This window comes from Triturus cristatus, chromosome 6, assembly GCF_964204655.1.
Source record: "Triturus cristatus chromosome 6, aTriCri1.1, whole genome shotgun sequence".
NCBI classification, from domain to species: Eukaryota; Metazoa; Chordata; class Amphibia; order Caudata; family Salamandridae; genus Triturus; species Triturus cristatus.
In genome coordinates, this window is record NC_140589.1 from 287,717,040 (window position 1) to 287,789,128 (window position 72,089).

The window sequence follows — 72,089 nt, forward strand, 5'->3', positions numbered from 1 at the left end:
CGCATTTCTCGATAAGCTTTGCCAGAGTGGGAATGTTGGAGATTGGACGGAAATTGTTTAAGTCTGCACAGTCTGCCGTTGCTGTTTTTAGGTTGGAGGTTACCTGTTCTACTTTTAGGCACTCAGGGATGGTGCCTTGACGGAGAGAGGCATTTACAATATTGATCCATAGAGGGAGGATAGACAGTTTGATCTGCTTAAAGCTTATGGAACCCCTCATTGACTAGCAATATTCTTATAATGTACAGCAGGGGGTACTTTATCCCTTTCATAGTGTAGGGTAGTGGGTGCTTTATCCCATAAATAATGTATTAAATGCTTTGCTCCTTCGACCTTTCCAATACGTTTTCAGCTTCTCTGACTGAATACATTTTGTATGCTTAAAATCGACGAAATTCTAAATAATGCAACCGTTGTGGCAACAAGAGATGTATCAAATATTTGTATCCCCAGGAACACAAGGTTAAACAATTGAGAAAATGGAGTACTGTGATATATACAGGTAGCTATAAACTGCTGTACAGTAACATTAGGAGTAATATTTATTTTTTACAGTTATTAAATTTGGAAACCTCGATGAAAACTCTGTACGGTTTGCTTGAGCTCAATTTCCGGTGAACTCTGAATGGCTTTTTAAATGCCAGCGCAATGCCTCAGGTTTCCAAAATAGTTCTTCGTTCTCCTATTAAGGCTGTGTCATCTCATTTTTAAGTCATGTACTATGTGCAATGGAGCCCTAAGGCTGTCAGTGAGTGCCACGGTCCAGGCTGTTTTTAGCAGCGGCTGAGAGCATCTCTGATGCGGTGCCAGTATCTGTATCAAGCATTATTGTTGGAACTTTTCCCGCGTGGCTTTAAACCTTTGAGGCCTTTCTACAGATCTGTGCATTGTTCATCTTGGGCATCTCAAAATACAGAAAAATCTGCACTTGTTTTAAGAAAGCAAGACAGCAAACTCAACAGTTAGTCGATGCCTCAAATGTTTTGCAATAATGGTTTGTACTTAGACTTCATTTCTGGTTTCTAGGCGGGTAGAAGTATCCAAAACGAAGCACAATTCAGTTTGCATATATTAACAACAGGAGCTTCATTGGAAGTACTCCCCTTGCAGGCGAAGGAAATGATGGGGTTTCTTCTTGCTCGAGAGTATTCACACAAATCAAGTTGACAGATCGTTTGTCGAGCGAGACTGCATGTTACAAATATAAGTGCAAAATCGTCTTGATATTGGCAAATGCATAGAATTATACGACAAGCAGGGAATGGGTGGACTTTAGAGGCAGGTGAAAGGGGTATGAATGTTGTTTGTTAGGAGCAGCAAGTGGGAAAAAAATACAATACTTTGCAAAATAACCAGCATTTGTGAAGACCCTGTGCTTGAATTGGAAAAAAATTACTCCGGGAACCCATATATTGTAGGTCTAGGTGAGGCAGCGTAAAGGGGTAGAAGTCCTGAGAGGCAGTGTCTACACAGTCAGTTTATACATTTTAAAAACTCTGCCACAAACAAATTGGCATAAAAGGCATACATGCCAAATAATCTCTTTTGGCCATACTAAGTTGGTAGCAATCAAGTTTCACATTTAATTATCTTGAGTAGTTAAGGTACCTGCTGCGGAGATTTTTTTGTGCCCAACTAATTTCCAGGGATTATCATAATTGTGAAATAACTAGGGTGTTTAATGCACCTGCTGGAGAGATCTGTGTTTTGTTTAACCACAGTTCAAACTCAAAGTGCCATAGAGCGTTAATGTGTCTGCTGCAAAGCACATCGTGTAGCATGCAGATTTGTATGTTATGTAGATAGGTAAGTGGGTTACTGCTTTTGACATAGAGGCCTATATGTACCAATGAATTTTGCACTTCCTAACGGTCTGAATCGCTATTTCGGGTCGTTGGGAAATACAAAATGCGATTTTTTATTGTATGAAATTATTTCACGGTGGTGCAAAATGCGATTTTTACCTCGTAATAAGGATTTGATGGTAACCAGATGCAAAAATTTAAAAGGCTTCTAAATGCATCAGGATCATTCCCATTGGTGGTTTGGCCATCTTGGCAAGGAGGAGGAGGATTTTAGCAGGGAGGCAAAGAAGGAGGAGAAGAAATATGACCTGCTTTATTGCTTTATCTGCATACATGTTTTCAGACGGAAACACAGTGCATGCCTTACCACGCATATTTCTACGACGACCTGCCTTTACAACGCATGCCATTACCAAGAAAAATGTAAGTATTTGGCACGATAGTGTAATATATATATTGACCGAAAAAAAGCAAAGGTTACAGGGATGTTACAGTTAGGCTCAGATTTCACTCGTACAACACCATAGAAATTTAGCAGTTATAGTTAACAGGGCTAATTATAAGTTACGCGCCCGCAATGCACTGCTTATGACCTCACATATTACATCACTCATGACATGATCAGTGACATCACTGATGACATCTCATATGACATCACTGAAGACATCATCCAATGACTAATTGTTTTTTAAAAGTTCATGAGTGTTAAAAATATATTGACACAAGCGAGAGATGTGCAGTTCCTACAGAGTGAAGAGTCTGGGGGAAACAAGTTTTCCGCAGTCAGACTTACACCTAGTGAAAGTAAAAGCACAAGGGAGGGGGGTCCCTTTGTTGTAAATTAAAGCAGAATGTGATTAAGCATTTACTGAAAACATTAATGTTTCCCCTGTTATCGTGTTTTCTCGGTTATGTTGACTGAAGTCCGGACTCCATTTTGTATTGACATGCTGCCACGTGTTCGTCACGAGGAGAGTCCGACCTCTGTGTTAGTTGCTCCTGTATTCTGCCTAGTAACAGTCTATAAATAGCTCTCTTGTTCATCTGGCGCATGCCCAGACTTGACCACATCTGTTATAATTAGCTTTGCTTGACCATGCGTTTTCGCGGGCCCAAAGAGTATGTTAGCTCCGCCCATGTATTGATTCAGCATCGAGAATGACCATAAATGGTAATGTTCTTCGACCTCATGTTGTATCCACCCACTATGAGCCCCTCTGTTGTGTATAAAAGGGGACTGTGTACGCAAGTTCTGTGTGCTACTCCATGCAATACTGAAGAGTGTTGTGTGGATTGTAGGACCACCCTTAAGGGTTAATAAACGTTGTTTTTGTACTTTGCAGTTTCCGTGCCAACTTCCTTATAGATTCCGTTACAGGAGAGCGAACCCTTGTGCTTTGCGGGCCTAGCTGGGGCCTGTATTCATCAATTGGCGCCCGTCACGTGGGGCTCATCGGCGACTCGGATGCTCGAAGGACTGGTCGCGACGAAGGTGAGGAGTTTGGCCGGGGACGTGATCACTGCCAGCGGCGTCTTAGCCCTGGCATCCCGAGGTTTTTCTTCCTTCCCTTCCGAGCTGACCGTCTGGGTGGCGCCGGTCATCGACTGAGACCTCTTCTGTCGGTCCTGCCGTGAGAGCCGTTTGGGCGATTGTGGAGCTTGGCAGTTGGAACCTGGACTCTTGATTGGTAAGAACCGTTGTACGGTACTTGCTCCGAGTTTTTGAAGCCTGGTCTGGCTATTTGAGTTTGATTGATGGTGACTAGTCATATTTTGAATTTGTCTTTGTGAAAATATATGCGTTGCAACACATATAGGCAGGTAATGTGGAGAAATTTCTCCGGAGCTGTGTAAACTTTGAACGGCGCAACGATTAAGTGCCATTTTCTTTATAATATTGCATATTTTGCATTATTCCTAGCATGCCTGCTTTTAGCGCACTCCGTAAGTGGTGCTGCTGTTTTGGAAACCGGTTGAACCTCGAGGAATCTGCTCCAGCTCCCCCAGAGGGGACTCCTAATAGGGATATGTACGTGAAGCATGGTCTTTCTTCCATAATGTACAGCACGTTATGGAGGAAATACACGAAGAAGGATCCTGAGTTGCGATGGCCTTTGTATGGATCGTTTGATATACGTAAGATTGAGTATGTGGAACAGTGTATGTGTAAGCGACGTGCTCGTCAGGATATGTTTGAGTGTGTGCGATTATGGGTGAAGGAAGTGCGTGAGCGAGAGAAACATGAGAAAGCGCTGTTTGATAAGGAGCAACGAAAGAATGATCATGTGCGAGCGCAGGAAGCGAAGCGTCGGGAGGACAAAGAGCAAACGGACAGACAAGAGAAAGAGCGTAGGCTACAAGTTTCGGGCCAATATGTTGTTCGTCAGCCGCTTTATCCTGTCCTTAATAATTCTGATGATGATTTTTATTTGCTAGATCGCTCTCCGCCCCCTTATGTTGGCGCATCTGCTCCACGGCCGCAAGATTCTGACCCGGTTTCGGGTAAGGTAGACACACGGTCCATGCTGTCGGCCGAGCAAATGGCTGAGCTTCGGACACTTTCCTTCCGTGCGCTTAAAGGCAAGGTATCCATGGAGGACTTATTTCAAACTTGGGGGCCGTGGCAGGAGAGAGATAAAGTGTATTTTCTGGGTCATTTCGCGGAGGAAGTGATTACTGCTTTCCGAAAATATTCTCATGTTCTTGAGCCTGACGAAGTGTCTTCGGACGCTAGAGCAATACGTAACGGTGCTTTTTCTCCCTCTAAGGCTCCTGAGGCGGCTCGGCGGCTGTTCGCCTTGCGGGACGAGGTGCTGGTCCTTCGAGAGAAAGCACGCCAACAAACGGAGGCGGAGAAGCAGTCGGATTCGGTTGCGGCAGGGGGCTACCCATCTACCTCCCAGTCAGATAAGGATGATGTAGTGCATGCTAAACCAATGCGAGAGGCGGCGCCTTTGTATGTTCCTCCTAAAGGAGCGGGGACTAGCCCGGACATTAATTCTGTCGATGCTAGGGGATATTTTGTGTATAATTGGGTTTATACTCCATGGCATAGAGCCGATGTTATGGCATTGAAGAATGCATTGCCTGACCCCCGTAAGAATCCAGCGGCCTTCTATGAAGAAGTCGAGGGGGCCTTGAATTCTTGCGTTATGACTTTAGCAGATATAGACCTGTTCTTTGGTCTTATTCTACCACCGGATATGTGGCGATCTGTACGAAAGGTAGATGATATAGTTGCCTTTAAGGCCCGGTGGTCTGAGCTTGAGGATGAAGACAGGGAGAGGAAGCCCGCGCAGAAACCGCCGCAGAGTATTTTAGATCTCCCCGCTGCAATTGTGACTAAGTTAAAGACGATTATCCCCCCTAAAAAGATCGACTGGAATATGTTAGCAGCATGTAAACAGAAAGTTGACGAGTCAGTTGCAGATTTCTTCACGCGCTTTGAAGAAACATTTCATGACTTTAGTGGCCAGTCGCTTACTGACGACACAGGCCGCCATCTTTTCGCGGACAAATATGTGGCTAATCTGCTACCGGCAGTTGCGGCCCGGTTAAAAGCGAGTGAGAGTTCTTGGTCCTCCGCGACACCGACGGCCCTTCTGACTATCGCTCAGTATTATGAGCGTCAGGAGCACGAGGCGAAGGGCCAGGAGGAGAAGAAATCGAAAGATCTCAAAACCAAGGTGATGTTAGCACAAGTATATGGCCCGCCCCGACGGGGTAATAATAATAGAGGAAGGGGCGGATCTTATGGTCCCCCTTCGGGCCGATCTGATTTGAATAGGAACCAGTGTGCGTATTGCAAGCAGTTGGGCCATTGGGCCAGGGATTGCCCAGCGTTGCGTGCTTCGCGTCAGGGGCACACTCCGGGTGGGCCGAGAGGTAGAGGGGGCTTCTCGAACTTTAGAGGGAATTCTAACGATAATGTCCGTTTCGATACTGCTGGGCAGCACCGAGATAGCTCAAATGTTTTTGATCGCCAGCACCAGTATCATGTATCGGACATCGATCAATCGGGATATCATGATTCTCAGCATGCATAGGAATGCGTAGGATGGGGGTCCGAATCAGTTGAGGTGCCGGTCGATCAGACGGGTCCTTATGTATCGGCTGAGGTTTTAGGTTCTACTGATCAGTTCCTAGTGGATACAGGAGCGACACGTAGTGCATTGTCTAGGTACTTGGTTCCGGGGGCTCCCCCATCCGGCTCAATAGTTACATCGGTAGGGTTTGAGGGTACACTCTCCCGAAGCCCTCTTTCACAGCCCCTTGCATTTAAAGTTGATTGTTTTTCTGCGCCCTGTCCGTTTCTGCTTGCTCCGTATACACCGGATAACATTATGGGCCTTGATATGTTAAAGTACTTTAGGGCTACAATCCGCTGCTCCCCTGAGGGTGTGAGGGTGATCTTAAATGACAACTATCCCAGGGCTGGGCGGATGTGTACGATATCAGAGGATGCATTGTTGGCTACCCTCCCCCGAGCTTTATGGGCGACTTCGGACACAGATGTGGGACAAATGGTGATTCCTCCGGTCCACATTAGCGTCCAGGAGGGGGCGGTGTTACCACGCCTCCCGCAGTATCGTATTTCCCAGGAGGGCGAGGAAGCTCTCATACAGATTGTGCAAGATTTGATCGCAGTAGGAGTAGTGGAAGAAGTTCCCTATAATATCTGTAACAGTCCGATTCTCCCTATTCTGAAAAAGGACACGGATGCAAAGGTCTATCGGTTCATAATTGATTTGAGGGAGGTAAACAAGATCGTGATACCTCAGTACCCGGTGGTTTCTGATATCACGACGTTGCTTACCTTGGTCCCGCCTACGGCAACCATGTTCTCAGTGATTGATTTGAAAAATGCCTTCTTTTCTATTCCCATTCACCCTGATAGCCGATTTCTTTTTGGGTTCACATTAAACAATAGATCTTATCGTTTTTGTAGAATTCCCCAAGGTTATACAGAAAGCCCTAGTATTTACAGTCAGGCTTTGAAGCGACAGTTGGACTCCTTTGCCTTACTCGAGGGGGTCGCCCTCATTCAATATGTCGATGACATCCTGTTGGCGGCTGACACCCTGGAGTTGTGCGAGAAAAGCACGCTAGCCTTACTTTCCTTTTTAGCATCCCACAACCACAAGGTCTCTAGGAAGAAATTGCAATTCTGTAGACCAAAGGTGACTTATTTGGGTCACCTTTTGTCTAAGGAGGGGCGTGCACTCACACCAGATCGTATCCAAGTAATTTTGGACACACCGAGGCCATCCACGCAGAAGGATGTGCGTGCATTTTTGGGTCTTGTTTCTTTTTGTAGACAGTGGATATTGGGGTTTTCACACATAGCTAAGCCATTACTAGCTCTCTTGACAAAAGACACGCCCATCCCGATCCCCTGGTCAGATGAGTGTGACGCTGCTTTTCAGCAATTGAGACAGGCCCTTTGTTCAGCACCAGTGTTAGGGACCCCTGATTATGCAAAACCCTTTTCGTTGTATGTGCATGAGAAAGATGGATGTGCATTATCAGTCTTAGTGCAGATGCACGGCGATAAGCAGCGCCCTTGTGCATATTTTTCGGCTGTACTTGATCCTGTCGCCCGAGCATTGCCAGGGTGTTTTCGCTCGGTTGCGGCGACAGCTGTGTCAATACGGCAGAGTGAAGGAATTGTGTTATCCCATAAACTGTTGGTGTTAGTCCCCCACGCTGTTGATGCCCTGCTTAATCAAACAAAGACGCAGCATTTGACCAGTGCCCGTTTAACGGGATATGAGTTGACGCTTTTGGCTCCTCATATTACGTTAAAAAGGTGCGTGACATTAAACCCGGCCACATTGTTGCCATACCCCGAGACCCAGCCTGAGGCACAGAAAGCGCATGATTGTATTCTTGTGACTGAGGAACAAACAAAGGGTCGTATTGATCTCCAGGATACGCCCTTTTCAGATGTAGATGGAGAACTGTGGGTAGATGGATCATGCCTGAAGCTACCAGATGGTACGACTTCAGCAGCGTATGCAATTACCACATTGCAAACGATAGTGGAGACAGCACGCATACCGCAGAAATCAGCTCAAGCAGCGGAACTGATAGCATTAACACGAGCATGTGAGCTCAGTACAGGATTGTGTGTGAACGTTTACACAGATAGCCGCTATGCTTTCGGAGTAGCGCACGATTTCGGCCTACTCTGGAAGGAGAGAGGGTTCTTAACGTCACATGGGGTACAGATAATGCATGGGGAGTTAGTCCACAATCTCTTAACCGCATTGACATACCCGAAGAAAATTGCCATTGTTAAGTGTAGTGCCCATAGGAAAGTAGTTGATAAAGTTGGAAAAGGGAATGCGTTAGCGGATCGCGTAGCACGGGAGACTGCGATGCAGCCCGGCGCTACTGCCATGTATGTAGTAAAATCACAGGTGGAGAGATGGCATGATGCGAAGGAAGAAGTGCGAGAAATACAAAGGACCGCTTCTGACAAAGAGCGGGAACGATGGGCTAGCGAAGGAGAACTGGATGATGAGGGTTGTTGGAGAAATAAGCAGATGGATAGATGGAAATTACCCACGGCCTTTGTACAACCTATGGTTCAGATGGCACATGGGCTAGCACATGTTGGAGCTTCCGCAATTGTGAAATTGCTTACCCAAGTCTGGGAGCATCCAGAGATTGCTAGCACAGCAAAGAGGGTGGTGCAGACCTGTATGATCTGTCTGAAATATAACCCAGGGAAAGGCACTCGAACTCCAGCAGGAGGATTTGCGATGCCCACTGCACCCTTTGAGGTTCTGCAGATGGACTATATCCAGCTTGAGCGCTGCAACAATTTGAAGTATGTTCTAGTAGTGGTCTGCGCCTTCAGTAAATGGGTTGAGGCGTACCCTACGAAAGACAATACTGCAATGACTACAGCGAAGCTATTGCTGAAAGAGTTTTTCCCTCGATACGGCGTCTGTAGACTTCTGTGGAGTGATAATGGCCCTCACTTTGTAGCGGATGTTATAAAATATGTCTTGAAGGGCCTAGGCATCACCCAGAAGTTCCACGCCGTATTCCACCCCCAGTCTGCAGGACTAGTCGAGAAGTATAATGGTACACTGAAGCTTAAGATCGCCAAAATCCAAGCTTCAACATCTTTGACTTGGCCAGACGCCCTGCCACTGGCGTTATTGTCAATTAGGTCGGTGCCACACTCTAGAACTGGCCTTACGCCATACGAAATCGTATTTGGACGCCCAATGAATATTTGGGGTCCACCAAGGCCTAAGGCTGTGTATGATGTACCTTGTGTAATGATGAGCGATTATCTGGCACAGTTAACGGATAATTTGGTTTCTATTCATCAACAGGTCCGAGAGGCGCTCCCTGATCGGTCTACCGGCGAAGGACATGGTCTCCGGCCTGGGGATCATGTCATGGTAAAGGTTTTCGACAGAACGAACAGTTTGGAGCCGAGATGGGTCGGACCTGAGCAAGTCCTCCTTGCAACAAGGACGGCAGTGCGAGTCTCGAACAGGAAGAATTGGATCCATTCCTTGCACTGTCGAAAGGTACCGCCCGGATTGGTGGAGTCTACCGCGCTGACCGATCAACGAGAAATCCTAGCAGCAGAGACAGGCCGTGCTGCGGAGCCAAACGACACTGAGAAGCTCTTTCCGGACCACGCGACTTCTGGAGGAAGGCGATATCATCTGCGACCAAGGAAGTGAGGTTTCCAGTACCGGGACATACTGTCAGAACGGCCCTTGGGTTAGTGAAACGGAGAGCCGATGAGGCAAGGGGGGGGGATCAGCCCTGCATTAGTGTAGCGACACCCGTCTTGGCCCGCTGGTGAAGAAATCAACCGCTGCCCAAGGGGAAGAGTTCTGACAGACCTTTTTAGTTTCAGGAAGATATCAGGGTATTGTTTCCTTTGACATGGAGAAGAAGAAAATTCTTTGTGCGTTGGGGTTCATGCTAACAGTAGCTATCGTTGGTATAACCACATGGTTTGTGGAGGAGGCAACTCCTGCTCGAAAGACGCTTGTGTTGACGACTCCAGTGCCTGCGGAGCACTACTTTTATACATTGCCATATCAAGAGTTGAAGCATCGACAATCCTATTTGAATAACACTTTCATTCAGATGCTGCATCACACCCACGTTGCTACGAACGCTACGAACTGTTGGATGTGTGGGATGATGCCAGCCCATCAGAAGAAAGGAGGTACGCCATTCATACCACTTCCTTTCTCTCACAATGGCTCTTGTAGAGCATGGTACACTTTGCTGTTTGCCACTCGGAAACCGACAGTGGGACGATTGCTTTTCAGACTCAATAAAGAATGTCATCAGGACAAAAATGCATATCCACAAGCAAATGGGACAATTTGGGAATGGGAAGAGTACCGACCAGACAATGAATCCATTCCCTATATCTTCACGAACACCAGAGACACTGTGGGGAAGGACAAGTTTGTGATCCAAGTGGCTCAAGCCCAAGCGGACCTGTGTGTCCAGAGTGTGGGTTTTATCCCTGTTGGTGTCAGTGATTGCATAACCGTATTAAACATCGACGGGTTAAATAATAGTACCTTCCTAGCATCCCATAATACCTACTTTGTATGTGGAAATAAAGGCTATTACCGTTTGCCGGCTGGGTGGTCTGGGGTATGCTATGTATCGTTCCTATTACCTCCTGTATTCTTAGCACCCGCGTCATATCATAAGGATTTAAAACTGTTGAATAATGTGACTGTAAATAGATATAAACGTACTCTATCAATTGATGATGTGGATCAAACCGATACCAGCTTGCAACAGTATATTGATTTTAACTTAGGACTGTTTTTCTTTGTTGGAGCTGCTTTGAATAGTAGGAAGATCCGAAGATTGACAAGAGTGGTAGAAGCTGTGACAAATCAGACTGCTGCCGCTCTTGGGAATCTTACAGAAGAATTACAAATAACTAGGATTGTTGCATTACAGAATCGTATGGTATTAGATCTAATGCTAGCTGATCGAGGTGGAGCCTGTAAAATTATTGGAAGTAGCTGCTGTGTGTTCATCCCTGATCATACGCCATCCGTCTATAATGCCATTAACAAGCTGCATAAAATAGCAGCTGAAATCCACACAGAAAACGGCACTTGGTCCTTTTCTGGATGGTTTTGGGCGTTGGTTACTACCTGGGGATGGAAGGTCTTAACTGGTCTCTGCATTATTATAGCAATTCTGTTCTTCCTCTGTATGTGCATTCAATGTGGACCATTGTGCTGTTCCGTATGCATTTCATTCTGCATTCCAGATAAGAAAGCTATTGCCGATGTTGCTCGCCAGAAGGGTCTAGCTAAAGAGGTTAAGGGAATGATGATAATTGATATATATGATGATTATTCTTGGAAGCCGGATGTCTTCAGTAAATGCTGAAAGGGTCGTCTGTTGTAAATTAAAGCAGAATGTGATTAAGCATTTACTGAAAACATTAATGTTTCCCCTGTTATCGTGTTTTCTCGGTTATGTTGACTGAAGTCCGGACTCCATTTTGTATTGACATGCTGCCACGTGTTCGTCACGAGGAGAGTCCGACCTCTGTGTTAGTTGCTCCTGTATTCTGCCTAGTAACAGTCTATAAATAGCTCTCTTGTTCATCTGGCGCATGCCCAGACTTGACCACATCTGTTATAATTAGCTTTGCTTGACCATGCGTTTTCGCGGGCCCAAAGAGTATGTTAGCTCCGCCCATGTATTGATTCAGCATCGAGAATGACCATAAATGGTAATGTTCTTCGACCTCATGTTGTATCCACCCACTATGAGCCCCTCTGTTGTGTATAAAAGGGGACTGTGTACGCAAGTTCTGTGTGCTACTCCATGCAATACTGAAGAGTGTTGTGTGGATTGTAGGACCACCCTTAAGGGTTAATAAACGTTGTTTTTGTACTTTGCAGTTTCCGTGCCAACTTCCTTATAGATTCCGTTACAGGAGAGCGAACCCTTGTGCTTTGCGGGCCTAGCTGGGGCCTGTATTCATCACCTTTAGGGTGGAACTGAAACCCTCACACACCCAGCAAGCTAGGTGTCATGCTTCATCATCTGGGTTTTGCTCCTCATCGGGTTGGCGGTGCAATACCCGACGGGCACCCATACAGGGGCACTTTGTCGGAGATCTTTTGTTCCCTGCCGTATGGTGCGTGCGTGTGAGGGCCCGTGTGTGTAGATGTGTATAGTTAAAAAAGGTTGGTTGATCCGAGATATAACTTTATTGGTTCAGTCAACCACCTTGTTAAAAAGGGGGTGAGTGGCGTAAAAGCTAAACTTGCTCACAATGAAAGGAGTGGCTAGCTACGCTCTACTCTTCTGGTCAACATGTTTCGCGCCCAGTGGGTCAGGAGGATCCCGTGGCGCTTCGTCAGGACCGATGATCTAATGGTGATGTGTGCTAAAAAACTATCTACAGTGCGGTGTGTAAAGGGTGAACAAAGTTAGAAAATCAACCCTTAGTCGGTTCCCCTACCTTTTGTATTTTTAATATCTCAAGGGGGTCACCGAATTATATTATAAAAACCTCATCCTCAGGTGCATGGCGCGTCATCAGGGGGAGAAACACACTCGTTTCACGTCAAAGGTCCCCTGGAGGTTTATTAACCTGCCCGCGTCGCCGAACCCGGAAGGTTAAAAATATATATCAAGGTACCACAAAAGTTAAATTTGTATAATTTGTGTACTAATAATGATTGATACTGTTTCTAAAATATATTATGTGCGTAGATGTGTGACTGTATGCACATGTGAGTGGGTGTGTGAGTTACTGTATAGATATGTGTTGGTGTGTGTGAGTGCCGGTATTGGTGAATACATGGGTGAGTGATTGTTCATGGTTGAATAAGTGGGTGTGTGAGTAGCTATATGGGTGAATAAGTGGGTGTGTGAGTGGCATTGTGGGTGAGTTAGTGGCTGTGAGAGTGGCTGTACTGATAAGCTAGTGGGTGTGTGAGTGGCTGTATAGGTAGATGAGTGTCTGTGTGGGTTGCTCTATGGGTGGATGAGTGGATGTCTGAGAGGCTGAATATGTGACTGAGTGACTGTGTGAGTGGTTGTGGGTGGGTGAGTGGGTGGCTATATGGGTGAATGAGTGGGTGTATGACTGGTTGTATGGGTGATTGGCTGTTTGAGTAAGTGTTTGGTTAAGTGAGTTGTTGTGTAAGTGGCTGTACTGGTGAGTGATGTGTGTGTGAGTATCAGCATGGTTGAGTGCGAGTGGTTGCTTGCGCTTGCTATTTGTTTTCTGCTGCATTCAGCACTGTTTCTTAGAGGAAAATGCACCATTGAATCCATTTTGGACACAAGGGGACATTTGAAATAGTGTTAAATGCAGAATTACTCTTCTCGGATAATTCAAGCGTAATCTTGTGGAATTCTTAGGTAATTTGGCATGGTTATGCTACATGAAATTACACAACTTCTTCCCACCCCTAGTTATCAGCTTCTTTGTATCACATTTATGAATTTTTTGTACAGTGGCAAAATCTCTCTTCACAGCCATATTGTCCATCACAAATAATTTACCTGTGCCTAACCGAAATAGCAACTGGGCAATAACAGCTTAGCCTCGCCTCCAAGATTGAAGTTTGCAAAACAAATGTATACATCTATTATCATTACTACAACTATCAACTAGTTTTTGTGACTTTTCACAACGGTAAGAGGCTGTTGGTTTAAAAAAAAAAAAAAGGAACGGTGTCCAGCCACCACACTAAATTTGCCATAGGTTCTCTCTTTTTGGTGATACTTGAGGAATAACATTTTAGCAAAAGAAAATCGACAACTCGGATTTCTCGGTAACGCTCGGAGTGCAAGAAATACAGGAAGTAAAAACACTCCCCCACCTCTCCTTGAAGTGAAAAATTCACGTTTCCAGTGGTCCCCATCCAGTCTTTACAGTTTCCTTTGGATTACTTTAAAGAGAAAAACAAATCCTTATCTTAATTAATTTGCTGTTCGCTTTGTTTCCTTTTCCAGCTGCATTTGTCATCAAGATCACAGTGCTTTCTTTGGTTAGAGGATACAGAAAGCAAGATAGTGTCACCCCTAGGCCAAGACAGTGTGGACGCGCTTACGCTATTTTATTTTATTTTTTAAACTTTATATAGCACAAACAACACCATTTCTGGTAACAAATCGCCGTGCAGAAAATAAACAAAGAGCAGCAGATAGGTTCTCTGGGGAGAGATCAATAAAACCGTAACTTTTTGAATAACTGGGCTTTAAAATGTAGTATACATAAGGTGGTTATGAGAACTAAACAAGCATGAAGCATTTCTAATAACTGGGTTTTAAAATGCAGTATACATAAGGTGGTGATGAGAAGAAGAATAGCGAAGAACACAATTGGTTTGGACATACAAAAAAACAAATGAATGGCAAAACAGGTAAGCAACAAAGGATACTGAAACAAACTACCACCCAACCTATATTTCCTTCTTTGAAGGCTAACTAGAGCTCTATGCGTTGTCCTTCATTAAAAGTATTAGATCATGAGAATTACCACCATAGTATTGACAATTTATTTATATTTTTCAATAATGTTTTAAGACTTATTCATATTAGTACCAACAGAATATTATAATTATACAAAGTTAAAAACATGTTTGGGAGAACACAGCTTATTCATAAATGCAAATGAGCAATTCTTCTGCATTGCAATACATCAAATGTTTTGCCTATCATGCTTACACATATTTAGGAACTATACATATACAAACAACAATTGACATTAGTGACATAAGATATGCTCCCTATGTAATCAACCACACACAGCCTTTCTTACGCTCTCACATTTATATCTCACACTTAAACTGCCAAATCACGCAAATATACACCTGATGAAAATAACGATGAGAGCAATCCAAAGAGTATCCACAGTTGTGTTGTGGGTTGGGAGTTTCAAAAAATCAGGTCCAGGCATTTTTTGATGGGAATAGCAATTCACCAGGGCCACCCATTTGTCTAATTTGAGGTGAGTGCTAGGGGATATCATCAGAAAAACCCTTGCTCAATACTTTAAGATGTCCCCAAAGGAGTGTGGCTTGGGTGCACATATGAGATATGAATGCAATATGTACAACTTGAGGCAAGAATTCGATTTTTTATTTCTTATGCCAGTTGGTCCAAAGAGTAGCCAGATTATCCAAGAGTACAGTCTACCAAGAAGCTTTGATGTTCTCAAGATATCCTACCCAGGGTTTGAAATGCTTGAGCTGCACCCTTATGTGCTAGCTACGTTGGGCTGATCTATGTGCCATACCTCACTCTGTGTTGTATCATGACTGTCTTTGCTCGCGTCGGGCGCGGCTACCTCAAGCAATAAAGTGAAGTGTTGCCAGGAGCATATGGATTTAAGTTGGTAAGGTTAAGAGAGGTGTCTCCTCAGTGAGGAAGCAAGCTAACATAACAGTTTTATTTCTTCTTTGAAGATGGTTGTTGAAAGGATTGTCTTGGTCTCTGGAGGAAGATAGTTTCCAATTTTTGGACAACTCCAGAGAAGGCTCACTTGCGGGTTTTGTTTTTGTTAAATTGTTGGGGCTTCAGCAGTACGAAGCTTGTACTACAAGAAGGTCTATTCCCACCAGACAGACCTAGTTTCTGGGCCAGGTAGCCTGGAGTGTTGCGTGCTTTATGCATCATGCAAGCAATTTAGACATGAATCCTTGCATCATAGGGTAGCCAGTTTGATGATTGGAGGACAGGGGTGATATGATCTTTTTTTCACACTTTTGATGAGCCTAGCAGCTATGGTCAAGGTAGGCTTTACAGGTGCTAGTTTTATTTTCGGTAGGCCCATGTGTGTAGCACTCCCATAATCTAGTTTGGAGATCACAAGTGCTTAAACCATTGTTTTGATATCTGCAGTGTGAAGGAAAGGTTTTAGTTTACTTAGTGCATGGAGTTGATGATTGACACCTCTAGAGGCGCAGATGTGGTTTTGTAGGGAGAGGTTATTATCCAGGGTTATTCCTATAGTTTTTGCAGAATCAATGATATGTGGGGTACAATTCAAGACTGTAAAATGTGGGAGCCATTCTTTAATTTTATAAGTGGTATTGGGTGGAGATATTAAGAGAAATCCAGTTTTGAGTGCTTTGAGGTTACGATGGTTACAAGTCAAACAATGTTGTATTTTTGACAAGGAGTTATTGAGGGTGCTGATGTCCTTGGGTGAAGCAATTTTCAAGTAAAGTTGCATATCATCAGCATACATATGGTCAGAGTTGTTTGAAAGTTTGAGGATTTTGATCAGGGGTTCCATGTATTGGTTGAACAGGGTGGGGAAGAGAGTTGAGCATTGGGGTATGCCAATCATGACTGGCATCTGGTCGGATAGGGCGTGGATGATCTCTTTGCGATCTGTTGTGTAGGGAAGAAGAGAACCAATTTAACAGAGTACCAGAGAGACCCATCCTGAATTATAAGAGTTTCAAGAGAATCTCGTGTTTGAGCATGTCAAACACTGAAGATAGATCAAGTAGATTTAGTAAGCAGGATTTGCTCTTATCGAGTAGGCGTAGTGTGTCGTCAACAATATGGACCTCAGCCAGTTTCAGTACTGTGCCCTGGTCTGAAGCCAGAGAGCACTTGATACTCCTGAGGAGGAAAGCCGGGAGCTGTAATTTTTATCGTACCAGTCCTGTTGCACTTTACATACTTTTAATTTTATTGCACTGTTTAGAAATTTTCAGCCTGTCTGTTAACCCTCACTCACCGTAACTCACCGCAACTCAGCCGATTGAGGTGCTGGGTGGTGAAGAGAGTTTGTGATCCCTAAGTCTGCCGGTAGAGCGAGCAGCCATCTTTGGGGAACTGAAGGGTAGCGGGCTAGCTTCCACAATATCGGACAACATAAATGCTGGCGACAACACGCACGCGCAGCACTAGATACTGTTTAAACAAATACGAAGAGGGTGAAGGCTGTATGACCGCACCTGACAAATGAATAGTGTCGTTTAACATAAACTTGAATAGTGCAACGAACCGAGGAACACTTCCCTCTGAGCTCCCCAATCAGGACAAAGTCCTTTCAGAACATACATGCAAAAGGGTTCAGCACTATTTAGAAAGAGTCCATAATGTTTAAAGGAATTTCCAAGAAGTCACATTGATTTTCAAAACAATTCTTTTCTTTATTTGATCTTTTCACAGGCATGGAATGTCACAGCCTTGATAGCACAAGAAAGCCATAGCCGACGCGTTTCGTCTCCTGCAAGGAGACTTCTTTAGGGCAAACAAGAGATCTATTGCATGGAGTTTCATCAATTTAAGAAAACGTTTATATAGAGACCTTCAGTCAGTATAGGACAATACCCAAAAAATATTTGTATCTCTAACTGTGTTATCGGTGACACTCGTGAATTAGTAAAATACTAAGACGAAAACTTCTTTAAGTCTTCCACTCCACTCAGTACCCGAGCGGCATGGTAGCCCGTACTCTTCTTACAACAGTCTCGAACGGCACTAGATACTCCTGAGGCGAAAAGCCGGGAGCTGTAATTTTTAACGTACCAGTCCTGTTGCCCTTTGCATACTTTTAATTTTATTGCACTGTTTAGAAATGTTCAGCCTGTCTGTTTGTTAACCCTCACTCACCGTAACTCACCGCAACTCAGCCGATCGAGGTGCTGGTTGGTGAAGAGAGTTTGTGATCCCTGAGTCTGCCGGTAGAGCGAGCAGTCATCTTTGGGGAACTGAAGGGTAGCGGGCTAGCTTCCACAATATCAGATTACATAAATGCTGGCGACAACACGCACGTGCAGCACTAGATACTCCTGAGGCTGAAAGCCGGGAGCTGTAATTTTTAACGTACCAGTCCTGTTGCACTTTGCATACTTTTAATTTTATCGCACTGTTTAGAAATTTTCAGCCTGTCTGTTTGTTAACTCTCACTCATCGTAACTCACCGCAACTCAGCCGATTGAGGTGCTGGGTGGTGAAGAGAGTTTGTGATCCCTGAGTCTGCCGGTAGAGCAAGAAGCCATCTTTGGGGAACTGAAGGGTAGCGGGCCAGCTTCCACAGTATTGGATGACATAAATGCTTGCGACAACACGCACGCGCAGCCCTAGATACTCCTGAGGCAGAAAGCCGGGAGCTGTAATTTTTAACGTACCAGTCCTGTTGCACTCTGCATACTTTGAATTTTATTGCACTGTTTACAAATTTTCAGCCTGTTTGTTTGTTAACCCTCACTCACCGTAACTCACCGCAACTCAGCCGATTGAGGTGCTGGGTGGTGAAGAGAGTTTGTGATCCCTGAGTCTGCCGGTAGAGCGAGCAGCCATCTTTGGGGAACTGAAGGGTAGCGGGCTAGCTTCCACAATATCGGACAACATAAATGCTGGCGACAACATGAACGCGCAGAGGACGCGCGCAGCGGCAAGCCGAAGGCAAGCCCGTCTGTGCCCGTCCGTGCTCAACCAAGCCCAGAGGCCACAGATTCTACCCAATTTGAGATAAATTCCTCTCATCTGACCCGCATATCATACTCTGCTAATTCCTTGCTGACGAACAAGATAACCATCGAGCCTATTTATGCTGCCCTTGGAAGTTTTCAAGTATGCTGGAGGGCCCAGTAGCTAAATAGACAGTGGTCTATTTCAAAACGATCTGACAGTAGTTGGGCCATTGAACTCAAAGAAGAGTAGGGATCAAGACGCTAGAGGGTTAAACAGCATACTATGTAATGTAATATCATTAGCAAAACATCCTTTTGAAATTTGGGATCTAATCACCTCTCACTCCCCTGAAATATGTTTCCTCACAGAAACATGGCTAAGTTCTACTAACCACCCATTTATAAAGTTGGCCATTCCAGAGAACTATACATTTTTACATCTGGACAGGGCAGGGAAAACAGGAGGCGGGATAGCCATAGCCTTCAAAAATCATCTCTCCGTGAACTGGATCTCCACTCTAAGCAATGAAAGTATAGAACTGGGAATTTTCAAGATTATTATGTCACCTACAGATTGTTGGAACGGAGCACTAATATCTCGTCCTCCAGGAATTAGAGCCAATTTCACGGACCAACTGATAGAACAAATAGCCATACATGTGCTCGCCTCAAATACATCTCTTTTGTTGGGGGATTTTAATTTTCATGGTGAAAATTATATGAATCCTGAGGTCAACAAACTTCTCTCTACTCTGGACTTGATTGGACTTACCCAAAGAGTTAAAGGCCCAACTCATCTGGCAGGCCTCTCATTGGACCTAATCTTTTCGAATATCGATCATCTGATCTGTAATTCCCCAGACCCCCTCACTTTGACAGATCACTCAATGATTAGGTTCTCTATTCAATAGCCGTGCCTTAGATTGTTTCAAATTTACCATGCTTGAGAAGGTTTCTAATGTACTCTCCTCCGCTAAATCCGGCTCCCCTCAAGATCTTTGCCCTCCAAAGACAATGGCCCTCTTAGCCACTAGTTGCGCCCCTGCAATTCAAAATATCTATAATCATTCAATACAATCAGGCACCATTCCAATAATAAGGAAGGAAGCGCTCGTACGCTCAATACTGAAAAAAACGACGGCGGATCCACAAGAACTCAGCAACTACCACCCTTACTAGGTAAGTCACTGGAAAGTATCATTAACAGGCAGCTAAGTCTATACCTGGAGTCCAACGAAATCTTGGATCCATCACAATCCGGCTTTCAACCAGGTTTCAGTACCGAGACCGCCATTCTGGCTGTAACTGACTCCCTCAGACAGACAATGGACGCAGGAGGATCAGTAATCTTAGATTTCCCCGCGGCGTTTGATACCATCTCACACTCAAAACTCGCAGAGAGGCTAGTCTCCTGTGGCATTCAATGGACAGCCTTGAAATGGCTGCAGAACTTTATATCAGACAGAACGCAAACTATCATGCTAGGGCCATACCGGTCAGAAAAAAGCAGTCTGGACAGCGGTGTACCTCAGGGCTCCTGCTTAAGCCCGACTGTATCTAACATTTATATGGCCCCTCTGGCAAAAATCGTGGAACACCTAGGCTTTGAGATAATCTCATATGCTGACGATACTCAGCTTATGTTCACTGTTGGCCCTAATCTAGAAGCAGAGAAATTGCGGTTCTCCATCGGAATGCTTGCAATTTCTAGCTGGATGACGGGGAACCGTCTCCAGCTGAACCCAGGAAAAACCGAGGTCATGCTAATGGGGAAAGCCTCAGATATCTGGTAGGATGAATGATGGCCCTCACAAATGGGAGCAGCCCCCGTTCCCAAACAATGTGTCAAAAATGTAGGCCTAAAACTAGACCAGACATTTATTATGAAAGACAATATTGCTGCCACTACGAGCGCCTGCTATTATAGTTTGCCTTTACTCCGCAGAATCCTTCCTTACATGCCCACTAATCACCGTAGAACTTTAGTTCAAGCCATGATCATCAGCCGATTAGACTATGGTAACGCTCTGTTGGCAGAAGTGGGAGAGACCCTGCTTACTAAATTACAGGTTATCCAGAACACCGCGACCAGAATGATATTGAACTGTCCAGCAGGCTCCGCCTCTGCCCCCTTGTTGAGAGAGCTACATTGGTTAACTGTAAGGAAGAGACCATATTTTAAAATCTGCTGTCTCATTCACAATGCTATGAAAGGCAGAGGTCCTCACTATCTGCAAAAGAAACTCATAAAACATATACCGTACAGACATATTAGATCCAGCACACTAGACCTTTTACAGGTGCCCGAGTTGCACTGGGGGAAAAACTTTCTCGTATTTGGCCCCAAGATACTGGAATAAATTACCGCTGCCCTTATGAAAAATCTCCACATACAGGACCTTTAGGAAACAATTAAAAGCTTTCCTGTTTTAATTCTGATCCGACTTCTAGCTCTCAGGTCAAATTTCTAGGCGAGCGCCGAGATACCCCCGGGTGAGTTGTGCGCTATAAAAATTAATATAACATATCATATAACATAACATTGGTCGAGGAGTTGGAATTGCTTAATGTGACTGCGGAATTGCTGATAAAACCATTTCTCTAATAGCTTGACTAAGAAGGAAGGAAAAAGCAGTAAAAAAAGAGAAAAGCAAGAGAAAGCACTCAGAAAAACGGGGGAGCGGAAGGAGAAAGCAGACAAAAGAGGCAAATCCAGGAGAAAGCACTCGGAAAAATGGCAGAGAGGAAGAAGAAAGCAGTAAAAAACGAGGCAAAAGCAGGAGAATGCAATGGGTTTGTTTCTTGTGCCACCATTGGGATCATATATATATATTGTGTGTGTGTGTGTTTTTCGGTGTGTGTATATATACCCACACATACACTTTTGTTTTTCAAGTTTCTATCACTGCATACAGGGCTGCATGCATTCAATAAATATTGCATTGTAGGTGAGTTATTAAAGGTCCACAAATCTCATCTTACCAATATAACAATGCGTTATGCAAGGAGAAATTTAACGGGATTTTTGAACTCCCTGCAACTCATCTGCAACTCACAGTTTATTCCATTAGGCTATGCTGGTGATCAGCAGAGTATTTGATGTTCCACCACAATAAATTCAAAATGAAAATTGTATGATTTAGAACATGATATTAAGGAAGCAAGAAAATAATCTAGACATGGTGAACAGGAAGCAGAAGAACTAAGCACAAGTAGTTCTGCAGGACCAGTTTAAGCTCCAACAGAAGGTAGCCATGACGTTGATGCTCCTTCTAAATGATATTGAATTGTTTTTTAACTAATCAAAAACACTTTTTTATGATTTTAAATACAATCTACAAATAAATATGCTAGCTGTTTCCGTCATGTGTGGATTAATCAATATTCACCATGGCTTAGATGATTTCCACAACTGAAAGGTGGGATTTACAAGTAGTGCATAGTTTTTCACAGCCATTTTATCGTGGAGCACAAGGAACATTCATAACTATGCCTTTCACTAAACAGAAAAACTTCTAAGAAAGTGCACGCAACCATGTTTATCCTCTTGTCATAAAAAAGCACAAGTGGATGCAACTCACTTTTTGGCGAAAAGAAAGAAACGGGCAACAAGTATTGTTTGCCAAATAGACAGAACTGTGAAAAGGCAAGTTAAAGAAAAATTATTTCCAATTTTGTCCACTATCCTATTTGGTGCACACATGACATTGCTTTACGTGGGGAAAAAAGTACAACCAGAAACACACAAAGTCTGTAGTGATTTTGCATTGAAGCAGGAGATGTGATCCTAAAGACCCATCTGGAAAATACACCATTTAATGCACGTTAAATATCAGTTCAAGTCGAAAATTAATTGATTACATCATGTGAAGAAACATTAAGAGAAGATCTACTATCCCTAGTCAATATGTCAGATGGGTTTTCAATCATTGTTGATGAAAGTGCTGACATACCTGAAAAAGAACAGATGTCACTTGGAGTACGTTTTGTGGACCCAAGTAGCACCGTAGCTGTCATCAGGGAATAATTCGGAGAATCTGGATGTGACTGAAGAACGCTTAATAAGGTGTCTATTTAATAAATATACTGACATTGAACTGAGCATCTAATATAGATGACGTCTTAAAATCTGCTATAAGAACGGAATTAAAGGAACAGTACAGATTCTCAATATGAATCTGGGTAAATCACCATTCAAATGGATCTAAAAATTGTACATTTCAACGAATGGTATTATAATTTTAATCAGACCCTCCACGACCTAACTGAATATCTTCTGATCTCTGGACAAGTTACAATATAAAGTTGAACTAACTACCTACTCTTCAATATTTGAAACTCTAAAACCTGCATCTAATTTGCTGTCACTTTGAGCCCTGAAGAAGTTCCGTTAAGAAACTATATCTTTAAAGGAACGAAACGCGTTGGCTGTGGTTTTTTGTATCTATCTACTTGAAATAAAAATTAAACAAAGAAAAGCATAAAATAATTTTGGACTTTGTTTCTATGTTCAGTGCACCTCCATTCAATGTAAAATTTTTGGTCAGGATTTCCTACTGAGGCATCACTAGGTGAATGGTGCTGGAGAGTTTGTGCACTAACAGCCTGACAAGGCAGCAGCTTATTGGGAGTGAGGTGCTACCATTTGAGTCCGTCACCTTTTGTTAGTTTGGATATTGGGTTTTCAATCATTGTTGATGAAAGTGCTGACATACCTGAAAAAGAACAGATGTCACTTGGAGTACGTTTTGTGGACCCAAGTAGCACCGTAGCTGTCATCAGGGAATAATTCCATGGATACGCAACGCTAAAAGAAATGGATGCTATCTCGATGGCAAAAATGATTATAGATACATGTTCTAAATTTGGAATAAACTTAGAAAAACCTTATGGCCAAGGAAATGATGGATGCTCTATAGTGGCAGAAAAGGAAGGTGGCATTCATGCCATATTAATGAGAAAATATCCTAAAGCTGCTTTTGCTCACTGTACTGCACATAAACATAATTTGGTTGTTAATGACCTGAATGCTGTTCCCGATATACAGAATTCTATTGACACAATGAAAGCCATCGTCAAGTTTTACCGTGAGAGTCCAAAAAGAAGATCTCTTCTTCATGATGTGCCATTGCTGAGTGAAACACAATGGATAGCAAAATAGAAGAGCATTGATATTTATAGCTCAACCTTTGAAGAGATTTTTAACCAAATAAGCTTACTGGTTACTACAGCATCAGGGAAAACATACCAGGGTACATATCAATGTTCCTCAAGCACAGTGTGCTTTCTATTATACTTGTCCATAATTTCGAATTACGCATCAAGATTGAAATCTGTAAATCAGGCTCTCCAAATTGTTCAGATTAATATCCTAAAGGTGTGCAAGACCTTCGAACTGTGTTCGGTGATCACAGACAAAAATCAGAAGATCAATTTAAGGAAATGTTTTTAAATGTTCAAACAATGACAGAAAAATTGAACACTGAACTTTGTGTTCCCAAACAGTGTCGCTGATAAGTATGTTGTTCTAGTCAGTCAATAAACTTTATTCAGCTCAAAAGAATCATATAAGTGAGCAATACAAATATAACAATACATATTAAAACAATGAGTCAATAGAAACATTCAGACATTTCTCACCTTTGTGACAGAGGTTATTTAAAATCCCCAACATCAAAACAGAGACAAATTCAAAGCAGGATTTGCTAAGAAAAAGTACAAATTCATAATCAGTGAACATAGCATAGAATCATCACATCAACCCAGCAGCTTCTTCCTGATTCTGAGAGCCTCTATCAGAAATCTAGCTACATTGAAAACAAATGAGGGGGCTTGTCTGTGTTTGTAAGTATACCAGGCCTGTCTCACTTGCTCAAATAATAGGTCCTTAAATAAAGTCAGTATATAACGAGACCACAAAGCTCTATAATAATTACAAAAAAATATAAAATGCAGAGTATCTTGTAGGGAGAAATCATCGCACTAACAGGGCCCTCTATCTTCCACGTTATGTCTGGTTAATGGGACCGCCAGAGGCCAATGCAAAAGACTGACTCAAGTCAGCAAAACTTATTGATGAGACGTGACTATAGTCAAATAAGGCTCCATCGAGGGGCAAATGTTTAACATATTGTAGGACCGAACTGTAGGTTTAGAGAGTTCCTGCACTTTTCTTACTACGTTCATCATTTAAATAAAGTGTTTCTTCACCCAAGACAAATCTCTTTTTATATTGCCATAGTGATGTTCAAATGAGTCAGGGTGACCAAATTTAAGAGTAACATCCTTGAAATATTTGATCCATGGGATGTGGAGTGCCCTGTCTAAGGTCAAACAGTCCTCTATAATTGCCCGATCGAGATCAAGCACTGGATTACTCCATACCCTGATCCATCTAAGCAGGGGTGAAAGAGCTAGTTGGTCACATATATACACCCTAGCCCCAACTCTTTGTGTATAGTATATGTGAGAACTGACTGAGGAACTGCAAACATATGCCTTGAAAATGTATTTTCTAGAGTCTGAATGAACCTCATATCTTGATAACCCCAGCTATCACTGCCATAACAGTTAATTGAAGTGCATTGACCATGATATACTTTAATAAGTTCCCGCATAGATGTTGCCCCCAATCTCTTAGCAAAATCAAAGGTCGCAGTAACAGCTCTCAAAAATACATCCATTTGTATCCTCTTTTGTGGTACCCAAGAGCTTCTTTCCTCAAAGAGGAACCCTAAGTATGAAAAAATAGGGACCCTATCCAGCTCTACGCCCCATGCAAAGCATTTTTTCCGGAGCTTCCTAGCTCCCACAACTCAGCTCTAATGCTGTCATAAAGTCCAACACAAGTCCGTCATCAAGGAGGGACTGCAGTTGACTTAATGCAGGGTCCTTAATGATCCAATATATCATAAATCCAAATTGTAGAGATCATGTGTCATGCAGGAGCGGATTCAGACACCTATGATGTGGAGGTCCCTGGTTTACAGGAGACACAGGTCTGTTTGCTGCTGGGTGAAGGGAAGACCTGTGTTAGCGATTGGGGAGGTATTGGAGAGTTGGCGGATCTGTGTGATCAGATGGCACTGTTCTCTTAGCTTGCTTCAGGAGCACAGAGGCCCTGGATTTGCCTTACATGTATGCATGTATCAAGCTAGCTCCAACACTGCTCTGTAGAACCACCAACTCTATTTTGGGGAGTGTTGTATGCCTTGGCAAACCTGCTCCACACTCCAGTGAGGTATATGTCAATCCGAAAGGGAATTCGCAACTTGCCCAGTGGTATAATGCTGACAGGTGGACTGCCGATGCTCCTTCAAGAAATAGCAAAACTCATCTATAGTTAACATCTACTGCTTGGAAACATATCTGTGCAGTGCTGTGCTTCATTGACCTCTTCTGCAATTGTGTCTTGTGCCAAGAAGACTTCTGTAGAATCAGATCGCGATTCAATCTACCAGGGCAACCAGAGTTATATAGATGGTACACTCATGTATGGTTTTATTGAATTTTCCACGTGCATGTCAGTAGCACACATAACCTCTCTTCTGGGCAACTGTAGTGAAAGACATAGCCATTTTAGACACAAGTAAGGCCTTTGGTGTATCACTGTGGGTACATCAATTGTACATTTAAGTGTGAAAGGCATCACACATGCAGTGCCATATGAAAGTCATTACACATAGGTGCCTATAGTCACAGCGGAATAAGGTCATACATTTGAAGGGCATGTGGAAATTCTCAATATATCTCTATGTTCATCTAAATATGAAATATTGCTGTATGGGAAACACTCATTTTGATGGCCAGAAATTCATATAGACCAGTCATGGGTTTTGTTGACAATAGATACTTATGTCACTATTTGTAAGCTGAATGCTATCACCCAGCGGCATCTCATTCGAACTGGAACAGGCTATGGCTGAAGGTAAAACATGCAAACAGATAAACAAAACAAGCCAGTATCATAAAGGTGCGTCTGCCACCCGGCATGGCACCCACACTGTGGACCCTGTGCAAAGAGCAAGCAATTACAGTGCATGGAACCTTGGTTCACCCAAACAGGTCTTACGCAATATATCTTGTCCTCCAGACGATGAACCAACCATGTGACATCGTAGAGGACACCTCATGCAGACATGTATGCATCATCAATGTGAACACCATAACTCTCACCCTGTGAGGCAAAAGGATGTTCTAGGACAGCAAGGATGGGTGTTGTTCCTTCAGTCTGTTCAACGCTGGCTCTTAAGTGCTAGTATGCCAAGCATGGGCTTTGAAAGGGAAGGTAGAAACTGTGAGAGGAACTGCGAATCCTACCTGTCGAAAGATTTCTAATTCTCAATGCTCCCACATTAACTGATAAGGGATGCCATGTCTTCTCTTCTTAGTATCAAAATCCCCAGGGTCCTCCTGTGAAATGTATGCCCTCTGCTGGCAGCAGAGCCATGTTGGCGGGGTGCAGAGCAGCATCATGGAACTGCTTGACAGAATAGCACTGTTTAGTACACAAATGCTACTCTGGAAGGTTCCAGACAGTTTTCGTCAGGCCTGTCAGCTGTTTCCGTCTTCTCTCTCATTCCAAGAAATGCAGGTAGTAATTACTCCTCGCAGTCAGCAGACCCAGGCCAACAGTTTTGTCCCAGAAATAGTGTGTTACGCCTCATCTAAGAGCTAATTACTGCCTCTGGAAGGAAGAGAGAACCACAAAGAACAGAATTAATTATTGTCCAGGCTGTCAGGCAGAAGCACACAATTTTGTATTAAAAATATCTTTCCGCTAAATTGACAAAAATCTGTATTCATAACTGAATTTGTTTTTTTTAATAAATAGAACACTGTGTTGTTGCTGGTGGTTACTTTTTCTTGGTCTGCATTATGGAAAATACTCTTTTATTCACAAGCAAGCTTGTACCACAAGTAAAAGGGTGCTTCCGCCCATCCAGTTAAGAAAAATATTTTGTGCACTTCCACTACAAGGACATACCAATTTAACGAGTATGCGATTCGTATTCTTGGAATCATACACCCTTACTCTAAGGACTTCAAGATATTACTCACAGATATTACTCAACAGCTTGTGCACCGCCTTTTTTCCCAATGGTGGGCCCCATAGAGGTGTCAAGAGACTGTTTGCTGGACAAACACAGTTGTGGTGTGAGTCCCATACTGGGAGCAGTCATCAGGGGGAGCCAAGCTGGAGAGGAGAGACCAGCAGATGATTAACTTAAGAGACACAAGTATTCATGTGCTGATCTGCGGATGGGTAAATGTTGTCCCTCTTCATGTCTGATTATATTTGAGCCTCCCAATGGGTTTCCCTCAGAAAGACACTGTTATATCCTAGCTATTACATATACTTGTAATCAGCCTAGGTTCTCCTAGCTGCTCAGCCAGACTAAGAGATGGTAACTGTGATGAATGGAATGCCTGGGTGCCTGTGTGGATGAGCGGTGACAGTTGGAGATGGGCTGAACAGCTAGGCAGGCTGCTCCTGGTGAGGCTGGTATAGGAGATGTAGGAGCTGGTACATGGCTGAACTGAGATTGATACTACCCTGAACTTGGACCAATAAAGAAGACTGAATAATACTACAAGGCTACCAGTGTCTCAATGCGCAGGGTACAACATTTTATTTGGAGACGAGCAGACCTGGACCCAAGTGTGCTTAAGGACAGGACAGAAACTAAGAGACTACTAAAGCAATCCAGTTATCATCGTAACTACAAGAAAAATAAGCATCTACATGTAGCAGAATGGAGTAAAAGGCAAGCCAGCCCCACCAGTGTCCATGTCATCGGCCGACCCCAACCACGTGTGTGTCCAGCTTGAACTTACTCCATGGATTTGACCACAGGTATGGTATGTATGTTAGGGTATGAATGGACTAACTTTCACCCTACCACGTCCTTTTGTATCTGCCGTATATATGTATCTACTGCATAAAGGAAATGTGGGAGCGGTGTGGTTCTGCAAACATTGGCGTTTGTTGGCACATAGAAAGTACAAGTATGCTCATTTAACAGTGTGGGAGTAATGTGCCTGGAGATCTATTTTCTTCAAATAGATACCTAACGCACCCGTGAAATCCACAAGCGCTACGACAGATGTCTTCATCTAAGGGTCTGCGCAATGTTTGCCTATTGGCACATGAACAGAAGTGCCATTTTACTTCTTTGTGTTGTGAAGTGTCCTATTTCTACCATTACTTTGCTAACCTGGACATGAAGAGCCCTACTAGAAGAGTCTTACTGAGGAGAGCTTGGGGACTTGCTCACTTGGTGTGTTACTGGCACGCATTTATTTTCCAAGGAGTGTTAACAGGAGCAACACGTCTTAGCTGGTGAAGCATTATTTTTTATTTTTATTTTCAATTGAGGCCTTCTCGCATCTTTGCCAGTTTAAATGACGCACATGATTTAAAATTAGAGGCACGAGCCATGAGCTGCGCGAGCACACTTACCTACATGGGTGCTGCGCGTTGACTCTTCAGTGACGTCATCTTACATTCACGATTTTGGAATATTCAGCAGTGACGTTCCAGTTTGCTTCTGCTCTTTGTACTGGCTTCGCTCGTATTGAGTGCACAGGCATGCTGTGAGCCACCCGACACAACGCCAAAAGCGTGCCGCCATCTTGGGGCTGGCACATTCTACATTATTGCTATCTTCCCATCGCAATTTCCAACCACGCTGAACTATTTGTGCTGCGATAGAGTTTTCAATAAAGTTTACACATGACGTCATGCTGTCTGGAGCCAGCGCGAGTTGTACGTTGTGGACACATCGACTTTTGTGGGGAGGACTGAAGTTGCGGAACACAAGTCTTCATTTCTGCAACCAGTGTAGCGAAGATTTTTTTTAAAGGTCAGTGGTGCAGAGGAGCTTTTCAGCGATCTCAATCAAAACACATACTGGACCCCTCGCAAAATGGCTTCAGGCCAGGTCAGAGCACAGAGTCGGCTCTCCTGGCTGTGACAGAACATCTCTGGTCTGCCATGGATGCGGGGCAAACTTCGGCGCTGATCCTGTTGGACTTAAGCGCCGCACTTGACACAATTTCACATAACATTCTGTTGAGACGCCTGGCGGAAGTAGGTATTACTGGTCAGGCATTCGAGTGGCTTGCCTCATTCCTTCACAAGAGGTCATTCTCAGTTTCATTCACCCCGTTTGTGTCCAGTGAACACTGTATCAAACAAGGGATGCCACAGGGTTCCTCCCTTAGCCCCCTGTTGTTCAACATTTATGTTCAACCTTTGGCTGCTGTAGCCTTGAGCAGGGGCCTGACCATGGTCTCTTATGCTGATGACACTCAGTTAGTGGTGGCAGTCTCTAATAACACTGAGCAAGACGCCCTTAAGTTTCAGGGCGATCTTGGGGGCGCTAGATGGCGCCGGACCAAGATGGCCGCGCTGATGTGAGGCTCCGGCTGCCCGACCTGCTTGCACATTAATTATATGCCTATGGACCCCTCGCTCTCCGCTGGTGAGCCCGTGCATGTACGGCTGATGCCAGGCTGAACACTCGACGCAAGTTTCGCGCCGATTGCTACTCCCCCTCAGGAGATATTGCGCTGGCTGTGGCCGAGGGGCGGAGAGGCCCTTTCTGCTGGAGGTTCGCGACGGCTGTGGAGACTACGCAAGCCCTGGGTCGCCCACAAGGTGCTGGGCCCTGAGCTCTGATATGCGTTTGGCGGTCTGGTCTCGCTGGAGCGGGGGGGGAGAGCCGGTCTCCCCGGATGCCTGCCTAGCGGGGAGCCTTGCTCATGCCTGCTTTACCGAGCGAGCCCCATTGTGAGCGGGAGCTACGGCGGGGCCACCCGGGTGCCTGGTGATCCCCGACCTCCTCCCTGGAGAGCCCTGGGGCACCTTGCCCGGAGCGGCGCGGTTGCACCCGCGTGGTGGGAGCTTGCAGTTGCGGCACTGGATGTGGTGTCCTGGGGTGCCGAATACGTGCTGTGGCCTTGAGACGCTGTGAGGCGGAGAGCGGTGTGGTGCTTCGATGCCCAGCTGAAGGGTTGAGCGCTGGACTGCGGCTGTGGGGTCGCGCGCCGGTTGGAGGCGACCTGCCATTCGGAACCCCTGCACCGACCGGAGGCTTGATTGCGGCGCTTCCGAGGTTGCCACAAGGTACTTGCTCTGCCTCCGGAGGCTGCTCCGCCTCGCCGGGCTGCCGGCCCCTGCGCCATCCCAGTCCGAGAGACTATCGCCTGAGAGCCTGCCTTTGGCATGCGGAGCGCGGCGGAGGCCAGCGCGAGGGATCACGAGTGATACCGCTGGCAGGCTGCTGATGCTTTGGTGGTGGCTGGCTCCTGGACGGCGACTGTGAGTTACCTGTGCTTTGTTGAAACACGGCGGAGCGGCGCTATGGGGAAAACGGACGCGCGGCAGTCTAAACTGCTCTTCGAGCAAAAGAAGGCGGCCACTCGCTCCTCTACTGACGAGGCGGGTGAGCCCGGCCCGTCGCAGACGACCCAGCCTGAGCCCAACCCCAGCGACGAACTAAAAACTATACTCATAGCGATGCAACAAAGCCTTAACGCCCTCTCAGGGAAAATGGACACTATGAACACCCGGCTCGACTTCTTAGTGTTGAAGGTGGACAAGCATGAGGAGCAGCTTAAGGAGGCGGAGAAACAGATCTCGGCCACGGAAGATACCTCTGCGGCGATGGCCACACAGGTGTCGCAAATGGACAGGCTGCTCAAAGTGATTGCTGCCAAAAACGAGGACCTGGAAGCGCGCAGTCGCAGGAATAACATTCGCCTGAGAGGTATTCCAGAGACCACGGCCACGGGGCGCATGGAGGACTACGTTGAGCGGCTCCTGACCTCCACTATGGGAGCATCCTCCTTCTCGGCGCACCTAATAGTAGAACGCGCACATAAATCCTTGGGTCCTCGACCACCAGTGGGCGCCCAGCCTTGACCCATAGTCGCCAGACTGCTCAATTATCGTGACCGCGACGCCGCCTTGAGGAAGGCGCGGGACATCCCGACCTTGCAATTTGAGGGCAACTCATTCTCCATATACCCTGACTTCACCATGGTGGTGCAAGAAGCAAGGCGTAAATACATCGAGGTGAAGCAAAAGTTGCGCAAAGAAAACATCGAATATGCCCTGCTTTACCCAGCTAAGCTACGGATTAAACACCGCGACCGCACGATCCTTTGCACAAACCCACAGCAGGCGGAAGAGTTCCTGGGGCTCTCCGCCGGGCCTCCCCCGACCACGCCAACAAAGGGAACCGCGCCGGCCAACGGTCTCCCCCGGGGGATGACTGACTAAAGCTGGCCGCTGCTGCGGGTGATGACGACCCGCTTCGAAGAGGGCTGTTGGCACACTGTTGCGCTGATGGGGAGGCCGGCCCCTTGGACAAGCTTTGATGGCCTTGGACACGCTTTGATGGCCCTGATCATGCCCCATGATGGTGACTGCTCCTGCTGCACGTCACGCCTGAGGCGGAGAGGAGGCGTTCCTGTGCCTGTGTTGCCACCGCCAGATAAGTGACTATGCCTGGTGTCGAACTGTGTGGTGCGTGTGGGTCTGGTTGTTGCTGCGCTAGTGTGCGGCCTTTACTGGTAATGGTTTTGCTGCCCAGACCTACGGACACCCTTGAATTGAGCTTGCAGGGGTCTTTCCTCTTCAGGTTGGGCACCCTCCACCCTGGGTCTCTTCCACCTCAGATCCAAAGGAGAGGCCTAGGAAGTTCCGCGGTTCTGCGGGACGCAAGGGTTTGAGAGGCACGCCAGCGCCCCCCTAAGGGCGGTTCCCTGTACTTACGTATAACAAGTTTACAAGAGTTTGGTACTCGATCTGTTTCTAGGTTGCATATGTTTCATGTTATAAGGGGGGGGGAGGGTTCTGGGATTCCGGCGCGATTGGGGCGCTGTTGTGGGGGGAGTAGGAGGGGGGGGTACCGCCGGGAGAACCTCACGGGAAATCGAGAGTTAGCTGTTGTGCACAGAGCCCTGTAGTGTATGAGGGTCCACGCCACGTTGCATTGCTGAAATCATGTCCGTCTTTCATTGCTGGGTCCGGGTGGTTGAGCTGCCGGGGCCGCAGTCTGAGGAGTCATGCATCTTTGCAGTCTTTCATGCCTTATGGAGGGGACTCATAGAGCCGTGATCAAGCTCCTGTCATGGAATGTGCGGGGACTGCGTGATCCCAGGAAGAAAAGACAGATCCTTTCTTACCTTGAGAGACATGACATTAGTATAGCTGCCCTCCAGGAAACGCACACTGACCCCCGCTGCCCTCCGGCCTTCGGGAACAGGTGGGCCGCCCACCGGGTGTTTTCGGCATATTCCACATACGCAAGAGGTACGGCCATCCTGATTAAGCGAGGGACGCCCTTCAGGTGTGGTGGGATGCGAAGCGATGGCGAGGGCAGATACTGCTTGATGTGGGGCACTCTGGGAACACACTCGGTGATCATTGTTAGTTACTACGGGCCCAACACTGACAGTCCTGACGTCCTGAACGCTCTATGGGGGAAGATATTGGAGGTGGGCGCCACTCATGTGCTTTGGGCGGGAGACTTCAACACGGTCAGTGATCCTGCCAGTGACCGGTCTACACACTTGCCCCAGCATTACACGCGTAGTCAGGGGGCGCTGCGGGGTCTACTTGAAGGCGAGGGACTAGTGGATCTGTGGAGATACAGGCATGCAGCGGCAAGGGAGGGGACCTTCCACTCAACCGTGCATGCCTCATGGTCAAGGTTGGATTACTGGCTGGGGTCTAGGGGGGTCTGCATCTGGGTGCGGGCGGTCGACCACCTGGCCCGCACACTCTCTGACCACTTTCCGGTCTGCCTCACTCTGACTATCCCGGGCTCTTTAGCGGGCTCCAGGAGTTGGCGACTAGCGTCGGAGGCACTATTAGACGAGGTCTTTAAGACAGAACTGGAGGAGGCCATAACCGACTTTTTTGACAGAAACAAGGGGTCGGTGCAGCGTGTCAGCACGCTTTGGGAGGCATTCAAAGTGACTATACGTGGCGTCTGTATGGCTAAGAGTTTTGGGGTACTAAGGGATATACGCCGACGGCTCCATGGACTGGAGGATGACCTGAAGAGGCTGGAGGCAGACATTTGGCGGCGGGGCGACGGGGAGGGGAGAGCCAAGCTGAGAGATCTGATGACAGAATACGCTGATACAGCTGACAGTGAGATGAAGTTCAGGGGGAAGTATGCTCAGGCGAGGCGCTACGGGGAGGGTGGCAGGCCCGGCAGAGCCTTGGCGCAGGACATCCGACTGCCGAGGTACGCCAATCACATCCTGGAGGTGAGGGATGGTGAGGGCAACACCCACAAAGATGGGGCCTGGATTCTACAGACCTTCACCGACTTCTATGCTGACCTATATCGCTCCAAGGGCATCAACGAAGCGGACCTCCCACCTTTTTTTGGCGACATCATCCTAGGGTATCTGGCTGTGCGCCATTCACCAATGATGAACTGAGGGAAGATGTTTTCCAGTTGCGATCCGGGACGGCGCCTGGGCCTGATGGCCTCCCGAGCGACTTTTATAAGCTGTATTTTGATCTGCTTGGCCCCATCCTGCAGACGGTTTATGCAGAGGCTCTGGAGACGCAGGAGCTACCGCCTACAATGAGAGACGCTCTAATTATATCGATCCTGAAGCCGGGCAAGCCGCCTGACAGGTGCAACTCGTATCAACCCCTGTCCCTTATAAACATGGACAGCAAAATACTTACCAAGCTGCTGGCCAACCGGTTGAACCTCCTGATGGAGGGGCTGATCCTGCCAGACCAGACGGGATTTATCCCCGGGAGGTCCACGTCCCACAGCCTCAGTACCCTTTTTTCGATCATACAGCAGGTGGACCCGCGGTTGCCCTTGGCGGCTGTGTTTCTGGACGCCACCAAGGCGTTTGACTCTGTAGAGTGGGCTTACTTGCACGCCGTCCTGCGCAACATGGGTTTCCCGGTGGGCTTCTCGGCTTGGATACAGTTTATCTACGCTGCCCCGGCGGCTAGGGTACAAATTAACGGCCTTGTCTCTAGACCCTTCCTGCTGACGTGCGGCACCAGGCAGGGCTGCCCGCTTTCGCCTCTATTGTTCGCACTGGTGATGGAGCCATACCATCAGGAAAAGGCGCTGCGGTGCCTGCAGCGCCCCATCCTGATCTCGCTTTATGCCGATGATGTCACCCTCTATGTCAAGGACCTGAAACATAACCTGAACCCGCTGCTGCGGGAGTTCGTTCGCTTTGGTGGGCTGTCTGGTGTACGGATCAACTGGGCGAAGTCTCAAATACTCCCGCTCACTCCGGCGGTGATCCCCTTTGAGCTGGACTTTCCGCTGGAATGGTGCACCGACTCTGTCCGATACCTTGGGGTGAATGTTACTCTGGACCGAGAGGAAGTGCTCCGCGACAACTATGGGCGTGCCATGGACTCGCTCTCTGACACGATCACTCGATGGATAGCCATGCCTCTCTCCATCGCTGACAGAATCTCGTTGGTTAAGATGGTGGTGTTGCCCAAATTCCTTTACTTCTTCCTGAATATACCCTACTTCCCGGGTCGCCCTTTCTTTTCTACGCTACACACGGCTCTCTTGAGTCTTGTGTGGGGCGGCAAGCAGCCACGGATAAGGTGGGACACGCTGGCTAGTCCGTATTCGGACGGGGGCCTCGAGCTGCCCAACTTCGAATTGTATTATATGTGCGCTCAGGCGCACTATGCGCATTACTGGTTCAGAGGGCCGAAATACACGGCCCACATGGCTGTGGAGCACTGGCTGGCTGACCCTGTCCCGCTGGAGGGTGCGCTCCTACAGCGCATCTCGTCGCACGTGCGGGAACCCACAACCATAGAATGTACGGTGCGAGCTTGGGGCTGGATTGCGAATAAACTGCAGGCCCCGGTGATCTACTCCCCCCGGATGCCGCTGGTGTATCACCCACAGCTGTCCCTTCTTCGGGAGGGCATCTTCCACAAACTTCAGAAACAGCGGGGGATCAGCACGTGGGGAGACATCTACCCTAACGGGACGTTTGTCACTCTCCAGCAGCTATGTCAGGAGCCTCCCCCTGATGCTATGGAAACCTTCTTATATGCGCGCTTGCGAGAGGGAATACGAGCCTGCACCCCGGGGTACCCGCAGGAGCCGCCGGTGCTCCCCCAGATCCATCTTCTCTTGGGGGCACAGACCACGTCCCACTTGGTCTCCACTCTGTATAAATCATTATATGCTGAAGTTGGCACGCCACAGGGTGCTGCCCGAGCTCGCTGGTCCCAAGACCTGGGTCAGGAAATATCGGACCAGGAATGGCACTATTGTTGTGCGCAGACGGAAAGGGTGTCCGCGAGCGCCCGGCTGCGCATCACACACTTTAAATATGTGCAGAGATACTACTACACGCCCGCTCGTCTGAAGCGGTTTGGGCTGAAGGCTGATGCCAGGAGTGACAGGTGCCGAGCAGACGGAGCCGACGTGCTGCATTTGGCCTGGAGTTGCCCGGCCCTACACGACTATTGGATACAGGTATTTGATGCAGTTGGGAAGATGCTGGGGACCCCACTGCCGTTGTCCCCACTGATGGGCGTGCTGAGTTACACTGAGAAGCTCCCTGTGGCACATAGGAGGTTTGCCTCTATCTGTTTCCTTCTCGCCAAGTGGAGGGTGGCCTGCAGGTGGGGCAGAGGGAGGGCGCTGAAATTCAAAGATTGGTTACAGACATTGATTCTTTGGCAGGACCAGCTGGCCCTGTACTCTGATCTCCTGCCGTCGGCATCCCGGCCCCGGGACATATGGGGACCGTTGAAGTCATACTTGCTGTCGAACCCGCTGCTGCCGGGCGAGCCTGACCCCCCTTCGACAAACGGCTAGGACTGGGTTCTTGTACTCTAGATGCTTAAGGAGGCGCTGTAAAGTGTCGCCCCTTCTTTTGGGTTACTCTCACTGTGAGGTTAGCGAGGCGGGGTTTATTTGGGTGTTTGTTTAGGTGTTAAGGCTGCAATTCCCAGTGGGCTATTATACTGTACATGTGTGATCACTGTGACGCGGCCGGCCCGTATCGGGTTGTAGGTGAACCGCTGTGTACACCACTGCCTTTCCTTTCTTAGAACGTGCTGCCGGCCACTTATGGTTGTAGGCATTCTGCTGTGTACTGCAAATTATGCTGAATGAAGGTTTTTGAAAATTAAAAAAAAAAAAAAAACGTTTCAGGGCGATCTTGCGGCAGTGGCCGAGTGGATGACTGATAACTGCCTCCAACTGAATTCCAACAAGTCGGGGGTATTGGTGGTAGTCAGAGACCATGGTCTGTGGAGTGACCTCTGGTGGTCAGCAAGTCTGGGCATGCCCTCCTCCCACAAGCATGTGGTTAAGAACTTAGGGGTTTGGTTGGACTCATCTCTAAACTATTGAGCCCATACCAAAAAAACAGCAGGGATTTCCTTTGGACTTCTATGGGGGCTCAGGCCTTTGCTGGGCTTCTTTGATGCCTCGATGCGTCAGGTCATCATTTAAGCCATGGTCTTGTCTGGACTGGACTATGCCTGTTCCCTCTATTTGGGGTCCAATAAAGCAGAGGTTCAGAGGCTACAAAGGATACAAAACGCTGCAGCCAGAACACTTCTAGGCTTGCGCAAGTCCTGCTCTGTGTCCAGTGCCATCCGCCGCCTCGATTGGCTTCCTGTGGCTAGGCGCATTGAATTTAAGGCCCTATGTATCTCCTTTAAGGTTTTGAAATCTGCCACCCTGCCTATTCTGGCCAATCTTCACACTCCGTATGTTCCATCACACCCCCTTCGGTCAGACGGCCAGCATTTGGTGGTGGTCCCTCGGATTTGAAGAGTCTGGGCTGGTGGCCGTTCTTTTTGTTATAGAGCTGCCATGCTTTGGAATACACTTCCTGTGCAGATTCGGGGTCTTAATAACTACCTGGATTTCAGGAAGGCCATTAAGACCCTTCTTTTCCCCACTAACTAGCTGGTGCAGCTCTGCGATCTGTCAGTCTTTCTTTCAGCGCCGGGGCGCCCTTTTGCTGGGGCAGCTGTTGCGCTATTTAAGACAATCTAACATAACATAACATAACATGGGAGCTGAAACGTCGTACTGTTTTATTCGGGTGCATTTCTGTTTTTTGTGCAATTTGAAGGTGTCAGGGGATGTCGGGTTGGCAAGATCGACTGTAGTTTAAATCTTGGTGATGGATGTTTCTGTAACAACGTATAACCACAGGCAATTTTTTCATTTTGAGCCCATCTTAAGACTAAACATTGGGCATAGTTGTGAGGTTAAGACTGAACATTGGGCACAGTCGTGAGGCAGTCACCTTATTCATCTTGGAGATACTTGGTGCCATAAAAATGGAATCTCTTCTACAACGTACTTCAGTGGAATTTTGAGATGCATGAAGGCACAGAGTACATTGTTGTGGAGCAGCCACACAGTTTTTCAAGGTGACACTAGCGCTGTATCTTATCGGCAGCTAATGCACGTGTTGTTTGCGGACTTCCACACGTTACATTACAGCAAAGATACCTCAAGTATGGCAGTTTAGTGTTCTGCAGTGTTTGATTTTCCTGTAGTGTTGTAATGTTCTATGACAGAATCTATTTACACTGTATTAGCAATGTAGTTGCTTTGTTTATAGTTTAAGTTAGATATTCAACTTTTACAGCGTTTTTATTTCGTGATGCCACAGTTTTAAGCTGTTTCATTGGTTGGGACGTGCTAGCCTCCTGGTGGGTGGACATCACAGTTTCTCCCTTACATGAGGGTGGTTCTGGTCTTGGTGGGTGGTTTCACACCTCTATGTATTGTGTTGACATCACACTGGAGTTTTTGTGTCGTGATCAATGTGTGTAAGTCGTTTTGCGTTGCACGTTTGGTTTGATGTGTTGGTAAGTCGCTTTGCGCTGCATGTCTTGTTTGTTTGTATGTGTGTAAGTCGCCCTGCACCTAACGTGTTGTCCTGTGTAAGTCGCCCTGCGCTTCAGATGTTGTGGTGTGATAGTCGCCCTGCGCCTCACGTGTTGTCCTGTGTAAGGCGCCCTGCGCTTCAGATGTTGTTGTGTGTAAGTCGCCCTGCGCCTCACGTGTTGTCCTGTGTAAGTCGCCCTGCGCTTCAGGTGTTGTTGTTTGCAAGTTGCCCTGTGCGTCACATGTTTTCCTGTGTAAGTCTCCCCGTGCTTCAGATGTGGTCGTGTGTAAGTCGCCCCGCGCCTCACTGTGTGTGTACCCTCTAAGTGGTCCATATTGTGGTACACGTGTATTTTAGTGTTGGTTCACCCTTGTTGTCTGTTTTGGCCTTGGGTGTTAGTCGTGGGGTGTGCTCACTCCTTACTACATTAATTTCAAATGTTTTTTGTGAAGGATGGGGTTATAGCTAGCTTGATATTTATTATTGCTTGGTATTTATCCTTCCCAAAAGTGTGCAGTGTTAGTTTCCTTCTCTGCGTTTTAACATTGTTTGTCATTTAATAATTTTCATGAGGGATGATGGGGGATATTGATGCACATTTCATATGTCGTATTTTTCTTGATTTGAATTGTTCTCTCTTCAGTGATGTTTTACTTTTTGTTGCATCCCTGAGTTATGAACATTACTGCTTTCTTGTGTATAGTTTTCTTCTTAAAATTTTAATTTTTGTTTTCATTTTAAAAGGAAAGGGATAATGTTATATCCTAACAATTACATACACTTGTAATTAGCCTAGGTCCTCCTAGCTGCTCAGCCAGAGTGAGAGATGGTAACGGAATGTTCGTGTGACTGTGATGAATGGAATACCTGGGTGTCTGTGTGGATGAGAGGTGACAGTTGGAGATGGGCTAAGCAGCTAGGCAGGCTGCTCCTGGTGGGGCTGGTATAGGAGATGTAGGAGCTGGTACATGGCTAAACTGAGTTTGAACCCCCCTGAACTGGAACCAATAAAGAAGACTTTGAATAATACTACAAGGCTACCAGTGTCTCAATGCACAGGGTACAACAGACACATACTCATTGAAGAGGACTTGAACACATGTAATCTGAGTCCGCCTGTGCAAGCCGGAGGGATGGGTGAGCACGGGCTTTCCTCCTTGCCTGCCTGTATTTGGGCATTCTAAAAGGTTTCTTGCACTCATTGAGGAGGACTTGGGGGGGAGCATTTAGGAGAAAGCGTGATGGACATCTGGTGGACAGGCACCCCTGCAGAGGTCACAACTATGCTGTCATCATTAAGTGGATGAGGATAACATAACAATTGAATGTGAAAACTTTCAGTGTGAGGTCCTTAAAAACCTAAGCTGCCTCTAGACAGCAGGACATCAGGATGCATTGGGTGGAGACCCTAATTTTGGAGAATTCTGGGTCTAGCAAAACAGCGTAGGGAGTGCAGCCCCTGAGCGTTTCTAGAGTGGACAGCCCCTTTCGGTTACGGGGACTCCCTCCCTTCATTGATTGGTGAGCAGCAGCTTACACAATTTATCCAAGTCTCTGAACCTAGGCAAGTGATGTTGAAAGACAGGTGCATCCTTCATCCTAGCTAAGGGAAGGTGGACAGTAAGATACCTGTAAATACAGAGAAAAAAAAAACACACCAGACGGTGGACTTTCCTTCTTTGAGTGATAGGCTTTTCAAATAACCGCATTGGCTATTTTTGTGATGCAATCTAACTTGACAAATTCACTCCCGTTTCTCTGATTAAGTATTTTTATGATCTTTTTCTGATTGGAGAATAGAAGCTTTAACTATGGGACACGTTCTAGTTCCCTTTATTTTTGCGGATGACATGCTTCCTGTCTCTACGGAGTGCGATTGGAATAACATACTTCCGTTTATCTAACTTCAGGAAGTATATGCACCATTTAACATACGCGCTCTAGTGCTTCACGAGGGTCATTCCTTCTCTAGATCACATGAATATGACTTGTGGCCAATAGCTGCCGATAGAGGTTTTGTGATTTGTTTGTATTGGCCACGTTTAGGACGTACAACAGCCCTATGACGTATTAACTTCACGTAAAATCCGGAAATGGATTCTGTATTTTAAGTGCAACGCGGGAGATTGTTCTCGTTAGCAATTTTGAAAGCTGTCCGGGTTTCTGTCAGGTAAGCACGGGTTGGGTTTCTGGCTATGGTATGTGCAACTTATGTCCATCTGACATTTGTGCTTAGTGTCGTGTCTTCGCTGTATCAAATGACGACAGACACGATAGATTCCTTTCAAGCTCTTTATTTAACAACCTTCCATAAGCGTGGCCCTACTCTCGCCGCCCTCACTCTGCCCGCGCTCAGCCCCTTCCTGCCGGGCAGTCCTTCTCCCACTACGCTCCACCCTCGCAACCACTAGACCACCTCATATCTCTACATCTCCCCCTTTGTTAGCAAACTAAGTGAGTCACTAAAGAGTTACATTTCTTCAATTAGCCGCTTGGGCTGGCGGATTGTCTGTCGTGGTCTAAGTGATCGTCCTTCAAGCGCTACAGTGGCGCTGGCACCGGGTTCCTGGCCCGGGTGGCTGTCGTCTTCGTCTTGCGCTTCCGACTGTCGAACTCTTGGTGGTGTCATTCGCGACTCGAGCGCCTCTTGCAGAGCTGGACTGCACTTCTGAAAATGAGACACATTTCGGGTGACGCGCCTGTTGTTCGACTCCGCTGTCAGCATGGTGCCTTTCTGTCGAATGACTGTCAGAGGTTCCGCTCTGAATTTGCTATCCGTCTTCTTGCATTGCTCCTGCTTGACTACCACGCAATCTCCTTCGTGGAACGAGAGAGAGCGAGCTCGTCTTCTGCCATCCGCATACGTCTTCATGCTTTCTTTGCGAGCTTTTTCAGTGGCTTCCACTTCCCGATGGACGCGGCTGGGGGATATTGGTCGTAGTGCTCCCTCCCAGGTGGGTATCCGTGTCCTGACCGGGCGCCCCAGCATGAGTGTTGCTGGACATTTGCCTGTGGTGGCGTGCGGCGTTGTCCGGTACGCTCGGAGTACGTCGTTGAGTGCCGCCTGTGGGTCTTTCTTGTCAAGAGCGGCTTGCTGGAATGTCTTTTTGAGGGTGGCCATGAACCTCTCAGCTGTGCCGTTGGCCTGCGGCCATAGTGGTGTTATCCGTCGGTGTCGAACATTCATTAGTGTCATGAAGTCACTGAATTCCCGGCCGTTGAAAGGAGGACCATTGTCCGTTTTCACCTCTGTGGGTATTCCCCAGGCTGCAAAGACTTCATCCAGGATAGTGAGCGTGGCAGCCGCGTTGGTGGATGTCACAAACCGGGCGATGGGGAATCTCGAGTATTCATCTATTATTACCAACACGTACTTGCCCGACGGCATGGGGCCATAGAAATCCATTGCTAATTCTTGCCACACTCCTGGCGGTAGGGGCGTCATCTGGAGTGGGGCTGGCGGGTCTCCTTGCCTTACTACTTGGCACTGCAGACAGTCTTTCAGAGTGTGCTCTACCATTTTGTCCAGGAAGGGGAACCAGACGCGTTCACGAAGGGCCCTTTTCGTTGCGACCACTCCTCGATGGCTTTCGTGCGCCAAGTTGACGACTCCTTGCCTCAGTTGCTGGGGGATGACAATTCGGTGATCTCTTAACAGCAGGCCGTCTGCTGTGACAGATAGTTCCTCACACACGTTCCGGAACGCTTGCCACTCCTGACGCATTGTTGGGTCACCGCTTTCATCCTCCGAGTCTTCGTGCCGCCACCGGTTTGTTCGAACTCTGCGGATTACCTGTTGCAGCATGGTATCTTGCAGGGTGGCATCCTGGATGGCTTCTAGGGGAACCGCTGGTGGCCGCGCCTGATCCAGTACAAAGTGGATGTATTCGTCTGCAATGGAAGGTGTGGGACGCTGGGAGTCCTCAGGGTGACGCGACATATAGTCAGCTGGGTTGGCTGCCTTCCCCGGTTTGTGCACAATGGTGAACGTGTATTCCTGCAGACGGAGTCCCCACCGTTCAATGCGGGGTGGCATTTTGGACCGTGGATTGCCATAGATGGTGATGAGTGCTTGGTGGTCTGTCACCATGGTGAAGTGTTTGCCGTAGATAAATACGTGGAAGTGTTCGCACGCCCATACCACCGCGAGGCTTTCCTTTTCAGGTTGAGAGTAGGCCTTCTCCGTGTCTGAAAGGCTCCGGCTGGCGTGGGCCACTATGTGGCGTTGGTCCGTGTCTTTATCATATTGGGCCAGGATGGCACCTAGCCCGACGGGGCTTGCGTCCACTGTTATTTCGGTCTTGCGGTCTGGGCTGAAGTTTGCCAGGCTCTCCACCGTGCCCACGGCCCGTTTTATTTCCTGAAATGCTCGCTCGCACTCTGACGTCCACTCAAACACTTGTCCCTGTTTGGCCAGTGTTCGAAGGGGGTGGCTGAGTGTGGCGTAGTCTTTAATGTATCTTGAGCAGTAGCTCGCCATGCCCAGGAAGGACCGTACGTCACTGACGTCTTGTGGACTCCTGGTGTTGTTCAGAGTGCTCACCTTGTCAGGGTCTGGCTTCATCCCGGCTCCAGAGAAGATGTGACCAAAGAACTTCAGTTGCGACTGGTGAAACTCACACTTCTCTCTGTTGAGCGTGAGGTTTGCTTCTAGGAGGGCATGGCAGACCCTGTCCAGAGCCGTGTCGTGGTCCTGGAAGTTTGCCCCGTAGACTAAAATGTCATCGCTGTAGTTCAGCGTGTTAGGGATGTGATGAATTGTTTGCCTGATAGCCTCTTGAAATATCTCTGCGGCTGATGAGATGCCAAAATTCAGTCTCTTATATCTGAACAGCCCTAGGTGCGTTGCAAACGTTGTGATATATCGGGAGCTTTCGTGGAGTTCCAACTGGTGGTAGCCCTTGTTGAGGTCCAGTTTAGAAAACACCCGCGCCCCATTTAGGGCAGCTATCATGTCACTTAAGTGGGGTCCTGATTGACGCTCCCTCTCGATGGCGGTGTTGGGCACCCGCATGTCCACGCAGAGTCGGACTTTCCCTGGTGTTCCTTTCTTTGGTACGACCACTACCGGAGATACCCACGGCGTGGCGCCTTCTGTCCGTTCGATGATGTCGGCCTTCAGCAGATCTTGTAGCTCGTCTTCCACTGCTTGCTGGAGGTGGAAAGGTACTTTCCGTGGATGCTGGGCAACTGGGCGGACCTGATCATTTATGTGGAGACGAATCTGGCCTCTGTTCATTTTGCCGAGCCCGGAGAACAGCTTCGGGAATTTGTGGATGGTGTCATTGTCACTGCTGACACGGTAGAGTATCTCTACCAGTTTTAACCGTTCAGCTGTTGGCAGGCTGAGGAGACAGTCTGCTTCCGGCCCCTCGATGACATGTATCACGGCTGGGATAGATGTTGTTTGGTGCCTCAGTGTCGTCGAGAACTTCCCAAGACATGGGAGCGGTTTCCTGGACATCCAGGTGTAGACGCGGACATGTGCTGGGTTGAGCCGAGGCCGAGGGTTCATCTTCTTATACTCTGTCACTGGGATGTAGTTGAGGGATGCCCCACTGTCCATTACAAACTTTGTGGGATGCGTGCCTACACTGATGTCCAGTCGGGGGTATTTTTTTAGTTGGTCTGGATCGGCAATCATGTTTGCATATTCCACGGAATATTCTTGTTCGCTTGATGGTGACTCAGAGTCTCTAGACGGTGATCTTCTCGACCACCTTGAGGATCGTGACTCCCTGCTGGACTGGGAGGATTTGGATGATGACTTCCGACGGTCATGTACCGCTCGTGCATGATGTCGGCGCGTCTCGCCTCTTGGCAACCTTGTTGTATCTTTGTCCTTCTCACGACGGTACTCCCCGCACATGGTCTCAAAATGATTGTTTCGGCCACACTTGTGGCACTGCTGCCCCAGGGCGGGGCATGCTCCGATGTGTGGGAAGTCGTACCCACATCTGTAGCACCTTCGCACTGGCGTCTTCCTCCCATGATCCTGGCGCCTGCTCCTCCTCCCCGAGTCTGGCCGTCGATGTCCGGGGCGGCGGTGTCTCGACGGCGGTCGGGCGTGCCGCTCTCGCTCTCTCGATCCCCGGCGGGGGCGTTCGGTGCGTACTTGACAGGCTAGTTCCTTGCGTTCCATACGTCCTGCCTCCATTGTCTTGGCCTGTTCCTCTGTCTGGTCGTGTAGTCTCGTGAGTTCTTCTATTTCATCTAAGGTGTGGCTCTTCTTCAGTAATTTCCTGCGAAGGGTCTCTGACTGACAGCCGTCAATCACACGCAGCCGTATTGCATCATCCGTCGAGAATGCTTCGAAGTCGCAGTGGCGCGGCAATCGCCGTAGTCGCGTTATGTACGAGCCCATGACCTCATCTTTCTCCTGTCGCGCTCTCTGAAACACGTACCGTTCGTAGTCCACATTCTTCTTATGCAAAAACTTCTTATCCAGGGCTTCTCGCACTTTAGCATACGTTCCCGCGTCTGCGGCGGGGAGTTCTTTTATCATCTTGCTGATGTCCTTCCCCACGAGATTTCGAAGTGCGATCAGTTGGTCTTCATCCCCTATTACCTTTGAGCCTTTGATATAGTCCTCAAAATCTTCTATCCATTCTTCCCAGCGAGGGCCCATGCTACTTCCGACCACGAGCGCCAGGGGCTCTGGAGGGCGCAGATGCGACAGTCCCACGACGATTGGCTTCGCTTCTTGGCGGACCGGGGATCCTGGTTGCGACATCGTGTTTTACGTGACGTTAACTCTGCTTCAGCACTGTAGATGCTCTGTTATGTCTTTATTTTATTGTTATTTTCTGAGTTATCTGTCCCTTTTTGCTTGTGTGAGCTTTGTTTTTGCTCGTGCTTGTTTAATTCTGGTGACGCCTGACTTCAAAATGGCCGCTCAGGGGTCTATTTGCATGGGACGTCTTGTACTCCGCCTGACTTCAAGATGGCCGCCGGGCTGATAACGTGTATGGGGCTTCACACGTGCTGTCATGCCTTCATTTCATTCATTCCCGGTCCGCGCACTGCTCAGGCGGCCTCCTCCCGTCTTCTGTCTCACTCGGGGCTTCACAACAGGCGGGTGGGTGAGAGAGAGTCCTCACGCTCTAACCTTAAGACGCGCGTGTCAGCGTCGTCGCTTTTCTTCCTGCCCTTTGAGCGCCGGCCCTCTTCCGATGCAGGGTGTGTTCCGCGTTCTCGCCTCTTCACGCTGCTGGGCTCTCCTCACGCTCAGGGTGCGTCCCGCAGGTGGCGATGCTTCCGCCGGCTTCCCCGCGTCCAGTCCTTCGGCAGTCTCGTCTTCGCGTTGGTGTTCTGGGAGAGCAGTTAGCTCTATCCCACCCTCGTCGCCAGCTGTCGTGTCTTCGCTGTATCAAATGACGACAGACACGATAGATTCCTTTCAAGCTCTTTATTTAACAACCTTCCATAAGCGTGGCCCTACTCTCGCCGCCCTCACTCTGCCCGCGCTCCGCCCCTTCCTGCCGGGCAGTCCTTCTCCCACTACGCTCCACCCTCGCAACCACTAGACCACCTCATATCTCTACACTTAGGGTTACCCAAATAAAAATAAAGATGACCTTTTGGGGTGGTTTTTTCATTGACGGCGCTCTCGTTGTTGATTACTTTTTTAATGATTTGCTACTCCGGGTGAGTGATGTTGACCTTTTTGTTTTTCCTTTTTTTTTCTTGCAGGCCTGATCGTGGCCTTTGGGATAGTTCCCTCACATACTTCGGAGTTAATTCCTGAAGTGGGTTGATAGAATTGCCCTTCGTGATAGGCGTTAGCAGGTAACCTTTACAGTTTTAGAGTAATATATCTAAAAATTCTCCTTTCTTTTTTATTACTGACTGAATAATCTATAATGAAAGATAGGACTCTTTTATCGTACGGTATGTGATGCAGGCCACTTTATAGTCAATCAGTTAGTCCTCCTCTTACGGTAATTGGTCTAGGATTTCGGCCATAATAGTCTTTTCAATGTTACTGATTGATAGGTAATCATTTACTGTTTGGAATTTCCTGCCCTCAACTATATAGACTCGACTGTTTCGGGAGGCCAGGACTTTTGTTACTATTTATGCTCTTTTTTCTCCCTTATAGGCCAGATCGCGGCCTTTGAATTGATGCATTTTTGAAATTTATGGCTATTACCTGGAGTTGTTTGAAATAAAGGTTTTGTTCTACACATAAGGTCTCAACAGGTAACTCCAGCAACTCTTTTTATTGTTTTATACTCCGCTTTTCATTGCATTTTATCTATATCTTTTTCACATTGAAATTGGTTATGGTGTTTTTGTACTAATATTTCTCTTTTTTGGATAGATTAGTCAAAAAAACCTTTGTCTTTGGAACATTATCACTTCGGATTTCAGTGAATAAAAACTCAGAAGTATAATTGTGTTTGGAATACTTTTTCAGGTTAGAAGCGCCATGCGTGTGTTTTTCCTCTGCGACCTTGTTTAATTTGGTGGAGGCATATTATTGAGCATAATGTAATTCTTCGCCTCTTATTAGGTTGCGACATGACCTTCGCTCGCTATTTCAAGTTCTTTATAGAACATCACCGTATTCTTAAAGTTAAATGAGAACCTATATATTCTATCCCTCAAGAAGGGCCTTCTTTGAGAAGGTGAGTTTATATATGTATATAATTCTCCTTTTAATGGTCTTGACTAATACATCTAGTTATATGTTTTTAACTTAGACCCTATTTTTTTTAAATAATGAGCCCCCAGTGTTTTTTAATTAATGTAGAGTTGTAGTAGTTTTCTTTTGGACTAACTATCATGGGGCACAAGTTGCTTTATTAAATTCTAATGGTATGAGTATCATCCAGTCTATATCTCTGGTAATGGACTGTTTGTCTCATCAATTATTCAGATTGTTTTTTGTATGTGATTATTTTTCATTGTTTTCCTTTCTGGTGTTCAACAGGACCTAAAAGTTTATGAAAACTTTTGAATATGAGATGGTAAGGATTGCTTGCTTTCTGATCAGGAGAGATCAATAGGAATTTCAGTGTATTCTCTATATCTATACAGTCAATTTGGATAGTCTCCTGATGTCAAACTTTAGGACTATATATGTTTTGTCGATTGTAATATATATATATGAGTTATTTGTGTATGTGTGATGCATTATTGATTTCTAACACAAACTTTCTTAATGTTTGTAATTTTTTTCTGTTTTGTTTTTTGTGTTAAGTTAATGTTTTATTGCGAGTCTTCCCGACATATGGTTATATTTATATGTATGTTTTTGCTTATATTTTCAGCCCTGATGAAGTTCTCCATGAGAACGAAATGCGTTGGCTGAAATTCCCTGTTGTTTATGAACTGTTGAAATTTTGAACAATAAAGAAATATTAGACACTTTCAGAGCAAATTCCTGGATATTTTTTCATCCCTGCGCACACCATTTAGAACAAATCAGTAAGATACCTGTGTACACTGGCCATTTCAGTGTTACAGAGAAACAGAATGCCTCTGGCATAAAGGGTATTGCCAGTGACTCCTCTTCTACAGATATTACCTTGCAAGACAACAACCCCAGAAAAACTGGATTCTGAAATTGGAGAAGGTGTGAATGAATGTTTTCTTCTTATGACAAGACCTATGAAATGCCATTTTCTGAGTCATTAAATGAGGGGGCCTAAATCAGACAGGGACAAAATAATAGCACAGCAAAAGCAACCTGCTATAATGTGTTGAATGTCGGAAATAAGTGTGGAGGTCACAGAGGGATTGGCGCACTGCACCTGCTCCTGTTTGTTCTGGCCATGGAACTGCAGGCCTTTTGGATCAAAAAGCACAAGTTGGGCAGGAGTTTGGACTTGGAAGGGAGTTCTCATTCTCCTTGGACGGCATCCTTTTTTAATGCTGCAAATCCCTACAAATTATACCCACCCTTCTTCAGATTTGTAGAAAATGTACACTTAGGGGTATCAAAATAACTAAAGCCAGGTTCAGATACCAAAATAACTATATCCTGAGTTTTCACTTTGATCACACCTTGCACAGGGTATGGGCAAAGGGACAAGATAATGTAAAACAATGGCAGAAACGGTCTCTCTCTCTCCTAATATGGGCAGCTAGTTTCACATGATTTCCTTTCCCCTACCCAATTACATTGGGCAAAATACCCAATCAAGAAACTGGAAGGGAAGATGGGAACCTTGTCAAGGAAGCCCTGCATTGCACTTCCATTCACGATAGTTTGATCAATAATGGAGGCATAGGACTTCCAAACATTTGCTATTACTATTGGCCCTCCTACTCCTAGTAATGCATGACTGGGCTTACTTTCTGGAGTAGAAGCACTTGATCATTTGATACACCGACACACTGAGAACGCAAAAACAACTCTGTCATAGACTCAAGAGGAAATAGAGAGTGCATGACAATGCAACCTCCAAAAATGAATATAAAGAATCTCTTCAGGCTTATAAGAGTCTCATCCTCGGAGAGAAAACCGCCTACTTTACTGAGAAAATCAGAGCCGCCAATGGATGCCCTAAAACTCTATTCACTACAGTAAAAAGCCTGTCCAAACTTCAAGCTCCACAGTATACTGCTGCTGGTCAGCATTTCTGCAATGCCTTAGCAGATACCTTTCAACATAAGGTCAAGGCTGTCTATATACACCTTCTTACATCAGACCAATGGCCTGGCACAGACCCGACCCAATTAAACAGAATGCAGCCGCGTGGTGAGCAATATCCACAACCCTGTCCTCATTCAAGGCCCTGACCAGCGAACAAACGTCCAGAATAATTCGTGCAATTAAGTCAGGCCCCCCATTAGATCCCTGCCCCCCAAAAGTTTACACCTGTCACCCGAGACTATAGCAATTCCTCTTACAGCTATATGCAATGCTATGTTTCCTTCCAGGAATTTTCCAGCAGAGTAGAAGAAAGCCTCTATACTCCCTCTACTAAAAAAATACCCTCTGGACATCAAAGATCCCCTTAATTACAAGCCTATCTCAAGACTTCCCTTTCCCTCAGAGGTGGCGGAAAAGGCCATCAACTTAGAATTATGGTCTTTTATCAATCAAAACGGTATCCTGGAACCTTCTCAGTTTGGCTTTTGCGCGCATTATAGCACAGAGCTGACACTTATCATGTCTACCGAGGAGCTCAGTCGGACCCTGGATGGGGGGGGGGTGCTGCCCTGATCCTTCTAGATTTATCAGCGCCTTTGACACTGTCAATCATGGGCTGCTGCTGAATCGTCTAGCTTCCATCGGGATCAGGGATAAGGCGTTCTTCCTGCTAGGCTCCTTTCTGTCTGGGCGATCTCAGTGGGTCTTGCTGGGTGATTATGTATCACCTTCCTTCTCACTGTCATGTGATGTTTCTCAGGGATCTTCCCAGAGCCTTACACTTTTTAATCTTTATGTCACCCCGTTGGCCAAACTAATAAAAAGCTATGGCTTTGCCCTTGTATCATATGCAGACGATACGCAGATAATTGTTGCAGTAAGCGGCCCATCCAGTCCCACAGCCAGCAATTTCCATGACTGCATGATTCATATAGGGAATTGGATGACAGACAATTGTCTGAAACTGAATTCCTCCAAAACAGAGGTCTTGGTTTTTGGCAATAATCCTCTCCTCTGAACTAACAGCTAGTGGCCTGCCCAGCTCTGCCCATTACCATCGCCAGTTTGAAAAGCTAAACACCTGAAAGTCATTATGGACACTAAGCTGTCCTTTGAAGCTCAGATCAACTCCACTACCTCTGGCTGCTTCTTTGTCCTTAAAAGTCTTAGGAAAATATTTCCTTCAATCCCACCAGAATTATGGATATCAGTGATATCTGTTTTGCTATCTTCAATACTGGACTTTCTGCAATGCTCTGCCCACCAGTGTAACAACACACAGCATAGAAAAATTGCAGACAGTAGACAATGCTGTAGCCAGGGTACTCCTGGGAATCCTCAAATTTGACCCTGTAACCACAGCTTTGTCTCAGCTCCACTGGTTACCGGTAGCAAAGCGGATCCAGTTTAAATCTCTCTGCATTGCTTTTAAATCATTTATAATCTGGGCCCAACTCAGCTAGCAAATCATCTAAAACCTTGTATCCCTGCAAGACCCCTTAGGTCAGCCGAGCTTGGAAGCTTGATTGTCCCTAGAGTAAAAAAGGCCAGATGGGGTGGTAAGGGTTTCACCACCACAACAGCAAAACTGTGTAACTCTACTAAAGTTGTGAAAGGGCCTAAAAACTTGCCTTTTTAAGGCATAATTTCAACCACCCCTTTAGTCAATTCTGCATGTGTTATAGGGTACACCTCAGAGTAATGTTGCGCTTTATAAATTAATCATAATAATCATAAACCCTCAAGCCTTAAGAACCAACCTGCATCTTATGCAGCTGCAATACTCCACAGCATATATTATAATAGAAGCAGGTTGCATAAAATATGAATGATGCTAGACAGTAGATGCTTAAAATGTAATGAGGGATAAGAAATTGTCCTGCATAACATATTGGGCTGCAGTGTCACTCAAGCATTTTGGATTGAGGTGCAAAATATCCCTTCTAACGTGTTCGGCAGTGAAAGTACCCCTCAAACTACATCACAAATCATGGGTCTGGGTATCCCAAATTGTAGTGAGATGGTTGGAAGGAAAATGAGTCTCTTCTATTGTGATTTAATGGTGACTGTGAGAAATTGGGTTGTTTTTTGGATGGGGGTGACCCCTGTTAAAGCATCAGCCACAATCCCTGTTAGGATGAACCACAAAAGTCACAAACTTTACCTGTGCTTAACCCCCAGGTAGCTTGACACAAGAGCAGTCAGACCTACCTTGGAGGCACACAAACAGTAATAAAGTGAAAACGCAACACAAGAAAAATCCCACACTCATGTTGAAAGCTATAGTGTATTTGAATAATTATTTGACGACAAAAATCCAATCAGTGGAACCAGAGTTATGATTTTTTAAATGTTAAGGTAAAATAGCACCTAAAAGATAAAAGCGGCAGTTGTAAATATCTAGCTGCACAAGACCGGGTCACAGTCGGAAAATATGGCAGACCGCAATGGAGCACGAGTTTGATACAAAAAGTGGTTTGGACCTGGTCAGCACTTACCTTTGGACTTAGAAGACATTTCCAAGAGAAAACATGTTTTTGCTTGCAATTTGTAACAAATAGTGGCGGATTTTGTGGTCCACATAGGGTCAAAGCACCCTCAAGTATTTTCTTAATCGCAAAATCACTTTTAAGTAGATGCGGTTCTGGGTGGAATAAGCAAGTCAAAATCAGTGATCACTGTTTTAATAGGGATTGTTATTATTGATGCTATTTAGCAATACTATTCACTAACCTTTGAACAAGGATAGATATCTATTATTTATGGATCTTGACTGATCGAAGACACCTTAGTAGTTGTTTTAAAAAAATGTATATTCCATTCTTTGCTCAGTGATAAATACTTTTATTGGACATGACTTTCAAATCGAATTGCAACCAATGCATCACAGTGTGGGTCATATTATCAAGAACGGCGCAAACATTATCGCTGCTTTAGCGGCAGGAAACTGCCGCTAAAGCGGCGATGAGGAGCTTGATAATATGCCGCAGAGAATTCCAATAGAAGCCCAGGTTCTGGTGTTAAGGACATCAAACCTGGGCTTCTGTTGGAATTCTCGAATGGGCATATTATCAAGCCCCTTATCACCGCTTCAACAGCAGTTTCCTGCAGCTATAGCGGCGATAATGTTTTGCCGTTCTTGATAATATGGCCCGGTGTTTTATGTTTAATGTACATTGTAATGATTTTTATTAATCAGACAATTCATAGTATGTACTTACTTACTATAATGAAGTCCCTAGCGGACAGCAGACTTTTATGCCACTGGTGCTGTTTACGCACCATTGTAATGTTGCCCTACTTAAGTTTCGAATAGACATTGGTCAGTGAACATCTTAACAATATATAAGGGCAAAGTACATGCAGTGAGAACTGTAAAGCAGTTTCCCAGTTCTCTGATTCGCTGTGCTGATTCCTGTACCAGTAATACAGGGATATAACTAAAAAAGCCTCTAGGAAGGCCACCTGAAAGGGTAAATACCATACAGTTTAGGCATCTAGGCCAGTGCCACAGCATCAGGAACTGCATGTAGAGAGTAAAGGCACACATTGGCAGAAGCATGAGGCTTGGTTAGAGGGTGGATATTTCCTGCAGTTATAATATTTTTTCTTTTTTTTTCTAAATGAATTGTATCAGAAGAAGAGCTGATAAAATCAATTTAACTCAGAAAGTCAGATCACATATACGAATAGGGAACTGGTGAACAGAGCAGCGCAAAAAGGCCATTAATCTCAAGATTTCAATGACAAGAGGAACCACAGATTTGCTGAGTGCAAGGAACAAGCATCAAGTGGTAATAGAAAAAGGCTGGCAAAAGATTCTCCAGGAAATAACCTTTTCGACAGAGAAAATTCTTTTTCAAAAGTTAATTTCATCCACTCACTTTTATTAATCTGTAAGTGTTTTAGTTCTTCCTGTTCGCATAATGTACGTGAAATGTTATTTTTGTTTTTCTAATCATTACACTGTAAGTGATCAGGTGAAAAGCCTGAGGTCTCCAAATGTTTAGCAACTTTCCCAAATATATCATACTAAAATGATTGTATATGTGTTTCTTGACATACATGGTGCCTTCATAGGACTGGGCAAGAAAATGTATGCTCTCGGTGAGGTTGTGATGACTGTAATCAAATTCGTACGACTTCCCTCTTTAACTTAGGCACATCTTTCACCTCAGTTTAAGAACACTTGATTTTGTATGTATGCAATTTGACTGTTGTGAACAATTGATGAACCATTTAAGAAATTACAGAGTGCTAAATGATCTCTCAAACTTCCTTAAAATTGAGAAACGGATAATAAAGTGTGATCAGTCTCAACATTCTTGTACCTGATGCACATTGAATCTCCCTTGAAATGACCCTTTGAGTAGCAAAGGTTGTGGACTTTGGTGTACTAGAAAGCAACCTACACCTAGTATCCATACATCAACAGCAAAATGATGGTTCATTTCAGTGCTTAATGTGAGCTGGTGCTTTCCGGTGCTTGGCACCAGCACTTAATTGTCAACACAAGCGCTTATGACATTCTGCCACATGGTGGTGTTGTCTGTCTAATTTAACAATGAGCAAGACAACAGCTGTTTCCTAATTTAATATACTTCAAAAATGGTTAATACCAGCCGCCAAAGACATTCTTAGAGCTTTGGGAGTCTGGATTGTCTGAATTGTCACTGGCAGTGCTGGCAGAGGCAATGGGTAGTGCAAGCTGCCAGGGCCCCCTGACAAGGGCCCCAGTACTTATGTTTTCATAAATTAAGCTCTGGATCATAGATATGTCAGGCCTCCTGCACGGACCTTGTGAATTCATATGAACTATCTAGATGGGCAATTTTGCATTAAAATTACCTGACCATTAAGTTAATGAATCAAAATGTTGAAAAAATGTTGACTGGATTAGAGCCAGATAATTTTGCAAACTGTCCGTTTCCTTTTTAACTAGAGGAATAGGAATTAATTGCATTCAACCTTTCTGTTGATTGATCAACATCGTGGAGTAGTTCAATTTTCAGTGTTATGGTACATTCTGCACTTGCTATTCTACTCACTGCAAAAGATAATGTATTTCAAGCAAAAATAGCCTGACCATGATCAAGCTACGGTGGTCTGAGGCAGCGGTCTGTCAGGATCATTAAAGAGCCTGACATGCAGCCTGCCATTTTCAGAGCACCGACTGCACCTGCCTGCACGGTGTGGCATGTATGCCACACTGTGCAGGAACTGGGGGGCAAACCCAGGGTGGCACTACATGCACCCCCAGGAGTGGCAAGGGACTGCCTTTGTTGCTTCTCTGACACTCTTTTTATGACAGGCTCGCCGCCATGAAAAGGGCAGTAGACAGGCAATATGCTTGGCAGTGCTGCTGGTGCACCACCAACATATTAGTCCCCCTGAATGATGCATGACCGTGGTGGGATCCCTGATCCGAGGTGGTCACAGAGATCCGGTGGCGGTCCGACCGCCACACTATTAATACTGTGGGCACTTCGGTAGTGCTTGAACAATGTCTCAGGCCTGTCAGTGCAGCCTGTATGTGGAGTTTTAACTTGTCATTTCGGCCTGGTAAAATAAACCTTTCTGCCAGGCCTAATCCTTTCTTTTCCAAGGATATCTTCCAAATGGGAACAGGTACACAGTTCATGTTTGATGTCTTTGGAATTGTTGTGAAAAATCTTGTTTGATGGTAAATTTGGATTTTTAATTACAACTTTAAAAGTTCCACTTTTAGAAGTTGGCAATAGCCAATTTCGTGTCTGAAACCTGACTCTGGGTCACATGACTGGGTGTAGTTGGCAATTGGTCTTTCTGTATTCCTCCTAGACAGGTGCTCACAATAGAGAGCGAAGGTGTGCCTGGTTGGGCCATCACTGGCAGTGTGGAAAGGCTGAGTTATATACAGCCCTACTTTGACCTAAGAAGTCTGTTTCCTACCTTTTTACAAAGGTTGTATACCACCTGTAGTGAGTCTGAAGCCAGTTCAGGGGAGACAGGAAACCTGTGCACATTAAAGGGCAACCTCTAGAAGCTTCTCCCACTTCAAAGGAGGCATGAGGTATAGATATTGGATCTTAGACACCAACTCTTCAGTACACTTCTGGACCTGTGGAATATTCTGCCAGGAAGAAAGACTGCTGTGCTGCTGAAAGTACTGCCACTCGACTGGACTGCTGACCTGAAGGACTGTTGCCGTTCTGCCCTCTTACCATGGTGAGAAGGACTGGCCCTGCCACCTGAACCCAGGACCACCAAAGTGACTCCAAGGCTCTTGTAACCAGCACCTGGACTCTGCAACTATGAGTTCTACCCCACAAAGTCATGCTTCCACAGTTCTGTACCCTTGGACCTGGGCCTGAAGGTGCTCTGCCAGCCCATCTTTAGATGCAGCAGAACTGATGCATCTCCTCTGCTGCGCAGCACAAACCCTAGCAGCAAGTGCAAGGACTCCACATCGTCCTCTTAACCCTCAACCTTACTGGAACCATCGCTGTGTGATGTATCCCTGGCACTAGCCATTACATTGCAAACCTTTTCTTGACAGCATCCTTGACAATGACGCTGGACTTCGCATCTCAAGCCCTGCAGGTTATTCGGACCCAGCTGGTGTGTGGCGCATCCTCTACGATGGGCTTTGCATTGCAAGCTTCCCTCATAGACGGCCTCCTCAATGATGATGCAGGACCTCACATCGCAGCCTCGCAGCTTATTAGAACTGATGCTGTGTGATGCATCTCCTCAGCTGCACAACCCTTCCTCTACGTGGTACTCTTCAACTGTTCACTGTCAGGATTTAGGGAACTCTTGTTTAGCGGAGCCAACTGGGTCCCTGCAGCTGGCTCACACTCAAATGTGGTCAAGCTGAACTTGGAACTTTATCCCTGTCTAGCATAACCAGATAACCACAGTGTGCACTTTGTGCTTTAAGCGATATATTCACTGAAATCTTTAAAATTGCACACCTCCGGTTGTACTGATTGGATGTTTGTCATTCTGGTCTTGATATTTTTATCTAAAACTACTATACTCTTCTTGTGTGATGTTTTCATGTTATTACTCTTTGAAGTGCTACAGAAATACTTTACACATTGCCTCTGAGCAAAGCCTGACTGCTTTGTGGCAAACTATCCGAGGGATGAGCACAGGTTAATTTAGGGTTTGCTTGTGACTTCACCCTGAAACAGATTGTAGTGGCTGTTTGAGAAGGGTTTCACTACCCTAAACCAGTAACCCAATTTCTTGCAGAAGGCAACATGAAGATATCATGAACCAACTAACTTCTCAAATTACAGGTAGCTACAATGGTACAATCTCACTCAAATACTGTTTTACATCAACTTTAAAAAGGAGAAGTGGAAATAAATCTCCATCTGAAGTGCAGGTGGAATAAGGGGGCGTGGCCAGACAAGATGGCCGAATAGACGTGTCTGATGGACAGTATTCCATCCTGTGACATCCTACTGGAGTTTTTTCCTGAATTGCCCCCTCAACATCAACCTTCCCCTCGGATGTACTGGGAGGCTCTATAAAGCTGCACAGACCAGTATGTTGCAGGCCGGGGCCATTTTCCCGTGGGGGTTGGACGACTCAGTAAGCCACCTCGGAGCGATGGCGACTGCCCTGACAGTGTCCAGAGGGGCGGCTGGGACCCCAGATAAGGCTGTGTCACCTTGAAGACATCCTGCGAGAGATGGAGGCAAGGGGGGTTGTGCTCCTGAGGTATGCTGCTGGTCAGCGGCAGGAGGGCCAGTGGTGCACTGACACCTTTGCAGATGCACGCCCTCTCACCTGTGGTGGAGGAGCACTGGCCACAGGCTTTTGAGTGTGGTTGTGACGACCCCTAGCCTGAGGAATCCTGCAAGAAGAAGAGCTGGTGAGGCAGTGCAGTGTAGAGGCCTAGTCAGTGTGGCCTCCAGAGACGTGGTGGAGGCCTGCTGAGTCAATGTAAGGAGTCATCAGTGCACGACGGATGTACCGTATGGGCCCACCTCAGGTGAGGAGATTATTGTGTGTTTTCGAGAGGCGATAGGGGGAGGGAGTGCCCCCACTCTGTATGATATATGGGGCCTTCCTGAAAGACTTGATGAAAATACCATGGACCCTGGTAATGTGAATTACTCAGAGAGGCAGAGACAGTGGCTAATGAAGTCCCATGGTGGATGCAACAAATCTGACCCTATGGGTGAGCACTAAGAACAGTGACATGAATCCGAAGGAAGCTGCTTCCTCCTGTGGCACTGCTCTCTCATGTGAAATCCGGATGGTGATTCGTGTGGGCCCCTTGAGCAGCACTTGGTCTGGCGCTCTGTGGGATGGATTTTCCATGACCCAGAGGGAGTGTGGGGTGTGCAGAGTCGAGAGGAGATGACTAAGTGGACCCAATGCTTATAGTTAGAGTGGTGGTGCCTGGAAAACCACAGTGGTAGTGTAGAGCCTGACAGAGATCCTTGTGGCATCCCTTGCCTGCTTGCTTTTGGTGCCTGGTGGTTGTCTATCTGCCGGGCTTAATGATTGTGAAAGAGAAAGGAATCAAGCGGCCTAGACCAACAAAATTCTTAGCTATGTGCAACCGGTTCTTTCAGGACCTGGGGCCCAGGAGGTAGCCCAAGATGGAAATGGAGAACCTCTACAGCAGGCTGCAAGACGCCTCCATCCCTTGCTGACTTGCTTGCGGCAATTTAAAACTTGCGAGACGAGATGGTCCATAAGATTGACTCTGTCGCCATTGATGTTAATTTGCTATGGAATGATCTATGTAAGGTATGGGAACGTGTGACCACTACAGAACAAAATGTGAGTGCCTTGCAGGAGGAGGTCCTTACGTTCCATGGCACTCTTATCAGTCCCCAGAAATGAGCGGTCCGTTTGGACGATCGTATGGAGGGCTCTGAAGGGACATCCCGCAGAAATAGTCTGCCCTTTGTGGGGTTCCAGGAGGGGTCAGAGGGCCAGTCTGCCAAACTCTTTTTGGAGGACTGGACCAACACCACTCTAGTGCCCAAAAGTCTCTCTAAATTCTTTAAATTGAGGGAGCGCACATGGCCCTTGCACCTCTGACTAGACCTGGCAGACCACCTCAAGCAATCATAGCTCAGATGTTCAATTAAGGGACAGAGATGCAATCCTGCAGGCCCTCCGAACTGGGCGCCTTTGATGGTTAGAGAACATCCCATATCCGACTATCCTGATTACACTCGAAGGGTGCAAGACCAAAGGAAAACATTCCTCTCTGTGAAAAAACGCCTTCGGGAACTTGACTTTAAATACAGGCTCCTCTTCCCTGCTAGACTGAGAGTTGAATACCAGAGGAAAGTTCTGTTCTTTTCTTGGCAGAGGAGGCCAGTGAATGGTGGACTCTAGATGATGCTCCTGTGATCGACTGGTATTCCCAATGGGGTCGACTCAGCTGTCAACGTAGGGCCGCTCTGACTGTGCTCGGAGAAGGCAGAATTGCTGGTGGAATCATGAAACTAGTGCTGGATCAGAGAGGATCCGGTTTGCCCAGATGGTACTTTGCAAGTCACAGAAGTGGTTCCGGTATTGGATGTGGCCTTCCATGAACAGCGGGGAGATCAAGACTGAACTGAGAACTCTTCAACCTGAATCTGTGGTTCAGCTCCGAGGATGCTTGAAGTGGCTGGGCTGGGTTAGCTGACTCTGGATCCAAGGTGCTCCAGACTTAGGGATGGTTTGTGGGGAGGCACACTGGAAGGCACTCTGGATCTGTATATCTGTGACGTAGTCTGCTATGCTCTCTCTCGGTGCACATCTAATAAGTAGCTGGAATATATGCATGTTTGCTGGGAAAGAGGGTTCCCCTAATGGCTATGTGACCTGTGTTGGTGGGAGTGCTTACCTCCCTAGAGGTAAATGGCCTCAGGCGCTGAGCTGAGTGTGCAAGTCTTGCACCCTTTCCGGCTAATTAGCCACTTGCACAGCACAAGTTTGTGAAGGGGGAGTATTATTCTAGTGCTTTCTTTATTTCTTCATTCTTTATGAATGTTGAGGTATGGGGCGGCAGTTGCTGATTCCTAAATTAGGTATAGACCGAATGGGATGGTGGTACTGCCCAGGGAGAGAGGGAGTTGAGGGCAGGGTTTGACTTTCAGGTCGCGGTTTGGTTGGAGATGCTAGCTCTGCTTTTTTGCCAAAAGGCCATGCCTGGTATGTTGACTGGATTCTCTTACTTGTGGAATGTGAGCGACTATGTTACACATATGAGGGGTGGTGGACGGGTGATGTGTGAAGTATGGCGGCCTCCATGAATACACTGATTACCTGGAATGTGCGTATCATTGCCACCTTTAAGAAATGTATGCAAGTGTTTTCTTATCTGAGGCGCTGTAGGGTCGCTGTGGCATTCCTGCAGAAGACACACATCTGGATGAATACCTCCGATGTCTGAGGAAGGATGGAGAGGGCAAATTTATGCTACCACCTACTCTGGATATGTGCGAGGAACACGTTTTTGGGTTGCTCTTGAGGTCCCCTTTAAGCATTTGACTCATGTTGTGCATCCAGAAGGGTGATATGTCTTTTTGCATGGGACGCTTGAGGGACGGGAGATTCGCTTTATCAATGTCTATGCCCCCAATTGTGGCTGTCTGGATTTCTTTCCTACAGTGGTGGCAGCGGCTCCCTATCTGGGTGCGGCAGTGGTATTAGCAGGATATTTTAACTGTGTTATTGATGGGATGTTAGATAGGGAGACTCTGCGAGCCCAAACCAAACCCTGGCTTACTGAGGCACTACAGGACATACTAGATGGTCTGCACCTGTGCGATATCTGGTGTGGGCACCCCCAGGCTTTGTGGCGGCAGACACGGATGCGTCTGGACAATATTTTGAAGAGAATTGGGAGTCTGTGTCCTGTCGAGTGCTTGATTGGGAGGCCACGAAGTTCATCCTCAGATGGGTGTGTATTAAAACATCCTATGGGGTTCCACACCAGTTGGAAAAGTACATCAGGACCAAGGGATCCAAACTGGGCGGGTAAGAAGCGGTGCTGCCTTCGACCACCCATAGATTATCAGAATGGTGTGATACACGGGAGGCTCTGCTGGAGGACTGGCATAGGTTGGAGAAACATGCCCATACAGCTTACCTACAGCGGTTGCCTATGGGGAGGATAGGACAGCAGCTTAGCTGGCCCGATTGTTTAGACGCAAAGCCCCTGAGGCTACAGTTACACACGGAAGGAGGGAACTAGTATATAAGCAGTGAGGGATTAATGGAGTATTTACTGCCCATTTTAGTAAATTACATACAGAATGGATACTCCCTTCACGGGAGGTTGTGCAAGGTTTTCTTGCGACATTTGAGCTCCAGAGGTATGACTCGGACATTGCAGAGGCTCTTGATAGCCCAGTTACCAAGGAAGAGATCCTTTCGATGTTTGCTGCACCAATGGCAGATCAACTCTGGTGTACAAAAGGCCCTGTATACCAGTTCTCTTCCGGCCTCCATGTGTGAGACCCCAGTGGTCTTGATACTGAAATCTGGCAAGGACCCCTCATTTGATGAATCATACAGGCCGGTATCACTCCTGAATCTTGATGTAAAAATTCTGAGTAGTGTCCTGGCAGCGCGTCTCCTCCCCCGCATGCTGCTCTTTATGCACTCAGACCAATCAGGTTTTAGGTTTTATCCCATGGTGCAGTACTGCTCAAAATTTGCCACGACTGGTGTATGTGTGGCACGCCACACAACTCTTAATGGATGACTTTTCTCTGGCGCAACTAGATATAGAGCAAGCTTTTGATTCTGTAAACTAGTCTTCTATATGGCAGGTGTTCCAACATCTAAGGTTGGGGTCTAGATTTATCCAATGGCTTTGCTAGCTCTATTCTGCCCCTTATGCTAGAGTACGATCTAGGAGAGTGGTCTCTGATTCATTTCGACTGTACAGGGGCACCCAACAGGGGTGCACTCGTCTTCACTTTTGTTTGCAGTCTCCATGGAGCCATTAGCAAAGGCTTGGCATTGCAAGATGCGACTGTGGGGTACATATCTCAGGGAGACTAATCATGTGATCTCCTTTTGTGCAGACAACACATTAGTATACCTTTGACAGGCGGCTTATTTGGCACCTATCCTTCTTAAGTTTCTGCAGGCATTTGGGGACATCTCTGGCCTCTGCATCAACCCAGATAAATTTAAGCTGCTCCCCCAGGGTAGGTTGGTGGGAGAGCCAAGGGACGAGCTGCCTGTGGTGGAGCTTCCGTGGGTGGCCTCTGATGTTCTTTATCTGAGGGTTCGTCTGGCCCACACGGCTTCAACATACTTATAACTTAACATTGGGCGAGAGGTGGAGGGAATACTGGGGGCCATCAGGTTCTGGAAGGAACTACCTCTATGCCTTATGGGCAGGATTGCAATAGTGAAAATGATAATATTACCGTGCTGTCTCTATGCCCTGCAGCACGCTTTTTATGTGGTCCCCGGGCACTATTTTTGCAAGCTGGACAGCTTAATAGTTGACCTCCTATGGGGTTCCAAGCACATAGAAGTAGGACTTGCCAACTTACCGAGAACATGGAGTCGGGGAGCACTTGAGTTCCCTGGAGTACATGGCAGCTCAGCTGCAACATGTGGTTCCTTGGTTGGATGACAATGATAATCGGGAGAAATGGCTTTTATCTGGCACCCCTGTGGGAAGACTTTTGCCGGACCTTCTGATGTTTGGCTCTGGCATCCCCTCATCGCTGTCTTATAATATACAACATATGGCAACCATGCAGAAGGGTGTTGTCAAGCAGGCTGTCCGAAAGGCTCCTTATGCTAGGATATGCCTCTCTTGGCGCTACAGCCCTTTCCCTGCTTTTCCGAGTCCATGTCAGATGGAGGGATGGAGGTTGCAATCCAATGGGAGATCCATATGTAGATCAGGAGGTGATGGCTTCCTTTGATTTGGATGTTGGGGAAAACCTCTAATACATGACATTTTAAGGGTTGCTCAGGAGGTGTAGCTGTCCTTTCTAGAAGAGCCTCCTAAGACTAATATTTTGATGGGCATGCTATACATTGCCCAGGGCACTAAGAGATAATCTGCCAGGAATGGGGCTTCCTATACAAGCGAAATGGGACACCGTGTTGGGAGAACACTTGTCAGCTAAGGAGTGGGTGAGGCTCTATGAGGGAGCTAATGATTATCTCTAATGCGCGCTTTAAACTCCTGCAATATAACTTTGTACATCAGACCTACCTTACTCCGTGGATGCTACATGTTAGCGATCAGACCCACCCAGAAGAGTACCTACCCTGCAGAGCCCCAAGGGTCGAATGTATTCACATGGTGTGGACTTGTGCATCCCTGACTTCCTACTGGCAGGATATACTTGCTCGCCTTAATGAAGGCTTCAGGATGTAATGTCCCGATGGAGATCTGACAGGTATTGCTCGGATCGCTTTCATCCCCGAAAAAAAAAAAATCAGTAAGAAATTTGTCCTTCTAGGTCACGTGCTGGTGAAGTGGCATATTGTTATTACATGGCTTGGTCCTATGCCTCCCACAAATAGGGCATGGCTTCAGGATGTTTATGAGTGAGTGACTGTGGAGGAGGAACTGATGCAGCATGTACCAAGGGATGAAAAATTTGAAGATGACCAGATGACCTGATCATCTGTGCGCCGCATGCACTGCCTGCATCTGAGGGCACAGAACAGGGGTTGGCTCCTCTCTCACCAGAGATGTAAATGCGTGACAAATGGAGGTGGGAGATGGTTATGAAAATCAGAGGATAACCAGGAATTTCTCAAAACATGTTGTTCCTTTCTTTGATTTGCTGGCCTAACATGCACGCAGGTTAAGGGGTTAAGGGGGAGTAAATAGTTACATATCGACATGGAGTTCAGTAGGTAATGCAAAGTGTTTTCTCTCCTGTTTATCTAGATTTTAGTTGAAATCTGGTAAAAGCTCTTCTGGCTCTGCAGTTATGCTCTAGAAAGTATATGTGAGAAACATGTATGGTTTTCTCCCTTTATTTCTCTCCTCCCTGGATACCTCTGTGGTTTCTGAATAAGCAGTATGATGTGGATTATGTGTGGAGATAGTGAGGGAGGTACGATGGAAGCCTACAGGTGGGTTCCTTCTGATATTCGTTGACTGTGTGATATCTCTATATACCAATAAAGTAGTAAAAAAAATACAAACATAAAATTAAAACATTTTTTTTGCATTTTATATAAATACCAACAGAAAGGAAAAAATCTGTATAGCCATAGAGACATAATATCATCCCTTAGATCTTATTATTCAAAAGACCACGACTTCGAATGAGAACAGATTCACAGCATAAAAACAAAACTGTGGCATTATCTAATGTGGTAAATTTCGATACAGAGGCCCACTTCAACAGGCTATTTCAAAGAGAGAAGAGTAACGGTCAGCTTTAAGTCATATGATATTGGCTAGATGGGATAACTGGGAGTGATGGTCAGGGAACATGCAGTTGCCAGAAAGTTAATATCTCTCAACGACTAAATATCGATAGGGAAGGAGGTCGGTGGCATAAAATCCCAGTAGTTGGCCAGTTGCTCTTGACAGCAGGTGGCGTCTCCTAACCAAAAAAACCGACCCTTGGGTGCAAGATTTCTCCTCCAATGCTTGGCTATTTGACTTTTGGCTAGAAGCAAGAGCATAGCCATGAGGTGCCGATGTTAAGATGGGCCATTTTTTACATTGCCCAGTAGACTGATCACTGGAGTTGGTGATAGTGAGTTACCAGTAATCTGTTGAATGGTGTGGTGTATTTTGCTCAGGAAATCTGCTATTTTGGGTGCAAATGTAGGAATAAAGCCTGAGGCACTGAGCATCACACACAATTTGAACTGGATGAGTCTGAGTCTTTAATTAGGTGAAAGGGCCCCTAGTTGTTTGCAGCAATAGTTCCATTGTTCTGCCGTAGGTCAGGGGTCTATGTCCACTACGCATTTAGCCTGGGCCGAGGTTTGTAAGGTTGATAAAGCGCAGTTGATAAGGTTATCGGGGAGGCACTGCTCAGCTCAACTGCCACATGTGGCTGTAATCATGCACGATATAACCAAAAATGTCAATATTAGACCTGAGCACAGAACATGTAGAGTGTCATATCTGGTGCATTTAAACCCCCTTGTCTGAGCGTAGTGTGAGGATTTCCTATGAGAAACTGTATAGGGAGGGTTTGGGAATATTGAGAAAAGGTATAGAAATTTGGGCAATGCCACCATTTTGGCAATAGCCAATCGGCCAATTGGCGATAGGGGGAGGCAGTTCCAGACAGGGATTCTGTCCCCCAGCCAGAACATCACCCTACAATAATTTGCATGCCAAAGCTCATCCCTGTCTTGGCTGAGCCAGATTCCATGTTAACTCACCGGTTCAGTCGCCCACGTCAAGGAGAACTCAGTGACAAAGCGCTGTGTGGCATCAGTGAGGGGAAAAGCAATGGATTTAGCCCAATTTTCTGTATGTCAAACCGACCCCAAAATCTAATAACTTCCCAAATAATGGGGTCCAAGTTCATATGGGGTTCACAGATGTAGAGATCAATGTCGACGGCATACATGGAAATCATGGAAATCACAACCCATCGATTCATCAAATTGAGCCCCGATGTGTATGATGCTGCCACAGACGGGCCGCGGGAGGTTCCATTGCTATTGCAAATAAGATTGGAGCTAGGGCGCAACCCTGCCGGGAACCCCAGGAGATTGGAAAGGGGTATGCTAACATCCTATTTAAATGCAGCTTGTCATTTGGAGAAGTGTACAGAGATGGTCAGGGATGATGCAGATGCCAGTACATTCATATCTCTTAATGACCACGAAGGGAATGGAGCTTGTTATCATAGATAAGTTAAGAATGTCTGAAAATTTCTATAGGGCGGGAGGTCAGTGGCATTAATTCCCAGTACTTGGCCAGTTTCTCTTGACAGCAGGAGACGTATCATAAACAAGACGCACCCTTGAGTGCGAGTTTTCTTCCCCAATGCTTGGCTATTTGATGTTTGGCTAGAAGCAAGAGCATAGCCGTAAGGCGCCAATGTTCAGCTGGGATATTTGTTACATAGCACAGTAGACTGATCACTGGAGTTGGTGATAGTGAGTGATCGGTAATCTGTTGAATAGTGTGGTGTGTCACTCTAGAAATCTGCTTTTTTGGGGCAATCCGAGGCCAAATGTAGGAATGAAACCTGAGACACTAAGCATGGCACACAGGGCACCTACACCAGGGGGCCCATACGCTACATCTGTTCAGGTGCATAGGAATTTTAAATGAGTCTGTGATTAGGCGAGCGGGCCCCTAGTTGTTTTTAGCAATAGGTTAATTGTTCCTCTTTCGGTGGCGGGTCTATGTTCACTGCTCATTTAGCCCGGGCCGAGGGCAACGGGTGGGTGCCTTATCTTGCATGATGGCGTACAGATGTGTGACTAGTCTGCGAGGGGAAGCATTTGTCAACATGTGGGGACTGTAGTGCAGGCGGAGGTTCAGGAAATGTAGTGTGTTGCGCCTGACAAGTAGCATGGATCAGGTAATAGAGGAGTGTGTAATGCAAGACGGGGTGTGGCGTTAACTCCAGTGTGAACGGAAGGAGGAATTGTCCGCCAGGGTACAAATTACCCTACGTGAATATTTCCTGCTATGTGCCCGTGTTTTAAAGCTGTCAGTTTGTAGGGTCGGCAGCACTAATTTCTGGGCTAAGGGGATGGAGGAGGCATAGAGGCAGTGTAGATGAGCACAGTGGCAAAGGCTATCTCATGCCCAGCTAACACACTCCACAGTCTTAACCTCTGCTTGTGGACATTGTAAGGTTGATAAAGCACAGTTGATAAGGTTATCAAGGAGGCAATGCCCACCTTAACTGCTACATGCGGCAGTAATCATGCAGGGTATAACCAAAAATATAAATATTGGGCCTGAGTACAGAACATGTAGAGTGTCATATCTGGTGCATTTAAATCCCCTTGTCTGAGCGGTAGTGTGAGGATTTCCTACATGATTCTGGGTAACCCCGGGCGGGTAACTGCGCTCCGCCAGTGGAGTGTATGGAGTTTTGTCTTCTCCGCGCTCTGTTGTGAACGTGGAGTTTAGACAAAACTCTGACTCCGTGGCGGAGCAGAGTTAGCTAGCCCCTCCATCCTTCCAAATTAATTATAATAAAAAAAACAGGCACTTACCTGCTGTGGCTACCTCCTCCTTGTCATGGCCGCTCTCCTTCCTCATCAGGAGGACAGTGTTAGACAGCATAGAAATGTATGTTTTTGCTATTTTTACCACTTTTGCATTCCCATGCAGGTTGTGTTCATATGCCCACAATGGCACGGTTGGTTTCTTTTCAAAGTAGGTTTCAAAAAGTTGCAAAAGAAATGGCTAATGCTTTTTAAACATATTTGAAATGAAACTAATATTTTAATTGTTGGTGTCATGTTGTTTACACCCTTTGGTGACTTCTCCAGACAAAAACTACGTCGTTGCTGGAGAAACGCGGGGTTCGTGGATGGATTATTACTAGATTTTTCTTCCAGGGCTATCACTTTGGAGAATGGATTTTTTTGTGACTTTTTAAAACATTGTTTTTCTTCCAGTGTTAGATTTTTGGGATTGCTGTTTTTTGAAGTGGATGAATTGCTACTGGATTTTTTAATGGGTATTTTGTTCTGGAGCATGGTTTTTCAGGAGTTGGCCTTTTCTTTGGATGTTGGTTTTCTTGTTTGTATTATTAGAGTACTGAAGACTCTTGGCACAAAAGCCACCAAGAGTTGAAAAAAGAAGACAACTACAGATAGGAACCCTGAAATTCCTTTAATTTGTAAAGAAGAATTTAAAAAATGCCAATTTTAACAGATAGTTTTGTCAAAACAGGCATATAATTTTAAAGGTTTTTAGTGTGTGTTAGAAGTGTAGTATGTACTCAATATTGTCCAGGTAGTCTGAAACTCCGAACAAAGGAAATTGATGGATTTTATCCAATAATCTCTCAGGACCCGATTCACATAACTAATCTGAGACAAAATTCTAAACTTACTACTTTTGGTATTCACAGAATGCACTTACTACTTTTGGTTAAACTTGCTACTTTTGGTATTCACAGAAGGCATTTAGTAGTACTTGGAATATTTCGCCAGTATGCCTGGGAAAAGGGAAAGAAACATCTTTGAATTTTGATTTCAGGGTAAAGTTTGGTAATAGTATTAATAATTGTTAATTCAAAGTCAATTATTATTTTCCTAGGACTTTTGTTCCTTGTTTTGGTTTTTATTATTGATACAAATTCAGTGTATATTGAAGATTACTTGCCAGGGATTTTGCTTTAAACTAATTGGAGTGTTGTGTCAATTATGTAAGCATGAATACTATAAATTTGGTTGAATGGATGGAATGTGGACTTTAAAGTTCCAGTTATCATCTTAATATCACTAGTCTCAAGCTTATCAAGTTATGGGTTGTGCTAAATATTAGTATTCTTTTTAAAGTGTTTTTGCTGTCATGCAAAAGGAAAGGTTAGCTAGTCTAAGAAATTGATAGTTCGGGGGGGGGGGGGGTTAATCTCAGAATAGATTTGGGGTGTTAGTTGCTGGGGATTACTTGCCTTTTTTGCCCCTGTACCAGACTCCTCAAATTGGTTATTGTAGGCCTAATACTAGCTATATGCATGGGAATTTTTTGTGATACCTCCCTCAAAACTGAGCCACAGAGCTCAGTAGAGGTGTAAGCAAGCATTTTAATGTGCTGATTTTTCTTCTCACTTCAGTCTTCATTTCAGAAGCAGAGAGGTTATGTTCTGTAGTACTTTTTACATTGTCACCAAGAGTAACCGCCCCGCCTTTCCAATGGGATGAAAGATACTGCACGCACCTCCAGTCTTCCTGGACTCATTTAACCTCTCCTTACCGTCAAGGTAGCCACCATACTTCAGCAGCCTATTGCTTCTCTTGGGCTTTACAAATTTTGCTATCTGTTTGATGTCATTTTTTGGGTTATCTGTAGAAAACATTCTGAAAAGAAAATTTAGTAATAAGTTATTTTGAAAAAATGTGTTTCAGTTGGCTAGTTTAAGATACTCCTGCAAAGGAACATGCTTTGCGTAATTAGTTAGACACTGTATTTTTAAGAAATTTTTAATATTTTCATTACTGCTAAAATAGTGAGAAAAATCTATTTTAGACGTTGTTGCCTTTGAAGGTTGAAATTTTCAAAATGCATTTTTCCTGAACTTTTGCCGGAAATGGTTCTTATTATTCTGTAATCTGGTTTGTGGTAGTCTAATTCTAATTCTTTCTCCCATGGGTTTTGAAGTGGATGGAATGTCAAAATCACTAGTTTTGCTGTGTGATCTGTAAAATATTTTGAAAGAAAATAACTTTTGTGTATGGAAATGTTTTAAACTGTGGTGTAATTTGCTGTGAGCAATATACCTGTTAAGGTAAAATGGTTTGAAATGGCTATTTCAGACTCTGTGTTTATGGAGAAAAACATTTTTACTATCACTGCAAAAAAGAGAGATGTTATAGTTTTATTGTTTGTTGCCAATTGAAAGAAAATCGTTCTATTTAGTTATTTTTAGTGCTTTTACAGAATATTTGCCTGACAAGGTGTATGTCTTTTCTGGCACTGGTTGTGTTGTTTGGTTTGGGTAATTTTCTTGTCACCACTTAGACTTTCCAGATTATTGTAGATATTATAAGGTCTGTAGAATAGAAAACAATGTAAGTAAACCTGCTGTAAAATGAGTGATTTGCCCCCTCAGTCTCTGTCCAGCACCTTCCCTGAGGTAAGAACCCAGAAGAATTAAAATAGTAAGTGTGCCACCCAGTCTCTGTGCAGCATCTGCCCTGAGGTAAATACTTGACAGGGTTAGAATACTAATTTTGCCCCCCACTCACTGTCCGGCACCTGCCCTGAGATAAGCACCCGGCAGAGTTAGAATAGTAATTTTGCCTCCCACTCACTGTCCAGCACCTACCCTGAGGTCAGTAGTTTATTCCATACCATGTCTTAAAAAAGGAATTTAATTAAAACAAATAATACCAAGGTCATAATTCATTCTGAATTTGATTTCAGTAAAAAATGGTTTCAAAACTGACTTACATTGTTAAGACTCCAGTCAATGGCCTCAAAGTAAAGTCTACAGATAATCTGCAAGTAATCTATGACATTTTTACAAAAAATGTAATTTATATATGCTATTATAATTTATCCGGTTATTACTAAATGTGCTTCATGTAACCATTGTTCTTACTAGATCAGATATATTGCACTGTGTGAACATCTAACAGTCACTGGGCTCCTCTTCTCTGTCAAGAATGTGGTTATGAGTGTAGTGCGTGTACCACTGAGCATATATTAGTGGACGGCTGAAATTATACTTTGCTTGTGGTATTTCACAATTCAAAATAAAATATGACAAAAGTTTGTTTGGTGGAAAAATACTTTTTGTGACCATTGTTACATGTACTGACAGCCATTTTGATTGGGGACAAGCTGCACAGTTAGGGTTAAAATAAAAGAAGAACAACAGTACATTTAAAAAAAATAAATAAACAAATGTGCAGATTTAGGTGTTAGTTGTATTGTAGCATTATTTTATAAATATGTTTTTTTAAATAATACTGCACTGTCTCATTCTACATAATTTACAGAATTGCAATACATATATTTTCTTTCCATAAACATATATATTTTCCTATATTACAAAAATGTGTTGTAAATGTATGCATGGTATTGGTATGCATGGTAAAGGTACTTATAATGTACACCTATGTAGGTTTGTGGTAGCGATATGTATGATAAAGACGTGCGTTGTACAGTCAGGTGCTTTGTAGAAACTGAGTTGTAAAGGCATCGATGGTAAAGCCATACATTGTTCCATCATCCAATCTATCCTTGTTACTTAATATGAATCACATTCTCTGTTCTGGTGATTGTTTAAAATGATGAACAAGGTTTCATGAAGGCTGATAACTGCACATCTCATGTATTTTTTATATTTATTTTTTAAACAACAGGAATGTTTCTTCAGAATGTAGGTATGAAAAAAGTGGCCGAGGACTTTTTTACTAATTGTTTATTTTGAAAAGTTCAATTGTGATCAGATATGTTTTATTAGCTAAGAAAAAGATGTGAAAAGACAGAGAGGAAGTTTGTATGAGACAGAGGTCATACAGGTCTGCCTGTGAAAGCAAGAATAGTAGACGCTGCTATTTCAGTGACCATTGGCTTAATTCTTCAGAAATGGTATATATCGCCTGAAACGCATTGCACTCAAATATTGCGTTTAGTGGGTTGCGTGGTGGTTGCAGTACAATGGGATTTCTTTCTCAAGTTGGAGCATTGACAAAGTTCTGAGTGCCAGGGGGTTAACAAAGACTTTTCTCTGAGTTCCAGTGAAAATATCCAGTATATGTATCATTTGACATCCAAAAGGGAGCACATTGTTTTAGACCTTTGAGCAATTCTGTATGACACACTCACAATTTTAACCTATAACTATTAGTGGAGACTCCCATTGTAATATTGGTTATCTCCTTCTGCTGTATGCTTTTCAGTACTCCCCATTTTGAATTGAAATTATAAGTATCATGTCTTAAATCTGTTTTAAAATAGGGCAAACTATTTCAGAGTTTCAGATCACCAGTTACTCACATATATGCTAGGCATTTCCCTAACACTGAGAGTGGGGTAATATTTGTTGGAAATGCACATGCCGCATACCCTTTTGGAATGTTTTACTCATGAGTGGAGTTTGATTTTACAGATGCCAATATGGAAAACGTTCACACATACAGAACTACTGCAATCCCAGCTATTAGCCCTATCATGACTTAAAGGCCCTTCAGGGTGCCGAGAGCCTCAAGCATGGGTTGGCAGCCAGTTACCTTACCTCAAAATATTAGAATGTGTCCCTTGAGTAATGGAGGGCTACATGACTTGTTTTTGCTGGGTATACAAAGTTAACAATTGCAGAAGTAAGGCACTTACTAAACCAGATAATAACAATATAGTGTTGATTTACCAGTAAGTTATACGGTTGAATAATATGCAGAAATGTGTTCCCAGTCCTGCAAAATAAGTGCATCCTGAACTGCATACAGTTACCCAGTCATCTTTGGTTGTTACCCAGGCGCTCCCTCTTGTTGATGTCTTGTTTTATTGCGCTGGATGCTCCACATTTACCTGGTCTCCCCCTCCTCGTCAAGAAGAATTTGATTCTTTCATCTGATGACCTGTGTTTACTATGACTTTTAATTTATACAATAACATTGAATTGAGTATTGTTTCCACTTATTTGATCTTGTGGACCTGTATAGTGTCATTAACTGTGTAGGATCTAAGGGGGTCTATGACTATTTGTATATATATCATTTTTGTATATATATTATTATGCAAAATGTGTTGAAACCTTAGTTTTTAGGACATCTGTGAATGTATGGGTAAGCACTGGTCTGTGTGAACGTTAGTGAGTGTGAGTTTGGGTTGCGCTTGGGTTACTTATGTGTTTTTTTAATATCTGTATCTCTCATTACTTATTGAATACATTTGATAAAAAGTGTTTTTTGTACAGAATCAATTTGTGTACTGGTTTGCAGTAGGCCAGCCTTCATGCACATATATATTCGTATCACCGACATTTAGCATTTCTAGTATATTGTCCAGGCAGGAATATGTTGTTTTGGATAATGGTACAATAGCCATAGGGGGTCTCCAAATGTCCTTTCAGACCCAGGCCCTACACTAACATCTGTGCTTGATCAGCAATGGCCCATATGTTGGAAATACAAGGAATCCCTTGTAATAGACTTCCCAGGACATTGGGCAGTCACCATATGTCCTTTACTGGTCACAACATGAAATGTCTCAGCATCGAAGGGAGCATCAGATTTCCATTTTCTAGGCTGATGGACAAACACTCGATGTTCTCTAGTAAACATAATATCTTTTGCATGTCGGCTTTTGTCTGCATAGGACTTAATTTTTCTTCTACTATACCAGTCTCTTATATAGATTTCTTCCTCAGTACCTGACCTTTTACTGGTTCGTTGAGGTGACTTGGTCATCATGGCCCTCTTGAACATCAAGATTGTAGTGTTTTCATCTGTGGACGAGTGAGGGGTTTAACCGTACGCTTGAAAAGTAGAACTTAAGACAGTTTTGAGGTCGAGCTTTTGCAATACAATAAACAGCTTACTTGAGAGTACTCATGAAAAGTAGGCTGTTTGCATGTGGCCCAAAAGGTGTGCTCTTCTGATGCTTCACATTAAGATGACTGAGAAAGTCCCTGTATTCTCAGCTGTTGAAAGGTGGGCCATTTTCAGATTTTAGGATTGCAGAAACACCCCCTGTTGCGAAGAAGCCGTCAAATCTCTTGTTGACTCTTTCTT